Source organism: Oncorhynchus gorbuscha, linkage group LG02 (assembly GCF_021184085.1).
Source record: "Oncorhynchus gorbuscha isolate QuinsamMale2020 ecotype Even-year linkage group LG02, OgorEven_v1.0, whole genome shotgun sequence".
NCBI lineage: Eukaryota > Metazoa > Chordata > Actinopteri > Salmoniformes > Salmonidae > Oncorhynchus > Oncorhynchus gorbuscha.
Window position 1 is genome coordinate 63,395,361 of NC_060174.1, and position 71,008 is coordinate 63,466,368.

A 71,008-nucleotide genomic window follows, 5' to 3' on the forward strand; every position below is an offset into this window, starting at 1 on the left:
CATGTCTAAATCAGTCCTTGATTAGAGGTGAACAATTTTAAAAAGCGTGGAACTGGCTTCGAGGTCCAGAGTTGACACACACACACACACACACACACACACACACACACACACACACACACACACACACACACACACACACACACACACACACACACACACACACACACACACACACACACACACACACACACACACACACACACACACACACACACACACACACACACACACACACACACACAAGGAATTTATCTTGCTGTTCATTAAATTAACTGCTGTTCATCTGATTATAAAATCTATCTATTTACTGTTTCTATAGACTAAGGCCTGGGCAGGGGATAACCCCACAACGCAGAGCCCACTGAACATCTCTAAAACTTTATTGACAATTAGGCTATCACTGCAGATTTCTTCAAGTAGCCTATGTGTCAGAAATTACAATCCAGAGCATTAGGGCTACCTAGTGGGATTTTAATAATGAAGATAATATAATTGAGCATATAGGCCTACAATGTTTGCAAACATCCAAAGCAACAACAAAAAACATTCCTGCCTACTCCTTTGAAAGAGCTCTCCCCTGAGAGCTATAGAAAAGCACCTTTGTCTATCAATCAGATTTTTTCCCTCACTAAGATCTCTCAAAATACACTAAACACATAAAGGGACACTAAATAAAGGCCGCACTGCCTTTGAACATATAGCAAGTTACTATAATTGTTATTTTTCAATCAAGAACACATGCAGGATGTGACCTAATATAGATGGAACATAGGCTATTGATAATATGAACAAATACATCGAATTGGCTTAATATATAAGCTAAATGCAGTGCCCAGAGAAGAAGGTGCAAAACAAAGACGAGCAGAGTAGAGTATTGACGAGTCAAACTGTGTCAACCCGAGTTACGCTCAGATGAGCGCTCAGAAGCTGACCCGCGCGCGCAATACGCCTGCACTGGTCTAAGACCCCGTCCCTTATGTCATTATCTCCAATTGTCAGCCAAATTAATTACAATTATTTTAAATGTATGCCATGTCTATGAGATTTGTTTTTTTTCGTTTGAAAGACCAATTGCCTTTTGACTATTTTTCGAAATCTAACTTAGATATTTAATCACATGGTTTGCTAAGAACATAGTTTGATAACAATTATTCTAGACCATGATCAGGCTATTATAATCAACAGCAGCCTGTAGCCTAGCTTACTATTAGTAGCGTAGGGGCCTACACATGATTAATTATAGCCTACGTTATATATAAGAAAGGTACTAGTTCGAACGACATCTAAAACTACAAATTCAGATCATTATTCTGCGACTACGTCATCATGCTGCGCTAAGAACTGTTAAGGAGACAGGACCCCGTTTTCATGTTGTATGGAAACAAACACCTCCCGTTTTAGGGCGATACGTATGCGTTGAAATATTGTACAATATAAAGCTAAGTTTACAATTATTCGTGCGTCCTTACTTATTCTTTGTTCCTGTGTTTCGGCCTGCAAGCTGACTGTCGCGTGCCAAATCTGTATGTATTCCTAGCCCTGTACAATACGTTCTGTAGAGGCGGCTACTTCTCCCTGTCAATTATTGTTTTCTTAGCTAACCATGTTTCCATGCTTGTCAACAGTGTGTTTTTGATGGTCTTTCACTTGCATTTTCTGACTTTTAAACGTAATTGCTAGACAAAAGTGACTTACTTTTGGGAATAATAATGCCTAGTTTCACGTTTGTTTACCTCTCTCACTCTCTCCTGCTCTCTCTGTGTTCTGCTCAGAATGTCTAGTGCTTGTCTGAGGTGGGCCCTGAGTCATGCATCTAGAGGTGTCTGTGGTGGAACCCTCAACTCCTGGAGAACAGCCTCTGGGGCTGGGCTCCTATCATACAATGGGAGATGTGTGAGTGCATCGTTGTCTTGGGGATGGTGTCCACTGTCCACCACAGTGGATGAAACTGAAGAGGGGCAGGTGCCTAAGAAGAAGCAGGATCCCCGAGCTCGTGCCACCATTGGCAGTATTGGCCGGAAGATCCACCAGCGCCACCTGCAGGTGATCAATGAGAATGACGAGAACATGGGCACCATGCATCGAGCTGATGTCCTCAGACTGATGGACGAGAATGGGCTTAAACTGGTCCCTCTCAACGAAAACAAAGATCCACCCGTCTACCGTCTAATGACTGGCAAACAGATCCACGAGGAGCAGCTCAAACTGCGTGAGAAACAGAAAGCCAAGACAGGTGTGTAATATTTAGCACATACACAACTACTGCCTTTACATCACACACATGCACATCTCTGCATTGCATACAGTGGTTATATCAGAATTCTCTAAAAGGAATCCCCTCCTGTCTGATCTCTGAAAGCCAAAACCATACCTTCGGTCTCTCCACAGGCCCTGTGCAGGTAAAGGAGCTTACCGTTTCCTCTGACATTGGTAACCATGATCTTCTAACCAAGCTGAGGCAGGTCCAGAGCTGGCTGGACAAGAAGCACCATGTCAGAATCACTCTGAGAACAGGGCGTGTGGAACATACACAGCCACTGGTGAGAAATATCTCTCTCTATTTTTTTATTTTGACCTGTCTGATGCACATCACCTAAAACCACGTCCCTTATACAGGTTCTATTCACCCTTCTGTAGTTTCTAAGATGCTTCAGAGATGATTGTTTTGTGTATGTATAATGACTACTACCATATTCATGTCTTTCATCTCCCTAACAAGCTCATGGAACTAGACAGAACAGATACTGTACAGTTGAAGTCGGAAGTTTACATACACTTAGGTTGGAGTCATTAAAACTTGTTTTTCAACCCCTCCACAAATTTCTTGTTTACAAACTATAGTTTTGGCAAGTCGTTTAGGACATCTACTGTTTGCATCACACAAATAATTTTTCCAACAATTGTTTACAGACATATTATTTCACTTATAATTCACTGTATCACAATTCCATTAAGGTCAGAAGTTTACATACACTAAGTTGACTGTGCCTTTAAACAGCTTGGACAATTCCAGAAAATGATGTCATGGCTTTAGAAACTTCTGATAGGCTAATTGACATAATTTGAGTCAATTGGGGGTGTACCTGTGGATGTATTTCAAGGCCTACCTTCAAACTCAATGCCTCTTTGCTTGACATCATGGGAAAATCAAAATAAATCAGCCAAGACCTCAGAAAACAATTGTAGACCTCCACAAGTCTGGTTCATCCTTGGGAGCAATTTCCAAATGCCTGAAGGTACCACGTTCATCTGTACAAACAATAGTACGCAAATATAAAATACCTCCTAGGAAGGAGACACGTTCTGTCTCCTAGAGATGAACGTACTTTGGTACAAAAAGTGCAAATCAATCCCAGAACAACAGCAAAGGACCTTGTGAAGATGCTGGAGGAAAAAGGTACAAAAGTTTCTATATCCACAGTAAATCAAGTCCTATATCGTTATAACCTGAAAGGCCGCTCGGCAAAGAAGAAGCCACTGCTCCAAAACCGCCATAAAAAAGCCAGACTATGGTTTGCAACTGCAGATGGGGACAAAGATGTCCTCTGGTCTGATAAAACAAAAATAGAACTGGTCATAATGACCATCGTTATGTTTGGAGGAAAAAGGGAGAGGCTTGCAAGCCGAAGAACACCATCTCAACCGTGAAGCACAGGGGTGCTTTGCTGCAGGAGGGACTAGTGTACTTCACAAATTAGATGGCATCGTGAGGAAGGACAATTGTGGATATATTGAAGCAACATCCCAAGACATCAGTCAGGAAGTTAAAGCTTGGTCGCAAATAGGTCTTCCAAATGGACAATGACCCCAAGCATACTTCCAAAGTTGTGGCAAAATGGCTTAAGAACAACAAAGTCAAGGTATTGGAGTGGCCATCACAATGCCCCGACCTCAATCCTATAGAAAATGTGTGGGCAGAACTGAAAAAGCAGATGCAAGCAAGGAGACCTACAAACCTGACTCAGTTACACCAACTCTGTCAGGAGGAATGGGTCAAAATTCTCCCAACTTATTGTGGGAAGCTTGTGGAAGGCTACTCCAAATGTTTGGCACAAGTTAAACAATTTAAAGGCAATTGAAATAAATGTTTACTAGGATTAAATGTCAGGAATTGTGAAAACCTGATTTTAAATGTATTTGGCTAAGGTGTATGTAAACTTCCTACTTCAACTGTATATCCATTAGTATTGCAACCAGTAAACTTATATTAAACCTAAATATGTCAGCCTGAACACACCAGATACCTCTTCACTATTCTGTAGTTGAAACCAGGAAAATAGTAGACAGTTGGTTTTTTAATTAAGAACTCTATTTTTTTATGCAAAAATATACACTCAATTCTGTATATGTACACAAAAACCTTCCTTTGGCAGAGCAGAGATGCATTAGCAACAAATATAAACCAGGCTCAGACATGGTGAATTATACAGTGCCCTCCATAATTATTGGGATAGTGACATTTTTTGTTGTTTTGGCTCTGTACTCCAGCACTTTGGATTTGAAATGATACAGTGACTATGAGGTTAAGTAGTAGACTGTCAGCTTAAATTTGAGGGTATTTTAATCCGAATCGGAAATTGCAGTATTTTTTTTTTTTACATAGTCCCCTAAAATATTCGGACAAATTCACTTATTTGTGTATTAAAGTATGCAAACGTTTAGTAGCTGGTCCCATATTCCTAGCACGCAATGACTACATCAAGCTTGTGACTCTACAAACGTGTTGGATGCGTTACAGCTAGTCCTGAATGAAATGTGAATAATGATGAGTGAGAAAGTTACAGACACACGAGTACTATACCCCCAAGACAAGCTAACCTCTCACCATTAGAATAACAGGGGAGGTTAGAGTTTTTGAGAGGGAATGATATTTGGAGGCCTGTAACGTTCTCACTCATAATTATTCACAATTAATTCAGGACTATCCATAATCATGGGAGTATCCACATTCATGTAGAAGTGTTTAAAACATTATATTCTGACTCCAAAATGCTAAAGTACATTATTTACCATTCATTTATATTGGGCACAAAGTAATCTGAATTGCAACCGACACAAACCGCAAATGCATCCAACAAGTTTGTAGAATCACAAGGTTGATGTAATCATTGCGTGCTAGGAATATGGGACCAAACACAAAACTTTTGATTACTTTAATACACATCTACAGTACCAGTCAAAAGTTTTGACACACCTAGTCATTCAAGGGTTTTCTTTATTTTTACTATTTTCTACATTGTAGAATAATAGTGAAGACATCAAAATGACAAAATAACACATATGGAATCATGTAGTAACCAAAAAAGTGTTCAAAATCAAAATAGATTTTATAGTTGAGATTCTTCAAAGTAGCCACCCTTTGCCTTGATGACAGCTTTGCACACTCTTGGCATTCTCTCAACCAGCTTCACCTGGGATGCTTTCCCAACAGTCTTGAAGGAGTTCCCACATATGCTGAGCACTTGTTGGCTGCTTTTCCTTCACGCTGTGGTCCAACTCATCCCAAACCATCTCAATTGGGTTGAGGATGGGTGATTGTGGAGGCCAGGTCATCTGATGCAGCACTCCATCACTCTTCATCTTGGTCAAATAAACAGCCTGCAGGTGTGTTGGGTCATTCTCCTGTTGAAAAACAAATGATAGTCCCACTAAGCGCAAACCAGATGGGATGGTGTATCGCTGCAGAATGCTGTGGTAGCCATGCTGGTTAAGTGTGCTTTGAATTCTAAATATATCACAGATAGTGTTACCAGCCAATCATCATAACTCCTCCTCCATGCTTCATGGTGGGAACCACACATGCAGAGATCACCCGTTCACTTACTCAGCGTCTCACAAAGACACAGCAGTTGGAACCAAAAATGTCAAATTTGGACTCATCAGACCAAAGGACAGATTCCCACTGGTCTAATGTCCATTGCTTGTGTTTCTTGGCCCTAGCAAGTCTCTTCTTATTATTGGTGTCCTTCATTAGTGGTTTCTTTGCAGCAATTCGATTCGACCATGAAGGCCTGATTCAAGCAGTCACCTCTGAACGGTGGATGTTGAGATGTGCCTGTTACTTGAAATCTGTGAAGCATTTATTTGGGGTGCATCTGAGGTGCAGTTAACTCTAATGAACTTATCCTCTGCAGCAAAGGTTAACTCTGGGTTTTCCTTTCCTGTGGTGGTCCTCATGAGAGCCAGATTCATCATAGTGCTTGATGGTTTTTGCGACTGCACTTGAGGAAAGTTCTTGAAATGTTCCAGATTGACTGACTTTCATGTCTTAAAGTAATGATGGACTGTCATTTCTCTTTGCTTATTTGAGCTGTTCTTGCCATGATATGGACTTGATCTTTTACCAAATAGGACTATCTTCTGTATACCACCCCTACCCTGTCACAACACAACTGATTGGCTCAAACACATTAAGAAGGAAATCAATTCCACAAATTCACTTTTAACAAGGCACACCTGTTAAGTGAAATGCATTCCAGGTGACTACCTCATGAAGCTGGTTGAGAGAATGCCAAGTGTGTGCAAAGCTGTCAAAGGCAAATGGTGGCTACTTTGAAGATTTAAAATATATTTCGATTTTTTTTAACACTGTTTTGGTTACTACATGATTCCATATGTGTTATTTCATAGTTTTGATGTCTTCACTATTATTCTACAATGTAGAAAATAGTAACAATAAAGAAAAACCCTTGACTGGGTAGGTGTGTCCAAACTTTTGACTAGTACTGTAAGTGAATTTGTCCCAATACTTTGGAAAAGGAGTGTGCCTTTTTGTCTGTACAAGAACTCCATGTTAACTTTCCTGAGATGTGAAAATATGGGCAGCTCAAATGTTAATGTTTTGCTGTTATGGTTTTGACGACAGGACACAACTCTGGAGCAGATGGTGCAACAGATAGAGGGGCTGGTAGGATTTGTTTCCAAACCCAAAGTAATCCGAGACGGTAGAGCTGCCATGTGCATCCTGCGTCCACCCTCAGTGAAGGAACTCAGAGACATGAACAAAGGTGCAGCAGCGCCGGCCACTGATACCAGCTCCGAGCCCACCACATCACCTGCTGTTTCCCATACAGACCTCACACCAGACTCACAGCACTGAACTGAAATACAATCTAACTTAACAGTTGTGTGTGTGGAAACTTATGAGCTCAAAAACGAATGGAAAACTTAACTAGTGAAGGCCATGTCATATCCAGTTTTTTTATTTTTATGAAGAGGGCGGTTGTACACAAACAGCAATATGCAATAAACATAGGATGGGATGAGGAACAGCACGACATGTAAGGTTTATGTACTGGCTACTGGCTACTCGAAGTTTATGTTCAAATAAATGAACATATTCTAGCATACATGGAATGCCTATGTCTATTCTTACCTGTTTTCTCCATTCTGGATGGTGGGCAACACTGTGGCGTTGTAAGCCTTGCTGTGAACTACAACGTTTTCTATTAAAGGGAACACGTATATCCATGTTATCACTCCTGTAATTCAAATGTGTGGGGACCACTCTCTCATTCAAATGCACCTCCAGAGATACAGGAGCTGATTTTGACTAAATAGAGAGGGAAATCTGGTAGCAACACAACAGGACTATGGTCAGGTATTCATACCTTGATGGCAAATGTCTTTCCACAGCCTTCATGGGGGCAGGTGTAAGGGCGCTGCTCTTCATGGAAAGAGCTGATGTTGCCCTGCAGGTTGAAAGGCGCACCCCTCCATGGGACAGATACACACCGGGCGCTTCTCTGCGTGGACACACTAGTGCTGCTTCAGGAACCAGGTGGGAAACACCTTGCTGCACTCATTACACTGCAAAAGGGCTGGAGACAATCACTTTAAAGCAACCTTCACTGAGGAACTTTGTTGTAATTGTGCAGGTAAACAAACAAATCAAAATGTATTTGTCACATGCGCCGAATACAACCAGTGTAGACAATACTGTGAAATGCTTACTTACAAGCCCTTAACCAATAATGCAGTTCAAGAAATAGAGTGAATAAAATAATTACTAAATAAAGCTTCAAATAAAAAGTAATACAATAAAATAACAATAACGAGGCTATGTACAGGAGGTACCGGTACCGAGTCAATGTGCAGGGGTACATGTAGTCTAGGTAATTTGTACATGTAGGAAGGAGTAAAGTGACTATGCATAGATAATAAACAGCGAGTAGCAGCAGTGTAAAAACAAAGGGGTGGTGTCAATGTAAATTGTCAATTTTGATTAATTGTTCAGCAGAGAGAACAGTCTATGACTTGAGTGACAGGAGTCTTTGACATTATTTTGGGCATTCCTTTGACACCGCCTAGTATATAGGTCCTGGATAGCATGAAGCTTGGCCCCAATGATGTATTGGGCTGTACTCACTACCCTCGGTAGCGTCTTACGGTCGGGTGCAGAGTAGTCGCCATACCAGGCAGTGACGCAACCGGTCAGAATGCTCTCGATGGTGCAGTTGTAGAACCTTTTGAGGATCTGGGGACCCATGACAAATATTTTCAGTCTCCAGAGGGCAAAAAGGTGTTGCCGTGTCCTCTTCACAACTTTCTTGGTGTGTTTGGACCATGATCGTATGTTGGTGATGTGGACTCCAAGAATCACGGTTGACAACTCCATTGTGTCCTCCTCCCAGAGCGCTAAGAACCTTGGCGTGATCCTGGACAACAAACTGTCGTTCTCAACTAACATCAAGGCGGTGGCCCGTTCCTGTAGGTTCATGCTCTACAACATCCGCAGAGTACGACCCTGCCTCACACAGGAAGCGGCGCAGGTCCTAATCCAGGCACTTGTCATCTCCCGTCTGGATTACTGCAACTCGCTGTTGGCTGGGCTCCCTGCCTGTGCCATTAAACCCCTACAACTCATCCAGAACGCCGCAGCCCGTCTAGTGTTCAACCTTCCCAAGTTCTCTCACGTCACCCCGCTCCTCCGCTCTCTCCACTGGCTTCCAGTTGAAGCTCGCATCCGCTACAAGACCATGGTGCTTGCCTACGGAGCTGTGAGGGAACGGCACCTCAGTACCTCCAGGCTCTGATCAGGCCCTACACCCAAATAAGGGCACTGCGTTCATCCACCTCTGGCCTGCTCGCCTCCCTACCACTGAGGAAGTACAGTTCCCGCTCAGCTCAGTCAAAACTGTTCGCTGCTCTGGCTCCCCAATGGTGGAACAAACTCCCTCACGACGCCAGGACAGCGGAGTCAATCACCACCTTCCGGAGACACCTGAAACCCCACCTCTTTAAGGAATACCTAGGATAGGATAAAGTAATCCTTCTCACCCCCCCTTCCCCCCTTAAAATATTTAGATGCACTATTGTAAAGTGGTTGTTCCACTGGATGTCATAAGGTGAATGCACCAATTTGTAAGTCGCTCTGGATAAGAGCGTCTGCTAAATGACTTAAATGTAATGTAAATGTAAACTTAACTCTCAACCCGCTCCACTACAGCCCCGTTGATGTGAATGGGGGCCTGTTCAGCCCTCCTTTTCATGTCGTCCACAATCATCTCCTTTGTCTTGCTCACGTTGAAGGAGAGGTTTTTGTCCTGGCACCATACTGCTAGGTCTTTGACGACCTCCCTATAGGCTGTCTCATCGTTGTCTGTGATCAGTCCTACCACCATCGTCAGCAAATTTAATAAGGGTGTTGGAGTTGTGCTCGGCCACGCAGTCATGGGTGAGCAGGGAGTACAAGAGTAGACTAAGCACGCACCCCTGAGGGGGCCAGTGTTGAGGATCAGCGTGGCAGATGTGTTGTTACCTACCCTTACCACCTGGGGTAGCCCGTCAGGAAGTCCAGTACCCAGTTGCAGAGGGGGGTGTTTAGTCCCAGGGTCCTTAGCTTAGTGATGAACTTTGTGGGCATTATGGTGTTGAACGCTGAACTGTAGTCAATGAACAGCATTCTCACATAGGTGTTCCTTTTGTCCAGGTGGGAAAGGGCAGTGTGGAGTGCGATTGAGATTGCGTCATCTGTGGATCTGTTGGGGTGGTATGCGAATTGGAGTGGGTCTAGGGTTTCCGGGATGATGGTGTTGATGTGAGCCATGACCAGTCTTTTTAAAATTTGTATTATTATTGAATTTATTTATTTTTTACCCCCTTTTCTCCCCAATTTCGTGGTATCCAATTGTTAGTAATTACTATCTTGTCTCATCGCTACAACTCCCATACGGGCTCGGGAGAGACCAAGGACGAAAGCCATGCGTCCTCTGAAACATAACCCAACCAAGCCGCACTGCTTCTTAACACAGCGCGCATCCAACCTGGAAGCCAGCCGCACCAATGTGTCGGAGGAAACACCATGCACCTGCCATGACCAGTCTTTTAAAGCACTTTATGGCTACCGATGTGAGTGCTTCGGGGCAGTAGTCATTTAGGCAGGTCACCTTCGCTTTCTTGGGCACAGGGACTATGGTGGTCTGTTTGTAACATGCAGGTATTACAGACTGGGTCAGGCAGAGGTTGAAAATGGTAATCCGTCTGGCCCCGTGGCCTTGTGAATGTTGACCTGTTTTAAGGTCTTGCTCACATCAGCTTTCCGCAGAACAACTGGTGCTCTCATGCATGCTTCAGTGTTGCTTTCCTTGAAGCAAGCATAAAAGGTATTTAGTCCGTCTGGTAGGCTTGCGTCACTTGGCAGCTCGCGGCTGGGTTTCCCTTTGTAGTCCGTAATAGTTTGCAAGCCCTGCCACATCCGACGAGCGTCAGAGAGGTGTAGTAGGATTCAATCTTAGTTCTGTATTAACACTTTGCCTGTTTGATGGTTTGTCTAAGGGCATAGCGGGATTTCTTTTAAGAATCCAGATTATTGTCCCGCTCCTTGAAAGCGGCAGCTCTAGCCTTTAGCTCGGTGCGGATGTTGCCTGTAATCCATGGCTTCTGTTTGGGATATGTACATATAGTCACTGTGGGGACGACTTCGTCAATACACTTATTGAGGAAGCTGGTGACTGAGGTGGTGTTCTCCTCAATACCATTGGATGAATCCTGGGAACATATTCCAGTCTGTGCTAGCAAAACAGTCCTGTACCGTAGCATCTGTGTCATCTGACCACTTCTGTAATGAGCGAGTCACTGGTACTTCCTGCTTTAGTTTTTGCTTGTAAGCAGGAATCAGGAGGATAGAATTAAGGTCAGATTTGCCAAATGGAGTTCGAGGGAGAGCTTTGTATGCTTCTCTGTGTGTGGAGTAAGGGTGGTCTAGAGTTTTTTTTCCCTCTGGTTGTACATGTGACATGCTTGTAGAAATGAAGCAAAACGGATTTAAGTTTGCCTGCATTAAAGTCCCCGGACACTAGGAGCACCGCTTCTTGTTTGCTTATGGCCTTATATAGTTCATTGAGTGCGGTCTTAGTGCCAGCATCGGTTTGTGGTGAAAAATAGAAGGCTACGATAAATATAGATGAGAACTCTCTTGGTAGATAGTGTAGTGTACAGCTTATCATGAAGTACTCTACCTCAGGCGAGCAATACCTCAAGACTTTCTTAATATTGGATATTGCGCACCAGCTGTTATTGACAAATTGACACACACCACCACGCCTCGTCTTACCGGACCTGGCAGTTATGTCCTGCCGATGCACAGAAAACCCAGCCAACTGTATATTATCCGTGTCGTCGTTCAGCCACAACTCGGTGAAACATAAGATATTACTGTTTTTAATGTCCCTTTGGTAGGATAGTCTTGAACAGAGCTCATCCAGTTTATTCTCCAGTGATTGCACGTTGGCCAATATAACGGATGGTGGAGGCGGGTTATCCACTCGCCGACAAATTCTCACAAGGCTCCCCGATCTCCGCCCCCTGTACCTCTGTATTTTCTTCACGCGAATGACAGGGATTTGGGCCTGGTCTCTGAGACACAGTATAACCTTCGCATCGAACTCATTAAAGAAATAAACTTCATCCAGTTTTAGGTGAGTAATCACTTTTCTGATTTTCAAAACCTCTTTTCTGTCATAAGAGATGGTAGCAGCAACATTATGTACAAATAAGTTACCAATGTGAAAAACACAAAATAGCACAGTTGGTTAGAAGCCCGTAAAAAGGCAGCCATCCCCTCCGGCGCCATTATGGTTATCCATATACTTATACATACTATTCTAAAAGCAATCTGCCAATCATAAGGCATGAGACGGCATACATCTCTGTAGTTCTCTCCTATGTTTAGTATACTCCGTCCAGGTCTTTCCAATGAAAGAACAGCCATCTTCTTCACAGGGGTAGCCTGTGTGAGATAAAATAACATTTTAGCAGTTTGTCTCCTACAGGGCTCAGTGTCACTCCCAGACAAGCCAGCTGCAGGATCAGAAGATACATCTTACCTCTGCACTTTCTCATGAAGCCAGAGTTTATTGGGGAAGTGAATTGTTTCTCGCAGCCTTCAAAGGTACATTTATAAAGCCAATGAGTGAGAAAGACGAAAAGGCAGATATTAGTATAAAAATCTGAAAATGTTCTTCTCTAGACCACAAAGCTAGGCGTACCCTGCATGTTCTGTACTGGGTTAAAATATGCATCGATATTCAGTTCACAGGGCTCAAATCTGTCATATTTCAAATGAATATTTATTCACTCCAGGACATCCCGGTTTAACCAACAACATGGGATAATACAATTAGTTTACCAATCTCCTTCATTTACTCACTGAAAAGGAAGGTCGTTTGGTGTGTTGCTGGCACTCGTGATTTGAGCTGAACATTTTTCCTGAATGCTTTTCCACATGCCTCAAAGCAAATGACACACCTGCAACCAAAGTACTGCATTTCATAATACCTGTGCTGTGTTCAACCAGAAAACTGACAAAGACCTACTGAAAATGTAGTGCGCAACATTCATGCGGTTTTTCATCATGGTTGTGTTTACGATTAAGATGTTTCTTCAAATTGTCATTTGTGGTGAAGACCTCTGTGCATCCATATACTGTACATATGTCAACAAACAGAACCACACAATTGTAGCCAGAACTCCTCGTACTCAATATGTCTCAAATGTCTGCACTCGGAGGCTAAAAAACACAAATACTCAGCTGAAGAGTCTCACCACTGTGGCTCCGCTGGTGCCAAGCTAGGTGGTACTTGGTGCAGAATGACTTGTCACAGCTGTCATGTTCATACATCAAATGGTTTCTGCAAACTTAAAGCACATTGGTATAGGAAAGAATTGTTGGTATGGTGGCATTAAATGCACAATGTCAATGTGTGATATTTCCTCCATTCAATAGTCATTACAATTAATACCAATTTCATTGATTCTTGAAAAACAATAACATAGCTAGCTAGCCATTACTTTTTTTAGCCTACAACACTCTTAGTGTTCATGTTCTGTGTATACACAAAAATGGTGATCTCATGTCGTGTCAGTCCTTGCATCCACTATGAATTTGAAACTGGTTTCATTCCCCCAGCCTCCGCCTGGATGACACAACTCACAGTGCAGGGAGAGCTGTGACGCACTGGTCTGGACAGGAGGCTGTTGTAAATGCAGTATTCACACAGACATTGAGCCGTCGCATTGATTGGTTCTGTGTGGGTGTTTTGAGCGAGAAAGACACGGAGAAGAACAACCTACAACATCAAAACAGCCTTTCCATATTGTCAGTTTAAATTTTTTTTTATTCTGACTGCAGAGAGAGGGGCTCCGGAGTTGGAGACTTGAGGCAACAATTGCAGAAGTTTGTTTGTTATTGGGATGCGATATTTGGATAAGAATGTTTATCTGGGAGATCTGTTTGAGGTATCGAGGAAGGTGAAGCAGGTGCTGGGAAAAGTGGAGTCAGAGTGATCAGGAGTGGGCTTGTTCTGATTAATTGTGTTTCTGAAGAACAGAAGAAGAGTGCATTGGGTATCACAAAAATCTTGACATCCCAGGTAATGTGCTTTGAACTTCGGAGTAGGGCGCCTGTTAAAGGAGTAATCTCCGGGTTGTCGTAGAAGTTAAGGCTGAATACATCAAGAATCATGTCCCAGATGTGGTTGGTGCCTGTCACTTTACCCGCATGGTGAATGGAGAAAGGGAGGAAAGTTTGTCAGGTCTGTTTTTAGATTAAGAGAACCTCCCTACGTGTGTAAAGCCAGGCTATGTAAGGCATTATGTAAGAGAATTGGTCCCCAAACTACTACAATGTAAACTATAAATGATTTGGCCATGTTTCAAATGTTTGCAGACGGATGGAGTATGATGAAGATCGGAGTGAAGAAGGTCAGTGTTGTAATTGTGATGGGGATCATGACCCAGAGTCCCTGGTGTATCCTGTAAGGGCCCTGCTGAAAAAAAACAGCATACATTGACTGTACAAAACATTTAGGACACCCACCCATGTGGACTCTGCAAGGTGTTGAAAGTGTTCCACAGCAATGTTGGCCCATGTTGACTCGAATGCTTCCCACAGTTGTGTCAAGTTGGCTGGATGTCCTTTGGGTGGTGGACCATTTTTGATACACACGGAAACTGTTGAGCATGAAAAACCCAGCAGCATTGCAGTTCTTGACACAAATAAGTGCACCTGGAATTTACTACTGTTGTGGAAATTCTTACACAGGGACAGTGAAAGTCAATCTTAAATGAATAATTATTTTATCGGCACACTGGAGAGGTTCCGACAAACTTGATGCACCATAGTGAACGTCTCCCAGGAGCTCTAACGGGGCAGTCCCGTTAGTTCCCTTATATACGGACAAGTTATATTCGCATGATTTAGCTTTTTCTTCATTCATAATTAATGTTTGCTTCATTCATGTGATGACAAAATTTTGGTCATCCATGTGACAGACTAATACCTCAAAATGCTTTTCTCTCTAAGCGGAGACCTTGACACTGAGATATCCCTTTCTCTAAACAAGGTTCTGGGTGTACTGCCAAATTGCAGATATTGTAAGGTAGTTGTAAGGTTCTGTGTTTATTTTCTTAGTCAACCTTGCATTCTGTTTCTTTGTGTTCTTGAACGTAGTCCTGTCTTTTATTTTTGTTCAATGATTTCACCTGTGTTAGTTACTCACCTGGTCTCATCAGCTCCTTATTTAGTTCAGTTCATTCTGTTTGTGCCTTTGTGAGGTATTGTTCGTTTTGACTCTACTAATCCTTTTCCTAGCTCGTTTGTGAGAACCAATTATAGCCTTCAGTGCTAATTTTGATTCACCTGCCTGTTTGCCTGACCATTGCCTGCCTGTGTATGACCATTGCCTGCCTGTGACCACGACTCCTACCTTCTGCTAAGGTGAAATATACACCTGCCGCGCCCTGTGCGTGAATCAACACCTTTTTCTCCCATTACAGAATACCTCTCCTCAAAAACAGAATGGAGTCAGCAGAGCTACAGTGGCGCCTAACCCAGCAAGAGGAGCATATGGCGGAAATCTGCCGTCTTCTCCGCCAGCCTATCCGTACTCCTCTGATGCCAGGTATCGTAACCCATAGCCCTTCTTCATTCATATCCATGCCTGCAAAATATGACGGGAAATGTCCGAGATTTCTGATGCAATCTAGCAAATACATTGAGCACAACCCCACTAACTTCGCCACCGACAAGAGCAGGGTGGATTTTTTTGTGTCTCTACTCACAGGCAAAGCCCTCGATTGGGCCACTGCCATATGGATTGCCAACAGCACAGAACTCGGACCTGAGACCCATTTCCACACCCTCTTCAAAGAGGTATTCGGTCACTCTCCTTCCGATCGTCCTATAGGAGACCTCCTCTTGGTACTTCAACAAGGACGCAATTCAGCTGTCGAGTATGCCCTCGAGTTCCGCACCATGGCTACAGGGAGTGGATGGAGTGAGGCTGCTTTACTTACTGTCTACTGAAGAGGGCTCAACAGGGAACTTCAGGCGGAGCTGGCCTGTAGAGGTGACCTTCAGTATTTAAATCAATACATTCGTATGTCCATCTCCATCGACCGCCTCATAGCCGACCGCTGAAGAACTCTGCCACCCAGGATCCCGAAACCCTCATTCCATGATTCCGTCATCTCGTCCAAGTCTTTCAGAGCCCATGCAGTTTGGCCGTGCTCCTCTCCCGTGATTTGAATGTCAAAGGCAGATCCAAAAGGGATCAGCCTATATTGTGGAGAGAAAGATCATCTACTCAGCCACTGCCCTGTTCGCCCCCCCACGGAGAGATGAGAAGGGTCCCTCCGCTGCCATGCAGGTAGGCATTTCCTTATTTCTAAATATCTCCCAGAAGCAATTCTCCTTCCCATTATTGATAACCGTGAAGGGGGTTACTAAGTACGTAGAGGGTTTGATAGATTCGGGAGCAGCAGGTAATTGTATCGATCACCAGCTAGTACAAGAGCTTGACATTGATCTAAAACCTGTCACCCCTCCTTTTAAGGATTAACACCATGGATGGGCAGCCTTTGGACATGGGCTTCATTACGCACCTGATACAGAGCGTCACCCTCCAGATTGGAGTCTTCCACACCGAAACCATTCAACTCATGGAACTCTCATCCTCGGACACCCCTGGCTTTGTCGTCACGACCATGCCATCTCGTGGCGACAAGGTGAACTACTGTCCTGGTCTTCTACCTGCTTCACCAGTTGTCTCAGCCTACCCTGCAGAGCTACCACCATTGAGGACTCTGCCTCCGCAGTGCCACCCACCATACCATCGGAATACGCCCAGTACAGCAATGTCTTCAGCAAAATCCAGGCCTCCACTCACCCAGGGGACTGTGCTAATGACTTACTCCCTGGAGTATCCCCACCGAAGGGCCGTGTTTACCCCCTACCTAGCTCCTACCAGGTGGCGTGGCGAGAATCTGTCTCCTCACCACGCGCTCTCACCACTGGTGTACCCCAGGGCTCAGTTCTAGGCCCTCTCCTATTCTCGCTATACACCAAGTCACTTGGCTCTGTCATAACCTCACATGGTCTCTCCTATCATTGCTATGCAGACGACACACAATTAATCTTCTCCTTTCCCCCTTCTGATGACCAGGTGGCGAATCGCATCTCTGCATGTCTGGCAGACATATCAGTGTGGATGACGGATCACCACCTCAAGCTGAACTTCGGCAAGACGGAGCTGCTCTTCCTCCCGGGGAAGGACTGCCCGTTCCATGATCTCGCCATCACGGTTGACAACTCCATTGTGTCCTCCTCCCAGAGCGCTAAGAACCTTGGCGTGATCCTGGACAACAAACTGTCGTTCTCAACTAACATCAAGGCGGTGGCCCGTTCCTGTAGGTTCATGCTCTACAACATCCGCAGAGTACGACCCTGCCTCACACAGGAAGCGGCGCAGGTCCTAATCCAGGCACTTGTCATCTCCCGTCTGGATTACTGCAACTCGCTGTTGGCTGGGCTCCCTGCCTGTGCCATTAAACCCCTACAACTCATCCAGAACGCCGCAGCCCGTCTAGTGTTCAACCTTCCCAAGTTCTCTCACGTCACCCCGCTCCTCCGCTCTCTCCACTGGCTTCCAGTTGAAGCTCGCATCCGCTACAAGACCATGGTGCTTGCCTACGGAGCTGTGAGGGGAACGGCACCTCAGTACCTCCAGGCTCTGATCAGGCCCTACACCCAAATAAGGGCACTGCGTTCATCCACCTCTGGCCTGCTCGCCTCCCTACCACTGAGGAAGTACAGTTCCCGCTCAGCTCAGTCAAAACTGTTCGCTGCTCTGGCTCCCCAATGGTGGAACAAACTCCCTCACGACGCCAGGACAGCGGAGTCAATCACCACCTTCCGGAGACACCTGAAACCCCACCTCTTTAAGGAATACCTAGGATAGGATAAAGTAATCCTTCTCACCCCCCTCCCCCCCCTTAAAATATTTAGATGCACTATTGTAAAGTGGTTGTTCCACTGGATGTCATAAGGTGAATGCACCAATTTGTAAGTCGCTCTGGATAAGAGCGTCTGCTAAATGACTTGAATGTAAAATGTAAATGTCTATCCCGGAACATGAGGCAATGGAGAACTACATTGATGAAACACTCAAACGGTTTCATTTGTCCTTCCTCTTCCCCGGCTGCGTCCCGCTTCTTCTTCGTTGGAAAAAAAGGACAGTGGTCTCCGTCCAGGTATTGATTACCATTCCCTGAATGATTGCTTTAAATTGTTTAACTTGGGTGAAACGTTTCAGGTAGCCTTCCACAAGCTTCCCACAATAAGTTGGGTGAATTTTGGCCCATTCCCCCTGACAGAGCTGGTGTAACTGAGTCAGGTTTGTAGGCCTCCTTGCTCGCACACACTTTTTCAGTTTTGCCCACAAATTCTCTATAGGATTGAGGTCGGGGCTTTGTGATGGCCACTCCAATACCTTGACTTTGTCCTTAAGTCATTTTTCTACAACTTTGAAAGTATGCTTGGGGTCATTGTCCATTTGGGAGACCCATTTGTGACCAAGCTTCAAAAAGCACGATCTTTGTCCTCATCTGCAGTTGCAAACCATAGTCTGTTTTTTTATGGGGTTTTTGGAGCAGTGGCTTCTTCCTTGCAGAGCGGCCTTTCAGGTTATCTTGTTATAGGACTCATTTTACTGTGGATATAGATACTTTTGTACCCGTTTCCTCCAGCATCTTCACAAGGTCCTTTGCTGTTGTTCCGGGATTGATTTGCCCTTTTCGCACCATAGTATGTTCATCTCTAGGAGACAGAACGCGTCTCCTTCCTGAGCGGTATGACGGCTGCTTGGTCCCATGGTGTTTATACTTGCGTACTCTTGTTTGTACAGGTGAACGTAATACCTTCAGGCGTTTCGAAATTGCTGTCAAGGAAGAACCAAACTTGTGAAGGTCTACAATGTTTTTCTGAGGTCTTGGCTGATATCTTCAGATTTTCCTATGATGTCAAGCAAAGAGGCACTGCGTTTGAAGGTAGGCCTTGAAATACATCCACAGGTACACCTCCAATTGACTCAAATGATGTCAATAAGCCTATCAGAAGCTTCTAAAGCCATGACATCATTTTCTGGAATTTTCCAAGCTGTTTAAAGGCACAGTCAACTTAGTGTATGTAAACTTCTGACCCACTGAAATTGTGATACATATAATTATAAGTGAAATAATTTGTCTGTAAATAATTGTTGGAAAAATTACTTGTCATGCACAAAGTAGATGTCCTAACCGACTTGCCAAAACTATAGTTTTAATGACTCCAACCTGAGTGTATGTAAACTTCCAACTTCAACTGTACCTCATTTAGCGTATGTTCCAGCAGGTGTTCCATCTGTATGGGATTTAGTAGGACATCGTCTCTGACCGGGGGCCCCAGTTTGTCTACCGGGTGTGACGAGCCGTCTGTGATCGACTGGGGAAATAGGGAAGTACAATGTTCTGCCTCTCCACACGACTGGAGTCAGTATATGGCCTGGGCCGAATACGCTCAGAACTCACTCATGCATTTATCCCTCTGCCTTACTCCATTTCAGTGTATACTTGGTTACCAACCCCCCATATTTCCCTGAGAGGCGGAGCCTGGTACTGTCCCAGCCGTCAATGATTGGTTTCGGCGTAGTGAGCAGGTATGTGAGACCGCTCACCGGCATCTGCAGGAAGCCTCTAATATATAGAAATGCTTTGCTGACAGACGCCCCTGACCTACGCCACTCTTTCACCCCGGACAGCGTGTGTGGCTCTCTACCAGAGACATCCGCCTTCCCTGCAAAAAGTTCTGTCCTCGCTTCATTGGTCCCTTCAAAACAGCAAAGAAGTTGAGCCTCGCACTTCAATGCTCTTAGTTGTTGTGGAAATGGACCCGCTATACTGTTTAATTTCTGCGTCTTGGTCATATTGCTGTCTACTTTTAAATTACGCAACTTTCCCCAGGCCTTTATCGTCTAGTTAGGCTATAAGACGGAAAATTATGTTTTGTGATAACTGCACTGTGATTTTAATTTTGTGAGGGAAAAAAAATTGGTTGGGGGGTTTTCTTAACAATTAGGGATCCCAATTTCGTTGAAACATTTTAACGTTTAAACGTTCACACCTCTAGTCTAAAATATGTTGTATTTGTGCCAACCATTAGTGGAAGTGTTGTACTAGTTTAGGTGTTTTAATTTGTTATGATGATGAAGGTTTAATTTGTACACTCCCAGTTCTACAATCTTTGTAAGAGCTTGTGACAATCAAGAGTGGCACTGTTGTCACGCCCTGCCCATAGAGGGGCTTTTTATTCTCTATTTTGGTTAGGCCAGGGTGTGACTAGGGTGGGCGTTCTATGTTATTTTTTCTATGTTTTTGTATATCTTTGTTTTTGGCCGGGTATGGTTCTCAATCAGTGACAGCTGTCTGTTGTTGTCTCTGATTGAGCACCATACTTAGGTAGCTCTTGCCCACATGGGTTTTGTGGGTAGTTATTTTCTGTTTAGTGTGTTTTGCACCTGACGGAGCAGTTTCGGTTGTTTCTTTTGTTCCTTGTTGTATTTAGTGTTCAGTTTATTAAAATAATGAACACCTACCACGCTGCATCTTGGTCCTCACCTTCTTCCACCAATGGCCGTTACAACTGTTAAGAGGTTACTGTGCACTTCCAAGTAACATATCGGCAGTTGGTCACCGGACTGTCAGCCTGCTGCAAGCAGATATTGTAAAATTCACAGTATGGTACTGTGGCTGATCTCTGTCACGCTCACTAACCAGATGGTGTTGTCAGGAAGGTCAGTTTGTTGCCAACCAGAAGGTTGAAGCCAGGGGCTTCATTTATAAAAATTGCGTACGGACAAAATATGCCCCAAAACTTGCATGCACCAGTTTAAGCAAAAGTTGCCATTTATAAAAACAGAACTTGATGTGAGAATGCGCTTATCTTCTGGCAAACTTTAGTCCATGGGTACGCACAGTTTCTAGTAGTTGAGGTATAGAATTGCAAGAAGGCAAATGTAGCCTAGTTGTAGCCTTGTGCAAATGGGTAATATATGATGACACTATTATTCATAACAAGAAGACAGGTAGCAAAATATAATAAGAAGATGCAATCATTTGCCATTAGTGAGATGACCAAAAATCGATTTAACCTTTGCATTCTAAAATAATTAGAAATAGGTGTATATTTAAAAATAAAAAAAAATTCCTTTTCTGACTGATGGTTTCATAGGCTACACTCGAAATAGCCTATAGACCTACGACAAGTTAGGATAGGCTACCATTCGTCCCATCTCATTTAATAAGACCCACTTCACAGTAGGAAATAGATGCTATTTCAAGTATTTTGCTCTCTGCGATCCGATCTGAAGCACAGTTTAACAGTAGAACAGGCAGTTCACCTTTTCCATTAATATTTGTAGGCTACGTCTGAATACTGTAATGTCAGATTTCTTTGGTAGATTATATTTCATTTAAAAACGTAATACATACCAGTGCCTTAACAGTGTACTGTATTCACACCCCTTGAACTTTTCCACTGTTTGTTGTGTTACAAAGTGTGATTCAAATGGATTTAATTGTATTTTTTTGTCCATGTTCTACACAAAATACTCTAAAGTGGAAGACAAATTCTAATATTTGTAAATCAATAAATAAAAAATAAAACACTATATCTTTATTAGATAAGTATTCAACCCCCTGAGTCAATACATATTATAATCACCTTTGTCAGCGATTACAGCCATTAGACTTTCTGGGTAAGACTCTAAGAGCTTTCCAAACCTGGATTGTGCAACATTTGTCCATTACTCTTTTCAAAATTCTTCAAGCTCTGTTAAATTGATGGTTGATCATTGCTAGACAACCATTTCCAGGTCTTGCCATATATTTTCAAGCAGATTTGAGTCAAAACTGTAACTCTGCCACTCAGGAACATTCCCTGTCTTCTTGGTAAGCAACTCCAGTGTAGATTTGGCCTTATGTTTTAGGTTATTGTCTTGCTGAAAGGTGAATTCATCTCCCAGTGTCTGGTGGAAAGCAGACTGAACCAGATTTTCCTCTAGTATTTTGCCTGTGCTTAGCTCCATTCCGTTTATTTTTTATCCTGAAAAACTCCCCAGTCCTTAACAATTACAAGCATACCCATAACATGATGCAGTCACCAGTGGTACTTAGTAATGTGTTGTAGTGGATTTGCCCCAAACGTAACACTTTCTATTCAAGACAAAATGTGAATTGCTTTGCCAAATGTTTTGCAGTATTACTTTAGTGCCGTGTTGCAAACAGGATGCATGTTTTGGAATATTTTTATTCTGTACATGCTTCCTTTTTTCACTCTGTCAATTAGGTTAGCATTGTGGAGTATCTACAATGTTGTCGATCCATCCTCAGTTTTATCCTATATCAGCCTTTCAACTCTGTAACTGTTTTAAAGTCATCATTGGCCTCATGGTGAAATCCCTGAGCTGTTTCCTTCCTCTCCGGCAACTGAGTTAGGAAGGATGTCTGTATCTTTGTAGTGACTGGGTGTATTGCTACACTATCCAAAGTGTGATTAATAACTTCACCATGCTCAAAGGGATATTCAATGTATGTTTTTTTATACCCATCTACCAACAGGTGCCCTTCTTTGTGAGGCAGTGGAAAACCTCCCTGGTATTTGTGGTTCAATCTCTGTTTAGAATTCACTGCTCGACTGAGGGACCATACAGATGTGTGGGATACAGAGATGAGGTAGTCATTCAACAGTAATGTTGAACACTTATTGCACACAGAGTGAGTCCATGCAACTTATTATGTGACTTGTTAAGCAAATGTTTACTCCTGAACATATTTAGGCTTGCAATAACAATGGGTTGAATACTTATTGACTCAAGACATCTGTTCATTTTTTATTAATTTGTAAAGATTTCAAAAGCATAATTCCACTTTAACATGATGGGGCATTGTGTGTAGGCCAGTGACAAAAACATCTAAATTGAATCCATTTTAAATTCAGGCTGTAACACAACAAAATGTGGAAAAAGTCAAGAGTTGTGAATACATTCTGAAGGCACTGTATATCATAACCATTGCAAAATAAATTCCTTACCTTTTCTGACCATGTTGAGTTCATATTCTCGAAGCAGCCAATAGCCATACAGCAAATTACCATGCACACCTCTTATTTAATTTGGCCTATTAGATAAGCTATTATGATTTCAAGTTTCTGCTCTATTCATCTGACCGGGATCATGGTTTATAACATACAGTAGAATTTAACAGGTGAACAGTGTGTAGGCTACCACTGTAAGAGAAAGTAGGCCTGCTGTAGCTTTCATTTTCTTCCGAGTAGACAATGTTTCAGAATTCGCAGGCAGTGCAGCATAGCCTATTAAGATTCAGGAAAAGTGAATGCCAAAATATTGCATTTCAAATGATCTGTTTACAGGTCTTAAACAATTTGCAATTGTGTTTGTCTTTCAGAAGAGGTCAGATACAGCAAATGTCAATGCAAAAGAAAACATTCTGCCAACACCTCCATAGACATTTGATCAAATTCGCCATTGCCTTTTCCTTTTGATAATGTCTTGGCTTAATTCCAATAATTCCAAAGTATAGCGCAAATAGGGGCGTAATTGTCACCATAAAAGGTGAATGATGGGAGTTTTTCAGACAAGCGTTATAATGCTCGTTCTCGCACGCAGTTTTACATTCAGGTCTGATTTATAACGGTATGTATGGCATTATAAATCTCAATAATTTTGTGCGTGCGTAGCCTTTTCAGAAAGGGCGCACACAGATATTTTGTGTTAAATTGACGCAACAATTATAAGTGAGGCCCCAGGTGATGCTGGGCCCCAAGTGTGCTCACCACAAAGAATGCTTAATAGTGGTCACCTAATGTTAAAAGCTTTCTTGTAATCAGACAAGTTCAGTGAAGGTACAGTGAGCTACTGTCAGCTAGTTGCAAGTACGTTACTGTGCATTTTACAATTGCTTCCTGACATCTGGTTGCCAGTTAGGTTGCCAGTTAGTTGCCAGTGAGTTACTGGCTATTAAGTTACTGTGAATATTAAAATTACTTACTGATAGCTGGTTGCTAATTAGGTAAAGCAAAATTCACAGCAAAATCCAGGCAACTAAGTGTCATTAAGTTACTGTGAAATACACAGTAGTCTCTTAACAGTGCAGCTCTTTAATGTCAAATGCTGTTACAAAGATTGCAGAACTGGAACACCTCTTTTAACAGTCATAACCAGATATCACTTAAACTGGTACAACACTTCCACTGACGGTTGGCACAAATACACATATATTACATCACTCCCAAAATTCCTAATGAGCCCCACTGGTACATTGCCCCCTCTATATTTCAAAGTGCAGTGATGATTGTACCTTATTTAAAATATTGGGTAGAAAAATTTAGCATTATACTAGATTATCCGCACATGTACCCTTTCAGGAACCGGCCAGTACCATGTGAGTTGCTATGTTTATCTCTGGTGAGAGCAAAACGGCAAGATTATGTTATAATACTTTTATTGCATCAAATGGTTGTTTTATGCAACAGAATAAGGGGTTGTTAGAAGGTTCATCTGTGGGTGTTCTACTGAGGATGGGCCTCCGGAAGAAGTACAATGTCTTTGGGGATACCGCATTCCAGAGCATGAGTGAATGTTTCTGTTCTATATGGTACCAGGGAGAGATGACCCCAGGGCTAGACCTTGGTTTCTACACAAAGAAAACTGTTTTTACAGCAGATACTGTCTGCTGTGAATTATAAGTATCTTTCATACATATCTTAACCTGGTGACCCATTCCATACATCTGTTGTTCGTCATGTAGACTGACCGGAGTGTATCTTGGCTATAGAAGACCCTTGTACTTTTGTCTCGGGGCTCTCAACGAATCATCTGAGCGTGATTTGTCGACCAGCCACTTATCGTAGAGCACTCAAACGATTCACTTTATATGTGTGTGTTGTATTGACCTGCTCCCTTATTAATGAGTGAATAAAGATTTAGTTTAAATATAACTCTGACTTGTGTGATAAGTTTGTCTCTCCTCATTGGATAGAAAATAAATTAACCACCACACTCTGAAGGTACCTTATGTGTACATTTTTATATTTTTTACCCCAGGGAACAGCACTGTACCCTAACCATATATCCACATTTTGAGAGTGCGTTGAGTAATGGCCTAAAATAGGGATGTGACAAATGGACAGTATTTGTTAACGTTTAAACATCCATTTTTTAAAAATCGGTTTCCTGTTATAACTGTATGAAAAATGTATACATTTCCACGTGAATTCAGTTTTTGCTGGTGACCAGCCTTTGCTGTATGTTACAAGCTATTCATTTGCATTAACAATACAGGTGTTGAGTAAATGAGGGATACAAAGTGTATTGAAAGCAGATGCTTCCACACATGTGTGGTTCCTGAGTTATTTAAGCAATTAACATCCCATCTTTCTTACGGTCATGTGTAAAAATGGCCAGTTGCCCATTATTTTGGCTACCAAGGCTAGAAGAGGAGGTCTCGGTGACTTGGAAAGAGGGATGTCAAAGCAGCAGAGTGGGTTTAAAGGGGTGTGTGTGTGTGTGTGTGTGTGTGTGTGTGTGTGTGTGTGTGTGTGTGTGTGTGTGTGTGTGTGTGTGTGTGTGTGTGTGTGTGTGTGTGTGTGTGTGTGTGTGTGTGTGTGTCACCAGATCTCAACTCAATTGAACACTTATGGGAGATTGGTAATAACGATGTACCAGGTGGCACTGCTGAAACATGAATGCACTTTGGGAAAAAAGTCAAATTCAAGACCATGATTGTAATTGTCAAATTTCCACTCTAATAAGTGTTCAAGATGTCCAGTATTTCTGTGTTCATATTTCAGAAGAACATATGGATTCTTTAGACCAGGGGTTTGGAAACATTTTCAGTCTGGGAGCCAAATGAGAAATTCAGTGTTTTCCTGGGACCCAAGCTCATGAACACATACCCCCTTTTGGGGGTCCTAAGTGAGATTTGGTTGGGGGGCCCCCAACCATTTTACCATGACTTATGCTATGTTAATATGATATCTGAGTTAAGAGTGACTAACAAAATCAATGTGGGACCCCTGGAGGTCACAGCCCCTGTGCACGTGCCGTGCTTACCCAGTCGGTTCGGTGTTCGTCCATGATAACTACAAGCTTAGATAGCTGGCAAGACCAACTTACCAATCTAACAATTGTTAGCTGACATGGTTAATTGAGTAGCTGTCAGTGACTGACATAAGAACTACTACTGCTGCACAAGCACAACCATATTCTACCTACTGTTCTACGTGAAATGTGTGGTCCTTTGTAGCTCTGTTGGTAGAGCATGGTGCTTGTAGTATCATGGTAATGGGTTTGATTCCCGGGACCACCCATATGTAAAATGTATGTACACATGACTGTAAGTTGCTTGGGATAAATGGTATATATTCTAACTCTCAACAGTCATTTGAGACCCCAACTGTTAGTTTTTTTAAATGTCTGCGACCCATACTTTAAGAAAGGCTGCGTTAGACATTCCAGAATGATGATAAAATGCTTGCTGAGGGCTATTATTAGAGAGCCACTCTACAACTGATCACTTAACCCAAACATATCTATAATAGATAAAAAGACTAAATATGTTACAACTTTCCCCGGTCTCCACTTACTAATAGTGAGTGCTCAACTTTCAAGCAATTTCCCCCACTCCTAGGAAGTTCTGACAAGGGCGACAAAGTTTGAGGATATTTGAAAGCTAAAGTAAAGGACATTAATGTTATGAGTCAAGTAGGAAGCCCAGGTTTCGATAGGCGATGACATATTAATGTGTCGTGAAAGGAGTGTGGATATTTGTCCTAGCAAGGCAGTTTTATGCACTGACTGAATGGGAGCTGATAATTATGAGGTTATCACTCCGCTGGTCTCGGGAAGAAATTCCTCCTCATCCGAGCCCGAGTCATGACCAAGTAAAAATGTATCCGAGACACTCAATATGTGGTCTCGAGACCGGACTCGAGACTGAGAATACTCTACTACAACGAAGGCTGGTCAACAGCAAAAACACAACGAAGGCTTGGTCACCAGCGCATGCTGTTTTTTTTCTCCAGCAGGGGGCGAAGGAGATTGAAGTGGCAAAAGTCAGGGCAGTCCATTGGATCTTCTTTGCAGAGGCAATTAAGAGGATTTAGAAAGAAAACGATGCTAGTGTTGAAGATATGGTCATGGATGCACCACAGCCATTAGTGGATGTTTGTCAATCAAAAGAACCGGACACTGTGTGTGAAAAATATGAAAACCAAATACCCTTCCATTCACCAATCCCGTCCGTATAATGTATGTTTTTGTTAAGAAATTGTAATACTATGTCGAAATTGACACGTTGTTTCTGTGTTTTATTGACACGTGGGTAATTTTTTCTATTGATCCAGCAGAAACGTAGCCTGTGCAGCCCACGCCAGTGCGCTCGTTCAGCCAGACGGAGTGCCCTGTTTTTGACCCCGGCATTCTCGAGGCATGTGGCTACATGGAGTGACTTACTCAGTATTTATTTTAACCAAACTAAAAAAGCAGAATGCATCGTTGAGGCAAACATATGTTGTTGCTCAAAAAAGTCACATTGTTGCTGATCATTCATAATGCAGTCTAGACAAATGATGTAAACACGTTATGATTTTTGTGTAAATTATTTATTAGTAGACTAGAGACAGCCTACTCATACAGACATCTACTTCAGCACTCGAAAACCTTTCTTCTCCGTATAGGTAGGGTTTTCAGTGGTTACATTCGCCAACGCCCTGTGAACTACAATTCTGAAGCTGTGTTTTAACGTTTAAAAACTTCAATAATTCCCGCTCTTGAAACATGCTGATATGCCCCTTATCTTTCATGTCAGCAAGAAATAATCTTTCAAGTAAAATAGATACATTAGTGTAGCAGTTTTGCACAGATCCATACAAACTGTGTGTGCCTCCAGTTGACGAACTGCACTTCCCAGTTACCCTTACAGAAAGGTGTTTCGGAGCACGCTAGATAGCTATACTGAACAAAAATATAAACGCAACATGTAAAGTCATGTACATCAAATATGAATAGGTTAATAGTTTTGCCACACCAAACACACATCAGGTAGATTATGTGACGCTGCCTGCTGATATAAGGCTATGGAATCAGGCCTACTCAACACTGCCATCAAGTGGCTAAATTGGGCAAGGACATATTCTTGAGGCAAAACCAGAACTGCAGGCCTATGTATTTTTCGATCTCTATCACACTTGTTCATTCTATTGAAAGTGTGTGAGTATATCAGATTGATGATCTCCATATTATAACTCTATAGTGTAATGGCTCCCGAGTGGCACAGCAGTCTAAGGCACTGCAGCTCAGTGCTTGAGGTGTGACTACACACACCCTGGTTCAAATCCAGGCTGTATCACAACCTGTGATTGGTAGTCCCATATGGTAGTGCACAATTGGCCCAGAGTCGTTTGGCTGGCGTAGGCCATCATTGTAAATAAAGATTTGTTCTTAACCGACTTGCCTAGTAAAATAAAAACTGTATCACACCATTATGTTAATATAAAAAAATACAGAATGAGTGAGTTGTTTTGCATAGCAACCACTAGTCAGTCTCCCATATGCAAATGTGTATTACTGTAATTTTGCTTTGCCAAATTCCATGGCTATGAAAGCTCATTTTCCTCTTTGAAATGAGTAACAGAACACTTTTTGAGTAATATTTGTTTCATTATGCCTGGATCCCATTATATACAGTGTACACTGAGTGTTCAAACCATTATGAACACCTGCTCTTTCCATGACATAGACTGACCAGGTAAATCCAGGTAAAAGCTATGATCCCTTATTGATGTCACTTGTTAACTCTTAAAGAGGCTGCGAATTTTTGCAGCTTTTTGTTAAAAATCGCACAAACTTTCAACGTCCTGCTAATCATTGCCAGGAATATAGTATATGCATATAATAATAATAATAATATATGCCATTTAGCAGACGCTTTTATCCAAAGCGACTTACAGTCATGTGTGCATACATTCTACGTATGGGTGGTCCCGGGGATCGAACCCACTACCCTGGCGTTACAAGCGCCATGCTCTACCAACTGAGCTAGAAAACACTCTGAAGTTTTTAAACTGGTTAAATCATGTCTGTGACTATAACAGAACGTGTGTAGGAGGAAAAGTCCCAAGGAAAACTGTTCACAAAAAAAAACAAAAAAAATATCCCTCCGCCAGTCTCTATATTGTCTATGGCAAGGAAAAATAGATAGCGTCCAGTTTACAGTTCCTACAGCTTCCACACGATGTCGCCAGTCTTGGCAATTGGGTTGAAGTTTATCCTTGGTGAAATGAGAAATAGGCACTTCCTGTCATCGAGTACACCGGAGGAAGTTATGAAAGGGAGAATATGGACCATGATTTCAATACTTGCTGCTATTAAATACAGATCGCCCCGTGATCAATTTGATCGATTATTAACGTTTACTAATACCTAAAGTTGGATGACAAAAGTAATTTGGAGTGTTTTGTTAAAGTTTATAGGCAACTTTTTTAATCTTAAAAAATGACGTTGCGTTTTGGAAAGCAGTTTTTTCCTGGATCAGACGGGCTTCATAAATGGACATTTTGGGTATACATGGACGGATGTAATAAAAAAAAATACCCAATTGTGATGTTTAAGGGACATATAGGAGTGCCAACAAAGAAGCTCGTCAAAGGTAATGAATGTTTTATATTTTATTTCTGCGTATTGTGTAGCGCCGGCTACGCTCATTATTTTGTTTACGTCCCCTTTGGGTATTTCGGGGGTTGCATGCTATCAGATAATAGCTTCTCATGCTTTCGCCGAAAAGCATTTTAAAAATCTGACATGTTGGCTAGATTCACAACGTGTAGCTTTAATTGAGTACCCTGCATGTGTGTTTTAATGAAAGTTTGGGTTGTATCGAGTACTATTAGTTGTCACTCTGAAATTTCCGCTGATGTTGATCCCTGTACAGGGACAGCAGCTATAAAAAGCTGTAGATAAAGGAGGAGACGGGTTAAATAATTATTTTGTGAAGCCTTGAGACAATTGAGACATGGATTGTGTATGTGTGCCATTCAGTGGGTGAATGGGCAAGACGAAAGATTTAAGTGCCTTCGAACGGGGTATGGTAGTAGGTGCCAGGCGCACCGTTTTGTGTCAAGAACTGCAACGATGCTGGGTCTTTCAAGCTCAATAGTTTTCAGTGTGTATCAAGAATGGTCCACCACCCAAAGGACATTCAGACAACTTGACACAACTGTGGGAAGCATTGGAACAAACGTGGGCCAGCAACCAAAGTGGAATGCTTTCGACACCTTGTAGAGTCCATGCCACGACGAATTGCTGCTTTTCTGGGGGCAAAAATGGGGGGGGGCAACACAGTATTAGGAAGGTGTCCTTAAAGTTTGGTATACTCGGTGTATACTGTGTTAATATAGCTATTTGTCTTCTCCAACCCCCACACTTATGCACACGATGAGATTCCTCGAAGCACACGGTCACAGGCTTTTAGACACTCATTAGCCCATATTAATACAATAAGTGTCAGCTCTAATTACACAGTGTTGTGTCAGATTTTGGGATTGGGACACCCCCTAACTCTATACATGGGGTGCTACACTCTTCCCACACAGCACTGCTTCTCACACAGACACAATATATGGATTGTTTTCTCTCACTGTTGCCTTTGTCTCACACTGACATACGCACACTGACATTTACACTCACATACACACTCTCGCTCTCTCTCTCTCTGTCTGTTTTGCTCTCTCTCTCCCTCAACTCCACAAGCAGCTGTTTAAGGAACGTCCCTACCCCACTCTGTCTCCGTTGGGTTGTCTCGTATATAGACAGCACATGCTGAGTTGTTTCAAAATCTTAATTAAGGCTCTTAATCCTCCGTGCCGTCGCCTGGCCAATGTTGTGCACTTGTGAAATACTGCAAAACCCAGCATGAGGGAGTGGGTGTCGAACATGGCTGTCCTCTTCTGCATTGGCATTCAGTTGGGTAGGTGGGTGGAGGGTGTCTTTTGTCCAGACTATTCTTCAAAAACACAAATAAAATTCAACAGGCTAGGTCCAGTAGAAATGTGTTACTGTTACAGCATTGCCACATTCTAGATCAGTCCAAAACCTTTACTGTTGGTTTAGTTTCGTGCCAGAACAACATTTTATAATGCAGGGTTGAAAATGTGGACACAGGTTCTGCAACACTCAGAACTTGTGCCACATTCTGTAAAATATCTGACAGTACACCCGTGAATATCTCCTTACTTGTGTCAGGCTTCTTGACAGCTTGCCACACACATATGTTTGTATGCTGTAGGCGAAACAAGGGTCTTGACTGAAAATGCCCACCCAGAGACATCCTCAGTCAATTGCTCAACTTTTTTTAGTTATCAAAGTTAGTCACTGTCCATGGAGCATTATTTTTGTGTGGTACAGACAAGTATACACCTTTGGTTTGAAATGCATTCATATAGAGATAGGTTGTGATATACTTTTGTAGGACTGCATAAGTAGACTTTACAAATTGGGCAGACATCTTAGAGATATCAGCAAACATTTGATTTCAAGTGTGATATGGGTTTAGGGGACGACCTTGCCTTGTGGTACTCCATAATCAACTGCTACTGCTATGGGTTCTGAGTATTGACCACTGACACAACAGACTTCTGTCCACCAGTGAGGTAACTTTCAAACCAGGATATGTGTAACACTCTGATCTGTTTCACCTGTCCTCGCCATTGTCTCCACCCCCTCCAGGTGTCGCTTGTTTCCCCCAGTGTATTTATCCCTGTGTTTCCTGTCTCTCTGTGCCAGTTCGTCTTGTATGTTCTAAGTCAACCAGTGGTTTTTCCTGTACTCCTGCCTTTGCTATTCTCTTTTTTTTCCTAGTCCTCCCAGTTTTGAACCTTGCCTATTCTGGACTCTGTACCTGCCTGCCTTGACCACGAGCCCGTCTGCCACTCTGTACCTCCTGGACTCCGATCTGGTTTTGACCTTTTACCTGTCCACGACCATTCTCTTGCCTACTCCTTTTGGATTATTAAACATAAAGACTACAACCATCTGCCTCCTGTGTCTGCATCTGGGTCTCGCCTTGTCATGATAGTACGAACTGGCCATGACTGACCCAGCAGACTAGGATCAGCTCCTCCACGTTGTCTCCCTGCAGGGAGCCACCATTGGAAGACATGAGGAGTTGTTGCAGGGCCTTTTGGAAGGGCTCAGTTCCTTAACGGAACACCACAACCATGGGTTGAAGGCTATTCTGGAGCAAATCAGGGAGTTAGCTCAGAGACTGTCTGCCACCTCTGAAAAAAAACAATCACCCATGAATTTTCCCCCCCTATCTGTGGTGCGTTTGTACAGCCTATCCCGGCTCCCCAACAACCCCGCTTACCACCACCGGAGCCATATTCAGGGAATCCTGGTGCCTGCCGGGGTTTTCTTTCTTAGTGCTTGATTATTTGTGAGCTACAGCCATCTTCGTTTCCTTCAGACCAATGATCAAAGATGGCATATCATTACTCTAATGTCGGGAAGGGTGTACTCCTGGGCTACGGCAGTTTGGGAACAACAATCTATCTGCAATTTGGAGGAATTTATGGCAGAGGTGAGAAAGGTATTTGAGTCTCCGGTATCCTGGAGAAAGGCGGCAGGTCAACTCCTGTAGTGTGGCAGACTACGCGGTTGCTGTTCGCACGTTGGCTGCCAAGAGTGCCTGGAATCCGGAGTGTCTTTTCGATACTTTTCTGTACGGATTATCTGAGGATGTGAAGGATGAGCTAGCTGCTCGGGAATTACCGGTGGACCTCGACTTCCTAACGATCATAATCAATGGCCGCTTAAGGGAACGTAGGCGTGAGGAGGTCTGGTCTTGGGCACACTCGTGGACCTGCTATGGCTCGTTCACCTTCGAGGGAATCCAGAAGTTTTCGAAGGCAGCTTTTCAGAGGATTTTTCCCAGAGCTTGGTATTCCCACTCAGCCTCTCTGTGCCCATGGATGCTAGGGCACTGGACGGCCGCTCTATAGGGTAAGTCACCCATAGTACTGTGCCCATTCAATTATGTGCTTCTGGTAACCACAGTGAGACAATACAGTTTCTCTTCATTGCATCTCCCCATGTTCAGTCGTTTTGGATTTTCCTGGCTACAAACATAATCCTGTGATTGACTGGACCACAAGCTCCATCCTGGGTTGGAGCCCATTTTTGCCATTCCCACTGCCTTCAAGCTGCACAGCTTTACCCAAGTAGTCTTCCTCAGGATGTTAGCAATACTGTGGATGTCTCTGCCATTCCCACGTAGTACCATGACCCCCTGGAGGTCTTCAGTAAGGCATGTACTACTTCCCTTCCCCCGCACCGTCCTTATGACTGTGCCACTGATCTTCTCCCAGACACTACACCACCTCGGGGTCGGTTGTATTCTCAGTCCGGACCTGAGACCAAAGCTATGGAGGAGTCTCTAGCCACTGGGGCCGTCCATCGGTTTGCATCTCCTGCTGATGCAATGTTTTTTTTGTGGAGACGGACAAGACCCTGCGTCCGTGCATTTACCAGAGGGGACATAACAACCTTCCTGTCAAGAATCGTTACCCCCTACCTCTCCTCAGCGTTTGAACCTCTTCAGGGGGGCTCCATATTTTGAAGTTGGACCTTCGAAATGCCTACCACCTGGCTCGGATACGTGAGGGGTTGAGTGGAAGACAGCCTTCAACACAGCCAGTGGACATTATGAGTACCAGGTCATGCCATTTGGACTCCAATTCCCCCTCTTTTTTCCCCCAGGTTTTGGTCAATGATGCGCTTCGGGACATGCTAAACCGATTTTGTGTTCGTGTACCTTGACAACATCCTGTTGTTTTTTCCTCCGATCTGCCCAAGAACATGTTCTTTGTGCCAGACAGGTCTTTCAGCGCCTCCTGGAGAACCAATTGTTTGAAAGCTGAGAAGTGAGTTCCACCGCTCTACTATCGCCTTTCAGTGATATGCCATTGCTGAGGGCGATGTTCAGATGGATCCTGGACAGGTGAACGCAGTGGTGGATTGGCCTCAACAAACGTCCAGGGTGTGGTTGCAACGGTTTCTTGGTTTTGTTAATAACTTCTACTGCTGTTTCATTTGGGACTACAGCACCCTCTCAGCATTCACCTCTTCCAAGGTACTGTTCAAATGGTCTCAAGCTGTCAACAAAGCCTTTGACCTGCAGCAACCAGCTGTTGGAGTGGGGGCCATCCTGTCCCAGCGATCTGCCCAGGACCAGAAGCTTCATCCCTGTGCCTTCTTGTCCCATTGTCTCAATCATGCAGAGAGGAACTATGATGTAGACAACTGAGAACTCCTGGCAGTTAAGATGGCGTTGGAAGTGTGGAGGCACTAGCTGGAAAGAGCAGAACAGCCATTCTTGGTCTGGACCGACCATAACTTGGAATATCTCCGTACAGCCAAGCACCTCAACTCCAGGTAGGCCCGGTGGGCCCTCCTGTTTACCAGATTAAACTTCACAATTTCCTAGCACCCAGGGTACAAAAAAAATTGAAGCTTGACGCTCTCTTCCGCCTCTACAGTTCCTCTGCCACACCCTCAACCTCCTAAACCATTCTCTCTACCACATGCCTTGCTGCCACTGTGGATTGGGGTATTGAGAACCTGGTACTTTGTCACTGGGCTCCCTCCATCTGATGGCAACACTGTCATTCTGACAGTTGTCGATCGGTTCTCCAAGGCCGTCCGTTTCATCCCTCTCCCCAAACTACCTTCTGCCAAGGAGACGGCCCAGCTTATGATGATAGCATGTCTTCCGGATCCATGGACTCCCAGTAGACATGGTCTCCGATCGGGGTTCTGGAAAGCATTCTGCACCCTTATTGGGTCGTCGGCCAGCCTGTCATCCGGATTCGAACCCCAAACTAATGGTTAGTTGGAGCGAGCCAACCAAGACTTGGAAACCACCCTGTGATGCCTGGTCTCAACCAATCCCACTACCTGGAGCCGACAACTGGTTTGGGTGGCATCCTTTTCCCATCTCCAGAGTCCTGAGTTCCACTGCTGTCTGTCTTGTGTTACCCCTTACTCTCTGTATTTACCCTACTTTCCATGCGTCTCGGATTTAAGCCAGTGTCTCACTGTTTGTCTTCTGCCCCTCCCCATGTCACTGATGGCCATCCGGCCTACACAGTGAACCGTCTCCTGGGTGTTCGACCACGTGACAGGGGTTTCCAGTACCTGGTTGACTGGGAGGGTTAAGGACCGGATGAGAGGTGCTGGGTTCCTGCTAGAGACATCCTGGATCCAGCCCTCATCACGACTTCCACCGTCAATACCCCGGTCAACCAGGTATGAGCCGAGGTAGGACGCCAGGTAGCGTCCCGGGGGGGTGGGGTGGTTCTACTGTCACACCCTGATCATTTTCACCTGTCCTCGTTATTGTATCCACCCCCTCCAGATGTTGATTGTTTCCCCCAGTGTATTTATCCCTGTTTTTCTGTCTCTGTGCCAGTTCGTCTTGTATGTTCCAAGTCAACCAGATTTATTCCCCCCCCCGTACTCCTGCCTTTGCTATTCCCTTTTCTAGTCCTCCCGGTTTTGACCCCTGCCTGTTCTGGACTCTGTACCCGCCTGCCTTGACCATGAGCCTTTCTGCCACTCTGTACCTCCTGGACTATGCTCTGGTTTTGACATTTTTGCCTGTCCACGACATTCTCTTGCCTACTCCTTTTGGATTAATAAACATTAAGAATCCAACCATCTGCCTCCTGTGTCTGGGTCTCGCCTTGTGTCATGATAATATGGGGCAAATACTGAAACAATAGCTTTCAACACAAGGCTATTTTCTTTAAACAGAAAGGTGTTTGACGCTTTGAGTAATTACTTTTGTCCTTTTGGAAGGCGTTTTATTCATCAGATAAGCTTTTTATTCAGTGGGGTGGTAAAGGCCATGTGGTTTGGGAGACCTAGTTCCCCACCGATCATTAAGGAACAGATGCCATGATGGAAAACTTGTGAGAGACAAGTCGAACATGAGCGTGACATGTGTTAAACAGGCGCATCCACATAACGCTGAGGTCTGACAAGATGATGGGCAGACTCAATCATTATTACTTTCCCTTAAGCCTGTGATGAATATTCAGTACTGCTCTTTTTAAAAGACATGTCAGGATGCAAATGGTTTGAACAGATTTTCAGTGGTCAACACATCCAATGGTATAATGATCTGCATGCCATTGTCAAGTATTTATAAGCTTTTACTGAGATTTGATAATCGGCTTGATAGATATGAGAGGAAAGATCAGACTATTTCCTAGTAGACTAAGCATGGACCAAATGCATGCTAATTTTTAAATGAGGACTCAGTTCCCACAATGTGTTATCACAAGTTAAATGTGAACCTGTATCACATTAAATGGATACTAAAATTAATTAAATCATTCATGAATCCTACACACTTTCAGAAAGTTCTTTCAGTCACTGGTACTTCTCACTTTCATACACCCCAGCCCATCCCATCTTACAAAGGTGCCGAAGAGAGCGAGTAAGGCCTGGGGAGGGACATGCCAGGGAGGTGCCCCCCCCCCCCTAATTACCCTCCAGAACCGTGCGGACCACAGGGGCTGGGTTAATCACTTTAGAGGCCCGGGGGAGAGATGGGAAGTAGACAGTAGCGTGACAGCCGGGGGAGCACTGGCACGACTAATCCCGTTAGACCAGGGAAAAAGGGGGACGCCTTCGCTCCTACTAGGCTGAGAAAAAAATGTTTTTCCCAGGAATGAGTTCACCTGTATGGTAACACATAAAAGTTGGCCTTTTGATGTCTATTAGAATTAGACAATTACACTTGGCACATACAAATGTATTTTTTTTAAATCCTGGGCATCACTTATTGATGCATGAAAAGAAATCGGCGACAGTGGCATTGCATGAGATCCTCTTTCATGCCATAGTAAAGCAGCCCTTTTAAACCCAGCGTAACCAGCCTCTCTAACAGTGAGAAGATGGGAAGGGCTGCTGTTAGAAGGATAGAGCTTACTTCATCTGCTATTGTAAGCGCACCCGAGTTCAACCTTAATGTAAACCTTTACGGGCGGGATAAGAATGGGATGCTCTCTATAAAAATATAACCTGCTGGGTAATCTGGCAGATGGCCACAACAGCAGACACTAATAGAGGGGCTGGCCACTGCAGAGGTAACAGGGAACGTCCGATCACCAGCCACTCTCCGGCCTGGGAGATTTGAAATCAAGATTCCTCACTCCCCTTAGCAACACTGGGAAACTGAGCAGTCAATCTGCATCCATCAAGTTTCTACTTAATCTCACACTCCACTTCTCTCCATTTTGTATCTTTCTCTTTGTTGTGGGGATTAAGCTGAGTGGTAAAACAGTGATTTGATGATCTTTCCAAGGTTGTGTGCACCCCTTAAACCACAAACAAACTGAGGCATTCTGGGAGTCACCCTCTCTGAAGACAGCGCTCGGGGAACTGTGTGAGACTTTTGATACAGTTGAAGCTCTGGGGAATTTTAGTCCATCTAGGGTCTGGTTTGCTCTGAACTGGTCTGGGAAAATATAAACTTTGTAAATAATGAATTGTGCACCAGGTTTATAAGGCTCTTACTTTTTTTGTGTAAAAGTACAGAGAGCTGACATTTAATTACAGGTATGAATGTTTTTGTATAATAAACATTGGTTACCCAATGGTTGTCTTTTTCCATCATAAGTTTTACCAAATTCAGTTTTTCAATATCAGAATTGACTAAATATTAAATTCTTTCTGATGTACTTACTGAATTTGAATCCATTCAGAGTTATCGGTTTTGTGGGTTGCAATAGCACAGAAATTGGGCTATTATGCAAACACATCAAATATCTACATTTGCCCTTGTCAACTATTGTTTTTCACTGCAAACAAACATTTATTCCCACTATTCCATTTGTAAGAAAGATGGAATGGAATTCATGCACAGGTGTCACAGCAGTACATCTAGTCAAATAGGAGCCTGTCCATACAGTATATTAGAGACCTCATGCAGTATGAAGTCCTTGACTTGTTTGAGGTCTATTTAAGGTAATCTACTCACATTGTCACGCTGTCACTCTTCATTCAACATTTCAGCATGATGCAAACATTTGCAGTTTGTTGATAGCTAGAAATCTAGAATTCATTTTTTATTATCGAATCTCAAAAATGAATCATTCAAATAGTGAGCATTAAACGTGAGCACAGTGCCACTCAGTGGTCAGCTTGCTGATCTGCATATCATATGTAATTTTCTGGAATACATGTGAAGAGACATGTTTACATTGACAAGCAATTCATAATTATTGTCACTGGTTGCATTTTAAACACAGTCGGGCTGGAACGTACCCGCTATGTCTGTTCAGAGCCAGTCTATGCTACAGAGAGAACCTCAAGCCTTTCTAATGGTTTCTAAATCCAGATCAAATCATAAATGAGGTTAATGACATTGAGAATACAGTGTTGGTGATCTATGTCAGATGAAATGGTAACATTGGTGTCTGATAAAGAGAGATTAGACAGCTCTGTAGGGAAAAGGGAAATTCACTACTTGATTATTTGGTCCGTGTACCTTTGAGTGATTTCAGCTGAATCTCAGTTCATCAGGACACTAATTTGCCTTCATTTCAAGTCCTGTCCACTCACCTACAGGACTTAGACTAAAATGCAAGTGGTTTCTCAGCCTATACCCACTTAATGCATACTGAAAATATGACTCCCATAATTAATCTGTACTGCATCATCACCATTGTGGGATAGCTGGGCTGGAGGAGCGATGTGTCCATGGTTGAGGTCACTGTAAAGGACGGGGTCAGGATCAGTCGGACCAGTCGTTCTCTTCCAGTTCGGAGTCGCCCTCCGAGTCGCTGTACTCCACTGCGATGCGACGGGACAGGATGGTGGCCACGTCGTTCCCCACAGGCTCCCGCTTAGCCTGCTGCTCCTGCTGCTCCTGCACCTTTTTCAACTGGATGCCTGAGGAACACAAACACACACAGTCTAAACTCATTTGCACTGTATAAAACAACTCTGCTATCTCCAGAAGAAGAGTAAACGTCTGAGTACAGCAAAACTCACCCATGCGAATTGCTGACAGAAGGTCACTTCGAGGCTGGGTGTCCTGTCTCTTCCCGTCACCGAGTCCTGCCAGTTGGAGTGGGGCAGGGGGTACTGGTGGTGGAGGGGGACCTGGGGGAGGTGGAATCATACGAGGTCCTGGGGGAGGTAGGGGTGGGAGACCATAGCCTGTGGCCCCTGTCCTAGGTCCAGTAAGGGGGGTGGGGGATACCATGGGAGAGCCAAAGGCTGTCTGTGCGGATGGGATAAGAGGGGCTGGGGGAGGGGGTGGTGGTCCGGAACTGGCATAGTACTCCATTATACTGAGAGAGAGAGAGAAAGTCAGAGAGAAGGTTTTCAGTTTCTGAACGCAGAATTTGAGCTAACAACATTGGTATTTACAAAGCAGAGAGTTACTAATCTGCATTCCAGATTCCTTGTACTGAGAGTTGTTACAATAACAGTACCTGTAGTCCGCAGGTGGAAGCGTCATAGTGCCATTTATTCTCTCAGTGGAGCGATGCAGAGGTGGGGAGTGGTGTGTGCGGTTGAGAGTCCCTTCTCTGTAACTGACTCCGATGCTGTGGTACTCATGCTCTACAGACTCGTGAATGTCTGCAGGCGGGTAGGGGTGAGCCAGGGCATGGTTGGATGCAGAATGTGGAAGGCCTGGAGCAGTTGGGTAGTCTGGCAGGTCATGACCATATCTAAACAACAAAAAAGTCATTGTGATGAACTCTTTACACTAACACGAAAAGTTAATATGCCATCTGCAAAACAAATGGGGAAGGAAGCGGATTCAGACGACAATGGTCCTAATCACTGACCTGCTCTCCGGGGAGAGGGAGCCCTCAGACGACGCCCCCCGGTGGAGAGAGTGAGGGTGGCGGTGGTCTGGGCGGAGCTCTTTGTCGAACGCCATCATGTTCCACTCCTGACGGCGGTTTCTGGCTTTACGAACCTTCTTCACCTCGCGCTGAAGTGTGCCGTCAACACATCGCTTCTGCTCCTGAGAGAGGGAGAGAGAGAGAGAGGTCATTTTGCTGATACTGTAGATGTGGAGTTATACAGGATATTGTATACACAAGTTGCCCCAAAGAAATTAGTCGTTATTAAGAAGCAAAAAAGCATGAGGCTTTCTGAAAGGTTGACATTAAAAGGCTCTCACGCGTTGTCTTCTTCTCTCCTTCCTCTTGTCCTCCGTGTCCTGCAGCATCTTCTCCTTCCACAGGTCAAAGAAGTAGGATGGGTCAGTGTAGAACTTCATCCCATCGGTGTGGTCATCTCTGTGTCAAAAGAGAGACTAGTTAGCTATTGGTCACAACTGGAGGTTAATGCTCGTCTGTGGTTGTATCTGTACAGTGTACCTGTAAGCAGAGAGAATGCTGAGAGAAGGAGGCTTGTCGCTGGTGTTGTACATGTCCTCCACAGGGTTGGACGTGCTGCTCTTGGACACCACCTGCTGGTCCTGGACTGTAGAGCTTTTAAATGCCTTGCGCATGTTGATGTCCTGCAGAGAGACTGGAAAGCATTAGAGTGAATGTGAGATTGATAGGAAGATGAGTAGGAATAAGAAGATGCTGAGATAGAAAATAATACGTAGATTATGGGCCATGCAGAAACAAAGACAAGCAGGAGAACTAATGACTTAGTTGTCTTTCAACATTAGAGAGATTTTGTTTTTCTTATTCCCTGACCCCAAACTGACCCTCCTCCACAGTGGAATCCAGCTGGGTGACCTTGACAGCCAAGCGTTCGATGCGGTCTTGGAGACCGTTGGCACGCACATAAAATGTGTTAGCCTCACTAAAAAGCTCTCCAAAGACGTCCTCCGCATGTTTACCTGAGTTATGAAGAAAGAGAGGAGCCAAGGACAAATGCACTTTTTTTAACCAAATCTCTATTTTTGATGTAAGTGAAGTGTCCAGACACTATTTTTTTACAATTTCACTTGGTTTTGAGAAACTTGCCCCACCACCAGTAGACTTCCTCATTGCTATTTCTGCAGTTTGGGGGCTACGGATAAACACTAACAAAGGCTCCAAAAACACCCAAATTACATCCTTTTACAAATTGAAAAGCTCTCTGTATAGTCTTTAGATGTTGTACACATGAAAATGTGTAATTTGGAACTTTGTCCGCAACATTGTATTCCATTTTGTTGGACTTGAGCGATACTTTTCCATGTGCAACAGTGTGTAGTGCAGTTTTGCGGGGCCTGACAGGTCTATCTATATATTTTTTGTAGGATTATTTATTAACATTTGGTCATGTGGCAGAGAGCACAAATTGCTGTTTTATAGCTAATCTCATGCTATTTTACACAGTTTGCCATAAAAATCGTGCAGTTTTAAAGCTAATTTCCTGTAGTAGTAATAATCGTTCAAAAAAGGAATGTCTCATGACATGTTCATATGCTATCTGGGGGGCCTAACCTCTGGGTTTTTAGGTTGGGCAGTGGTGGAAGTACTACTTAAGTCGTTTTTTGGGGTATCTGTACTTTAGTATTTATATTTTTGACAACTTTTACTTTACTACATTCCTATAGAAATAATGTACGTTTTACTCCATACATTTTCCCTGACACCCAAAAGTACTCTTTACATTTTGAATGCCCTTGGTCATCCCCCCTACTGCTTCTGATCTGGAGGACTCACTAAACACAAATGTTTCATTTGTAACTGAGGTCTGAGTGTTAGAGTGTACCCATTTAAAACCAAATACTTTTAGTATTTTACTGGGTGACTTTTAACATTTTCTGTTTAAAGGTATCTTTACTTTTACTCAAGTATGACAAGTGGGTACTTTTTCCACCACTGAGGGTGGTTTCTCAAAACCAAGTGAAATCGCAAAAAAAATGTCTGGACACTTTGATAAGATGCAATTTACATAAAAAAAAATATTGAGATTTGGTAAAAAACATTTGAACATGTCCTTTAATACAGACATTCACCTGTGTCCAAATGCTCAGACAAAGTCATTGGAGAGGTACATGTCGTAGTACACAGAAAAGAGCAAAGAGATTTGTTGAGGTCAAGTTGAACAGACGGGAGTAACGTAGTGATGGAGATTTGCACATGTCTGATGGGCCGGGAAACCAACCAAATGATTGAGATTTGCACATTTCAAACACTGAGTGAAGAGCATGTGATTGTGAAATCTGTCTCCATACTCTTTCTCTACCTCCGTCCCTCCCTCACTCACTCTCTCCTTTATCTGTTTCTGTGACACTAAGTAGAGCTTAAGCTCTAATCTCCAGTGACTTCATAAAACACTACACAAACAAACACACACAAACAGCATGCAGATACACACACTGTAATGTGGGTGTATATGTGTATATATATATATATGACAGATGTCTGGTAAATTCTCCTATTCTAATTCTCTCTCACTCCCTCCCTCACTCAAACACACACGCATGCACACACATCTGTCAATATCAAATGTATTTTACCAAATAGAATTGAATCAATAAAAACACTTAAATGTACTGACTTAATGCATCTGCCGAAGCTGATCAGTTTTCCAGTGTAACACCGATGGATGAGGCTGTATAGGTCACTATTCTAGAGTATTCTGGCGTAAGGCTGGTTAAGTGATAGGTGACTGCTTAATGCATATGATGAGGGGTTGTGACTGTGTGGAAGGTATGTCTTACTTAGACTGCTGAGCTGCCGTATGATGGCAGAGAGGGTGTTGTTGGTGACACACTCCAGCTCACTGCCAATCCCCTCGGGCAGCCCCCCTCGACAGAGGTGCCGGGGCTCTATGTTCCTCTTGACCAGGGGCATGACCTCCCCTCACACCGCGCCACACACCACCTGCTGGGACACACAGCCACTGACAATGACAGCCACGTTCCGCACAGACAGACACAAACAATCAATTCAGACCAGATTAAATCATGAGGCAGAGACAATTGACCCAAACCTCTCCGGATTACATTACTAACCAAATCCCATTCGTTTTACGTAATGCCATCAGGACACGTACAGGTTTCATAAGGCCACAAACTACTCTTTACTTCACCCCACTGGCCTTTCATTTAATTAATGGAAAATTCATTAGAGGCAATTCATTGTATTACTCAACACCCCTTCAATCAAGACTTGTTTCCAGACCTATAACTTGCATGAAAAGAGTTGCAGATAGCATTCCATCACAAGAGTCCCACTGAGTGACTACAGGCTCAAACTATGCTTATTGTAAACAACCAGGAATCAAAACACATTACTGGGCATTTCAAGATTGTGTTGTTCAACTGAGCTAAAGCCCACTATACCTCTGGGAGACACAGGTTTTAGCATTCAGTCAAGCATACTCAAATCAAATGTATTTATATAGCCCTTCTTACATCAGCTGATAGCTCAAAGTGCTGTACAGAACCCCAGCCTAAAACCCCAAAACAGCAAGCAATACTCATGCAACTTTAATAATTATGCTATTATAAAATGATGATTTGGCTCATCTAAGGGAAGATAGCACATATATTAGGTCTTATTTGACACAAGGACTATGCTAAATTTGAAAGTTAGGTGCCTTTCTGCAAATATTATGAATGGTGGCACATGCCATACAAAACTGGGATGAAGTTTAGCCATGTTAAAATCCCTAAACAGTAGAACAAACAGAATGACATCGATTAATCATGGCAAGCTTGAGCACACATATATTAACAAACCTTAAAGGGCAAAGCATCCAACAGCCTTGAGCAATAGATTCCGCACGCAATTGCAAGCAAGCATAGCAAGGTTGTCCCAACCAAAAGCTCTGTGGTGATTAGGAGAGACAATACGTCTCAACCGTGCGAACAGTGAGGGAATTATTGATAGGCCTACTATGTTTCAAACCACTTTAGAGCTATGCCAGATCATGATACATAGTAATAATTAAAGTGCCTGCAACTCCAGGTGGACCGGTTTATTATCAAAGAGCGGTGGTCTGTGACCCGTGACTGAGGGTTTTTAAATAGCATCATCCTAATAGTATATATATATATATATATATATATATATATATATATATATATATATATATATATATATATATATAATAGACTTAAACAGACATAACAAGGGAGGGAATACATAGGGATATGATGAACAACATGATAAAGACGGACCGCTCACCAAAAGTGTCCTTTTAGGAGTATTCAGCTGCGGTCCACCGATCGAGTTGCCATCCTGTCCCCTCATCTCACCAGAGCCGGATTCTTTCTGTGAGGAGCAATCTCCTGCACAAATCAGCATCCAGGCTCGGAGATTTAATTAGTAGATTTATTTGTGTCGTCCAATCAGGTTCGCCAAAAACATCCATCATGACAACCATTGGCAGTTTGACAGCACGACGAGTGAGTTATCGGGATAATGACGAAAACACAAGCCTACATTATTTCATAAATTGCATTATTAGGCGTATGCGTCTTTGGTTTAGCCCAGTTATTCTTAAATGTATTATAAACGCTGAAGAATGTGTCTGAATATATTACCACTTTCGGGCCGTCAATTAAGTTTCAGAAGAGAATGGATGCAGCCAAGGGGTGACAGCTCATGACCCCCAAGCCAACTGCGGGCATCGCCACCCCACCACGGTCACACCCCATTGTCAGACGACCTATTTTCTCACTTGTAGGCCTATGAATTCGTTTTTTGGTACATTCAAGCGTTTTTTGTCTGGCAGCTCTCCAATTAGTTCATCTCAAATTGTCACGATTAGTGAGCTTTGTGATTTAGATGTAATAATTGATTATGAAATTTTACAGTTGAATGACAAATTGTTATAAGATTGATTTTTCAATGTTACAGACCGCATGATCGGCGTTGTAGTTATGGAAACTCATCCTAAACTCTTATTCTTCTACCAAATAGATATAACCAGTGCAATTCCATATTGCACGCAGATGAGTAATTACCTACGGATGCCTTTCTCCATTTGTTTTCTCTCCTTCTCTTCAGTCCAGCTGGATACTGTCTCTCAGGAGAACCACAGGAGTGGGTTCCAGCCAGGTACCACCTTGTGGTTTGTTTGGGCATAAGCACCACCCTTTCAGATGAGCCCATCCTGACAGATGGCACATGAACCATGGGAGTGGGATGGAGTTCTGGGGGCTTAAAGGCACAGTGATTCTGGCTGCTGTGGCTTTAATGGAGGTCTGTAGATCACAGTACGAAAGACATCATCGGTACGCTAATGCATGTTCTGATGGCAGGGAGGGGCCTCAATATGAACTCAATGACATAATGGGTTCGCTTTTTGAAGGAAGAGTAACATATCGGGGCTTCTGTGATTCAAACAGAGCCCTAATCTTTGGCCAGCTCAACCTTATTAACCCTAATACAGTATTTACCCTCAATGACAATGTCACTGTTGACCTCAATGTTTTCACACATCACTATCACTGCACCCATTTACACCCCCAGCCACTAATACCTCTATTATCCATGACACTGAGCCCCCAGACACTATCACATTTATCCCTTTGTTTTTCCCCTGGGATGATTATAGCTAGGTCTGCTATACCATGCCATTACCCCACAATTATCCCAGGGTTCCCTGATTCTTTACTAACTCCATGTAGTTTGGGGCTACTAGTTGTGTGTGACTTGTAGCTCGTTTCCAACTGCGTTTTGTGTATTTACATTTTACATTTACATTTAAGTCATTTAGCAGACGCTCTTATCCAGAGCGACTTACAAATTGGTGCATTCACCTTATGACATCCAGTGGAACAGCCACTTTACAATAGTGCATCTACATATTTTAAGGGGGAGGGGGGGGTGAGAAGGATTACTTTATCCTATCCTAGGTATTCCTTAAAGAGGTGGGGTTTCAGGTGTCTCCGGAAGGTGGTGATTGACTCCGCTGTCCTGGCGTCGTGAGGGAGTTTGTTCCACCATTGGGGAGCCAGAGCAGCGAACAGTTTTGACTGGGCTGAGCGGGAACTGTACTTCCTCAGTGGTAGGGAGGCGAGCAGGCCAGAGGTGGATGAACGCAGTGCCCTTATTTGGGTGTAGGGCCTGATCAGAGCCTGGAGGTACTGAGGTGCCGTTCCCCTCACAGCTCCGTAGGCAAGCACCATGGTCTTGTAGCGGATGCGAGCTTCAACTGGAAGCCAGTGGAGAGAGCGGAGGAGCGGGGTGACGTGAGAGAACTTGGGAAGGTTGAACACTAGACGGGCTGCGGCGTTCTGGATGAGTTGAAGGGGTTTAATGGCACAGGCAGGGAGCCCAGCCAACAGCGAGTTGCAGTAATCCAGACGGGAGATGACAAGTGCCTGGATTAGGACCTGCGCCGCCGCTTCCTGTGTGAGGCAGGGTCGTACTCTGCGGATGTTGTAGAGCATGAACCTACAGGAACGGGCCACCGCCTTGATGTTAGTTGAGAACGACAGGGTGTTGTCCAGGATCACGCCAAGGTTCTTAGCGCTCTGGGAGGAGGACACAATGGAGTTGTCAACCGTGATGGCGAGATCATGGAACGGGCAGTCCTTCCCCGGGAGGAAGAGCAGCTCCGTCTTGCCGAAGTTCAGCTTGAGATGGTGATCCGTCATCCACACTGATATGTCTGCCAGACATGCAGAGATGCGATTCGCCACCTGGTCATCAGAAGGGGGAAAGGAGAAGATTAATTGTGTGTCGTCTGCATAGCAATGATAGGAGAGACCATGTGAGGTTATGACAGAGCCAAGTGACTTGGTGTATAGCGAGAATAGGAGAGGGCCTAGAACAGAGCCCTGGGGGACACCAGTGGTGAGAGCGCGTGGTGAGGAGACAGATTCTCGCCACGCCACCTGGTAGGAGCGACCTGTCAGGTAGGACGCAATCCAAGCGTGGGCCGCGCCGGAGATGCCCAACTCGGAGAGGGTGGAGAGGAGGATCTGATGGTTAACAGTATCGAAGGCAGCCGATAGGTCTAGAAGGATGAGAGCAGAGGAGAGAGAGTTAGCTTTAGCGGTGCGGAGCGCCTCTGTGATACAGAGAAGAGCAGTCTCAGTTGAATGACTAGTCTTGAAACCTGACTGATTTGGATCAAGAAGGTCATTCTGAGAGAGATAGCGGGAGAGCTGACCAAGGACGGCACGTTCAAGAGTTTTGGAGAGAAAAGAAAGAAGGGATACTGGTCTGTAGTTGTTGACATCGGAGGGATCGAGTGTAGGTTTTTTCAGAAGGGGTGCAACTCTCGCTCTCTTGAAGACGGAAGGGACGTAGCCAGCGGTCAGGGATAAGTTGATGAGCGAGGTGAGGTAAGGGAGAAGGTCTCCGGAAATGGTCTGGAGAAGAGAGGGGATAGGGTCAAGCGGGCAGGTTGTTGGGCGGCCGACCGTCACAAGACGCGAGATTTCATCTGGAGAGAGAGGGGAGAAAGAGGTCAGAGCACAGGGTAGGGCACTGTGAGCAGAACCAGCGGTGTCGTTTGACTTAGCAAACGAGGATCGGATGTCGTCGACCTTCTTTTCAAAATGGTTGACGAAGTCATCTGCAGAGAGGGAGGAGGGGGGAGGGGAGGAGGATTCAGGAGGGAGGAGAAGGTGGCAAAGAGCTTCCTAGGGTTAGAGGCAGATGCTTGGAATTTAGAGTGGTAGAAAGTGGCTTTAGCAGCAGAGACAGAGGAGGAAAATGTAGAGAGGAGGGAGTGAAAGGATGCCAGGTCCGCAGGGAGGCGAGTTTTCCTCCATTTCCGCTCGGCTGCCCGGAGCCCTGTTCTGTGAGCTCGCAATGAGTCGTCAAGCCACGGAGCGGGAGGGGAGGACCGAGCCGGCCTGGAAGATAGGGGACATAGAGAGTCAAAGGATGCAGAAAGGGAGGAGAGGAGGGTTGAGGAGGCAGAATCAGGAGATAGGTTGGAGAAGGTTTGAGCAGAGGGAAGAGATGATAGGATGGAAGAGGAGAGAGTAGCGGGGGAGAGAGAGCGAAGGTTGGGACAGCGCGATACCATCCGAGTAGGGGCAGTGTGGGAAGTGTTGGATGAGAGCGAGAGGGAAAAGGATACAAGGTAGTGGTCGGAGACTTGGAGGGGAGTTGCAATGAGGTTAGTGGAAAAACAGCATCTAGTAAAGATGAGGTCGAGCGTATTGCCTGCCTTGTGAGTAGGGGGGGAAGGTGAGAGGGTGAGGTCAAAAGAGGAGAGGAGTGGAAAGAAGGAGGCAGAGAGGAATGAGTCAAAGGTAGACGTGGGGAGGTTAAAGTCGCCCAGAACTGTGAGAGGTGAGCCGTCCTCAGGAAAGGAGCTTATCAAGGCATCAAGCTCATTGATGAACTCTCCGAGGGGACCTGGAGGGCGATAAATGATAAGGATGTTAAGCTTGAAAGGGCTGGTAACTGTGACAGCATGAAATTCAAAGGAGGCGATAGACAGATGGGTAAGGGGAGAAAGAGAGAATGACCACTTGGGAGAGATAAGGATCCCGATGCCACCACCCCGCTGACCAGAAGCTCTCGGGGTGTGCGAGAACACGTGGGCGGACGAAGAGAGAGCAGTAGGAGTAGCAGTGTTATCTGTGGTGATCCATGTTTCTGTCAGTGCCAAGAAGTCGAGGGACTGGAGGGAGGCATAGGCTGAGATGAACTCTGCCTTGTTGGCTGCAGATCGGCAGTTCCAGAGGCTACCGGAGACCTGGAACTCCACGTGGGTCGTGCGCGCTGGGACCACCAGATTAGGGTGGCAGCGGCCACGCGGTGTGGAGCGTTTGTATGGTCTGTGCAGAGAGGAGAGAACAGGGATAGACAGACACATAGTTGACAGGCTACAGAAGAGGCTACGCTAATGCAAGGAGATTGGAATGACAAGTGGACTACACGTCTCAAATGTTCAGAAAGTTAAGATGTATGTCATTTGTGAGCTGTGCAAAGATTTTCCTCTTGTAGGACAAACATGATTCTGATTGATTAGGCCTATAACGGTCTCCCTAATAAGATAGTCTAGCCTAATGCTGAAGATGCATGCTTCAGATGGACACATGGAAGTATGGAATTAAGTCTAAAAATGGGAGGTAAAAACACAATGTAACTTCAATTGTAAAAGCCGCAGTTGGTAAAAGACGTCTAGCTAGACGCGCAAACATTCAGCACCGTGGACATTCAACCCCCAGAGTGAATTCTATTCATGTATAGAGATCACAGTGGAGAATGTGGCAGGTAAATGAGGGAGTCATGATGTCATGTGATGGGGTTATGTACAGAGTTTGACAGCTGCATCAGAAATACTTAACAGTAATCTAACTCTATTATGGATAAAACATCCGAAATAGGTCAGCAATTTGTGATGTTTTTTTTAAAGGAGCACATCTACAGCATGTTTACAAATAAATACCATACAGTTTAAGTCAAAATAAAACGTGAAAGCTTGAATTATTGGTCATTGACCAATTGCAATTATTCTCCTCAATATTTGTATTCATTTGGCTGACTCAGATTTACTTTCCATTTTCTAGGCTTATTAATATTTTCATATTTGAATACCCAAATACTCCCCACTGGAGTCTGTAAAAGTCAAAGCCTCAAATTATATGATCACTTCAGTGTGTCTGGGTTTAGTACTGGTATAGCCAGATGGGGGGCAGGGAGATGATAGAAGACGGCATTCCTCTTGTGAGGTATACAGAGTAGGCATTTGAGCCATATAAGGATGCATTATGGAATGGTAAAGCATGGAGGGGTGAACCGGGGTGGAAAACACCATGGAAGGGTGCATGGTAGAAAGTTGAGCCATGGAGGGTTGTAGGCTGGTGGGAGTTTCCTGCCTCTGTAAGGTTTGGTGGACACATGAGGATCCAGTTGGACAGGCTTGGCTGGCAACTGTTGGAGGGTAGAGAGATGAGGTGGAACCACAGGATGTCCCTGTCATGGGTACAGCCTCCTGCTGCTGCTCTCCACTCCCACCCTGGGGACCAGCAGCACCTTCTGGGCTTTGGGAGATCTCCTGTTTACGACGCAGACAGACAACCATGGCCACCATGGAGCCCAGAAAGATAAAGGCCAGAAACAAAGAGCCCACAATCACAAAGGGAACATAGACAGGTACTACAGAGTGAAATTAAAACACAAATTAAGAGGGCAGGGGGCAGGAGAGAAGTGGAAGGGAAGATTGAGTGAAAAGGAAAGACATTTTAAGGATTACCTTCCTGTGTACATATTTTGTAGTTCTATAGACTATGCACATTCATGTGACTCCCCTGCTCTTCAGTTCTCGCAAGGCCAGGGATGTGCCCATATTCCAATTTGCTCAAGAGTAGAACATTCTAATAGGGTAAGTCAGTAAACTGTGCAAAACGTGCAACACTAAAAACAAACAGTTCATTGAAAAGCTCCTTGGCAGCAGATCAAGTCTTAACATGATTCTCGGGATGTGCTTGGACATGAGGCCACACTTCAAGGCAATTTGGTGGGTTGGATGGATTCAAGCACACTGCATTAGGCTTTCTCATTCACCAATACATTTCAGGCTACAAGGAATCTCACGGTGTGTGTTATCAAGGAATAACCACTGGGCACAGACGTAAACGTCATTTCATTTCAAATGACGTGGACACAACGTTGATTCAACCCGTGTGTGACCAGCGAGAACATGCCGAATAAGCCTAAGCCTTATATAGCCAGCATAATAATAACCATGCAAAGATCAACATCGAAGTATTTTGTCCCATTTCAGTAGCCTAGGCTACAACTTACCTGCGCTCTTGGCAACTTTCTTGTCATCAGAAGTGCCAGGCTGTTGAACTTGCTCGTGGTTGTTGCAGTTTCCCTGATCCAGTCTTGCTCTCATGAGTGCGCAACAGTAGCGCAGCCCACAAGCTCCGCAGCAGATCACCGCTTCTCTTTGATCATTGCGCTCGGGACAGTGGAAACCCTCTCGCCAGGTAGATTGCGCGTCCTTCCAACCATGGCAATATTCACCATTCGTCCTCTGGTGCGTCATACCCACTTGGAAAATCAGACTGATGAAAGTCCCAACAGCAAAACGCACGGTCCTCATTCCAACTGGAGATAGGAATCCCGTGTCCGTATGTTGTGATTACAAAATACATTCTGAAAGAATATAAAGTTGACATATCCAGAATAGGCTAATAAAAATAATCATACAAGGAAGGTATGTAAAATGAACTCATAGGCTTACCTTTGGATTCACGCCGTGTGATGAATCATAACATGAGTGCGTTCTGCTCTGTGGATCTGTTCTCTCCGTAATTTGTATCATGGGACACAGTAATTTTAGACCACTAATGGAAATCCTTATAGATGCTAGCGTACTACACGAGCACACACACGACTATAGATATGCATTTTGCTGATCAAATAATAGCCTGTCGTAGCTAGGCCAATTTTACAATTTTTGCTGGGCACTTTATTAGACTAATAGGTCTCCGAAGTGTATTTTTCCAATGTAGGCCTATCACAGTAAAAATAGGCTTAGTGATTGTATATCAATACGGCTATGCCAGCAGCATATCCCCCAGGGTTGGTCCTGGTCGGTCCCTGGACAGGAAACCAGGTGCGGCTGGAAGTGGTGTTCGAGGGCCAGTAGGAGGTACCCTTTCCTCTGGTCTAAAAAAAATATATATATATATATATATATATATATATTCCAGGGCCAGTGTTGCCAATTTAGCAACTTTGACGCTATATTTAGTGACTATTCAGACCCCTCTAGCACACTTTTTTTTTAAAGCGACAAATCTAGCGCCTTTTCCTGGTGTTATTGGAGACTGACGTAAAAGCACATATCGTTCTTACTCTTCTCAACGAGCTGCGGTGGGCCCCACTCCGCCCCATAGTACTCACAGGCGGCCCAGTCCTTATGTTGTGCAGCAGTCCCTCCCACCTGCAGTCAGAGCAGATGTTCGCCCCTCCTTGTCCGGGTCTGCAAATTAATCGTACATGCTGAATGCCACCGCTGGCTGATCCCGCCCAGGCTTACATTCAGGGCGGGATGTAAATGTAAAAAACTAAACTAAAAAAACAAACAAAACAAAAACGAAGTAACTCCGCCAGAGTGTCTCTTTTGAGTCACTTTTTCCAGTCCCAAGCCCGGATAAAGGAGGAGGGTTGGAATTGTGACATAAAAAAAAAACAAGAATCGACAGAAGAAGGTTCATTTGTAGTTCTAAACATATGTAGGGTGTTTTGTTACTCACTTTCTGTCTCCCACGATGTTATTCCTCTGTCCTACAGCGTCCATCACAATTACATGGACATGGCCAATTATGCAAATTAGGCGATATCGTCATTAAGCGACTTTTAGGACAGCCAATAGCTACTTTCCTTACTGAGGAGTTGGCAACACTGACCAGGGCAGTGATTATGAGCATTTATCGTAAGAGTAGGGGTGTTTACCCCGGTGTCCTGGCCTTCATAACATCATGGCTACCTAATAATTTACAATTGGCTCATTCATCCCCCAGGTTGTTGGTGTAAATAAGAATGTGTTCTCAGTCAATTTACCGGGTAAAAATAGAGTATATAATTTGACTAAGCTGCTATGCAAAGAAATAGTTTGACTCTGACTGTATCCTTGTAAACCATGTCATTGAGGAAATAATCTCAAGGATATTAGAACGCAGCCGCGTTCGAGCTAAAGGTTTGAAACTGTGGCGCTGTTACGCCATTTTGACTCTCATAGCCCGTCTTTCCTAATGTAAAACAGGGCTTTGAGCCAAAATGGTAATTGTTTCCCAAAATAGTCTTGCGTTGGTCAGCTGATCACGGCTCATCCCCTTCGGAAATACATTTTCTTAAAGGCCCTGGAACATTGCACAGTAAGAAAAGGTAATCAAACCGAATCGTATTATTTGAATTTAGTTTGCTGACATGAATGTCAATTCATTGCAACTGGCTAGTAAATGATGATAGACCACACAGATTAGCTAACCGTAGCTAGCTAACGTTAGCTGTTACCTTTCTGGTCTGTCAGTGTCACCTGACTGACTCTACGACTAGTTTAGCTAGCTAGTAACTAACGTAATATGGTTTCCTTGTTTGTGATAAACAACAAACTGCGTTTCATACTTTTTTTGTTGCTTTGTAATATGTTATGTAGAGTCTAGTTAATTAACTAGCTTCCTGAATCCTAGCTGGTTTGTTTCTTGCTTTTGCGAAGCAGATGGTAGAAAAGCTCTCGGGTCAGGTATTAGGACCTGAGCAACCTAGTTTACCTAGCTACATACATGTCTCTACCAATGAATGAAATGTGTTTTGATTCTGTGTGTTCATGGTGAATTATTTTAAATCCATTAAGTAATTTGATTTATTGAAAAAGTTAAGTAACTATAGCTAAGTCTCATGCACCATGATTATAGTGAAGTGTCACATGATTGATCTCTCTGATTTTCCTCTGTACACTTTGCAGATGGACACTTCCAAGCTTCCTAAAATCCGTGATGAGGAGAGGGAAAGCGAGTTTGGATATGTACATGGAGTTTCTGGGCCAGGTTTGTCTAAACATTAGACTTTTACTATGGTTACTCCATGGATATCAGTCTGAAATAAGTGTCTGTAAAAAAAAGACGTGATAGTCTCTACAAGCCAGAATGTTGAATACAATGATATGTAAACTTACTTTAACAGTTGTCCATGCTGTTGGTCCTTTCGGTGGTAGGAAGTGGAGATGGGTAAACAACACTTTCCCGTGGTTACCCTGACATTTTGCTGCGCCGGAATGTTCTGTTGCTTGTATTTTCCATCTCCTGACGCATTTCACGCGGTGCACAATATGTAAACATTAACCGAATGGAACTGACCGTTTTCTACAGAACGGAGTTCCCTCGTAATCAGCTGGAAGTGCTTGTGAAATTTCCCAGATGATTGCATGGGACAATGTTTGGTCTGTGCTTCGGCTAAACTCAGCCATTGTTTACATATTGTACAAGTCGCGTGTGAATTGCGTCGGCATTGAAAATACAAACTGAAATACACACCAGTGTACTTAAAGCCGGGTTAATAACACTATTCTGGATATTTTGTATCAGATTACCTCCTACATAAGGACAAAGTCGGCTGACAACAGGTAAAGTACATACAAATTACATTTATTCAACAGTCTGACTTGTGATGGGACTGTTCACAAAAAGTGAGCCTACATGTTAGAGATGAGAGAGGAGTCTTCCACTCTCGTGTGAGTAGAGGCTAGGTCCAGGTCAGTGTCTAAATTTCCAATCAAGGATCCCAGGCCAATGCCTAACCTAAGAGTTAGTTCAGTGGGTTAACAAAGTTTTCAGCACATGATTATTCCTCCTGGTCAGTTAGGCCTGCTCTGTTCCAATATGGCAAAAATATGATCTATTTACACGTGATCATGTATCCAAACTCAGTGCTACTTGCAAATAACATGTTTTCTGTCCTCTGTTCTTTGTCTAACATGTTTTAACCAACAGTGGTGACAGCTACCGCCATGGCAGGAGCGGCCATGTACGAGCTTGTGCGTGTGGGCCACAGTGAGCTGGTGGGAGAGATCATCAGGCTGGAGGGAGACATGGCAACCATTCAGGTCTACGAAGAGACCTGTATCCTTTTCAGTCATACCTGCTCACTGCTAAACAGAGTTACACCCACCTTCACTTAATGTTGATGGTTCACTTACTCTTGTGTACTTCTATTCTGATGTGTTCTAGCCTTTCCTCTTATCGGGCATATAGGCTGTGGTTAGGTTTCCTGAATGTACGCCGCAGCTGGTGTGTCTGTCGGAGACCCTGTCCTTCGGACAGGAAAGCCCCTGTCTGTAGAGTTGGGGCCGGGAATCATGGGATCCATCTTTGATGGTATCCAGCGTCCCCTCAAAGACATCAATGACCTCACTCAAAGCATATATATCCCTAGAGGAGTCAACATTGGGGCCCTCAACCGTGACCTCAAGTGGGAGTTTACACCTGGCCAGAGTCTTCGAGTAAGAAAATAATGTATTTCCATTGTGAGTGTGTGTGTGTAAGGTGTGTCCCCACTGAAATATGATCCAACTCTTAAATCTAAATATTATGTCCTCTTCCTCCCCCTGTCCATCTCTACCTCAGACCGGCAGTCACATAACAGGTGGGGATATCTATGGCACAGTGTTTGAGAACTCCCTAATCAAGCACAAGTTGATGCTCCCACCCCGGAGCAGAGGCACTGTCACCTACGTGGCCCCTCCTGGAAACTATGATGTCAATGTGAGTCACCCTCCGCCTACTAAATGTCTTTGCAGCTGAATAATGCAAAATGGATGTGAACGGCATAAATCCCATTCTCTTGTCTCTGTTTTGGTCAATTGTGTTTGTGTATCGGCAGGATGTGGTGCTGGAACTGGAGTTTGAGGGTTTGAAGGAGAAGTTTACCATGATCCAGGTCTGGCCAGTGCGACAGATTCGCCCGGTCACAGAGAAGCTGCCTGCCAATCACCCCCTGCTTACTGGCCAGAGAGTGTTGGATGCTCTCTTCCCGTGAGTTATACCTATCTCTAATTTATTTTCCTTTTTTTCCTACTCACTCCATTTTATGTCCTTTCCTCCTGACACTTCCTTGGAGTGAACCCTCCAACAAGCCATCTGCTTCTGGCTCTGTGCTTGTTCTCACAGGTGTGTCCAGGGAGGCACCACCGCTATCCCAGGAGCCTTTGGTTGTGGCAAGACTGTGATCTCCCAGTCCCTGTCCAAGTATTCCAACAGTGATGTCATCATCTATGTGGGCTGCGGAGAGCGTGGAAATGAGATGTCTGAAGTGCTGAGAGATTTCCCTGAGGTTGGTGGCCGTACGCGTGTCAAATTGTAATAATTGACAACGTGGTTCATGAGATTACAGGGAATTTCACTACTAGTGTGTCCGGTATAACCGATCACCAGTTTGATGTGTCCTCAGTCTGATTAATGGTGTTCCTCCCTGCTCCATAGCTTACAATGGAAGTGGATGGAAAGGTGGAAAGTATCATGAAGAGAACAGCGCTAGTGGCCAACACTTCCAACATGCCTGTCGCTGCTAGAGAGGCCTCCATTTACACAGGTACCAGGCAATCACATTACAACACTGAACGAAAATATACACGCAACATGCAAGAATTTCAAATATTTTACTGAGTTACAGTTCATGTAAGGAAATCAGTCAATTAAAATAAACCAGTCAGTGTCTGGTGTAACAACCATTTGCCTTGTGCAGCGCGACATCTCCTTCGCATAGAGTTGATCAGGCTGTTGATTGTGGCCTGTGGAATGTTGTCCCACCCCTCTTCAATGGCTGTGCGAAGTTGCTGGATATTGCCATGACCTAGAACACTCAGTCTTACACGTCGATCCAGAGCATCCCAAACATCCTCAATGGGTGACTGTCTGGTGAGTATGCAGGCCATGGAAGAACCTGGACATTTTCAGCTTCCAGGAATTGTGTACAGATCCTTGCAACATGGGGCTGAGGTGAAACATGAGGTGATGGCGGTGGATGAATGGCACGGCAATGGGCCTCAGGATCACGTCACAGTATCTGTGTTATAAAATTGCCATCGATAAAGTGCAATTGTGTTCTTGTCTGTAGCTTATACCTGCCCATACCATAACCCCACCACCACCATGTTCACAACGTTGACATCAGCAAACCGCTTGCCCACACAACGCCATACACGCTGTCTGTAATCTGCCTGGTACAGTTGAAGCCGGGATTCATCCGTGAAGAGCACACTTCTCCAGTGTGCCAGTGGCTATCGAAGGTGAGCATTTGCGCACTGAAGTCAGTTACGACGCTGAACTGCAGTCAGGTCAAGACCCTGGTGAGGACGACGAGCATACAGATGAGCTTCCCTGAGACTGTTTCTGACAGTTTCTGCAGAAATTATTCGGTTGTGCAAACCCACAGTTACATCAGCTGTCCAGCTGGCAGGGGAAAAGCTTGTTTGGAGGTCATGGGGCTGGCGTGGTTATGTGGTCTGTGGTTATGAGGCCGGTTGGACGTACTGCCAAATTCTCTAAAACAACGGTGGCTTATGGTAGAGAAATTAACATTAAGTTCTCTGGCAACAGCTCTGGTGGACATTCCGGCAGTCAGCGTGCCAATTGCACGCTCCCTCAAAATGAGACATCTCTGGCATTGTGTTTGGTAACGAAACTGCACATTTTAGTGGCCTTTTATTGTTCCCAGGACGAGGTGCACTTGTGTAATGGTCATGCGGTTTAATCAGCTTCTTGATATGCCACACCTGTCAGGTGAATGGATTATATTGGCAAAGGAGAAATGCTCACTAACAGGGATGTAAAAAATGTGTGTACAAAATGAGAGAAATGAGCTTTTTGTGATTTTATTTCCGCTCATGAAACATGGGACCAACACTTGTTGCGTTTTATATTTTTGTTCAGTGTAGCTGGAGTTTTTGTTGGTAGTTGTGCTAATTTCTCTCCTTTGTTCTAGACGGTTGGGGGATGAGTCACCACTCACTCATAACCCTGTGTTGACTCTGATTCTGTGCTTTTGAGTCTTACATGTGTGTGCCACTGCAGGAATCACTCTGTCCGAGTACTTCAGAGACATGGGCTACAACGTCAGTATGATGGCCGACTCCACCTCCCGATGGGCAGAGGCTCTCAGGGAGATCTCAGGACGATTGGCTGAGATGCCTGCTGGTGAGTACACTGAGCAAATGGCAATGGAGGATGGTTGTCTGTAAACCTATCACAGCAACATGTCTGCCATTTTGAGCCTGTCAGAGCTCTGTGTGCTGCTTGTCCACAGACAGCGGGTACCCTGCCTACCTGGGAGCCAGACTGGCCTCCTTCTATGAGCGTGCTGGCAGGGTGAAGTGCCTGGGCAACCCAGAGAGAGAGGGCAGCGTCAGCATTGTTGGAGCGTGAGTACCTCATCATTCTACCAGCAGGGAGAACCTCTATCACCCTCCCTCCTGACTCTAAGAGTCAGATGGGTTCTGACCTGTACCAGTCCTGCAACACCAGATACCTGGACCATGTAGTGTAATCCTCATTGGAACGTACAGTATGATGACAGACTGTAGTGTCTGAATAACTTGGCAGTGTTATTTTTCCCCTAGTGTGTCTCCCCCTGGTGGAGACTTCTCGGATCCTGTTACTTCAGCTACGCTGGGTATTGTACAGGTAATGCCTCAATTGCATATATTAAAGTTTGGACAATTTAAACTTGTACCCTTCCTACTCCTCATTCCTGTTTTTATCTCCATCTGACAGGTGTTCTGGGGTCTGGATAAGAAGCTGGCGCAGAGAAAGCATTTCCCCTCAGTGAACTGGCTGATCAGCTACAGCAAGTACACGCGGGCGCTGGACGAGTACTACGACAAGCACTTCCCTGAGTTTGTGCCGCTTCGCACCAAGGCCAAGGAGATCCTGCAGGAGGAGGAGGATCTGGCTGAGATTGTGCAGCTTGTGGGAAAGGTGAGGCAGGGGCCAATGTGAATAAAGGTTATGGGTTGATTTTATACATACGGCCTAGGTTGATGGTGAGCATGTTGTAACGGTTTTGACTTGAGGTTATTATTTATAGGGGTGCCAGGTAGGTTGTGCCTACCAGAGAAAACATTGGTTTCTCCTTTTAGTTTGGGTGGGAATGAGTCCCATCTGGTCCGTCAAGTCTACACCAATACAAAGGGCTTATATAAAAGTCAGGATGGAAATAAACTTTTCATAAACCCTTAAAACATTGGAAAGAACTTCAAAAACAACTATATTCTTTTGCGTGGGTTGTATTAGCAACAACAATGATTACACACACACATATAATAATATAACACAATGAGTTCTGGTTCCTCCAGAAATGTCCTGTACCTCGGGCCTAAAGAGTCCTGCCAGGTAAAGGAGTTCAGTGAACTCAAGTGACTTTTGTCACGCAATGTTTGTCCGTTCATTCAGTGTAGCGTAAACACAGTATTAAACATACCATCAATATAACAATTATTTTACCACAGAACTTAGCGTATCAACTCTTACTAAGTCCTCAACTACAACTAACTACATAAATCATCACAGTATACCTCACATCAAAACAAATGAAATACCGTATACAAAAAGGTTGTAGTCAGTCGGTCGGATCCAATCCGCCAGCAGATCTCCAGCGGAGAAAGGCCACGAAGAACGGAGAGGTGTAGTCCAGGGACGGAGAGGTGTAGTCCAGGGACGGAGAGGTGTAGTCCAGGGACGGAGAGGTGTAGTCCAGGGACGGAGAGGTGTAGTCCAGGGACGGAGAGGTGTAGTCCAGGGACGGAGAGGTGTAGTCCACGGACGCAAAGAGTGGATCCCATCCTGGGTAAACTCTCTTAGGCTACAAAACACACGTTTTACGGCAACAAAACAACAGAATAGAGAAGCTTCGGGAACTGAGGGTTGAACACATCCTCATTCTCGTCTCCATCACAACCCCACTTTTGCGCAGCTGATGCTGGCTATTTAATTGGGAATTAAAGGGAAAGCGCCCTATTGGAAGGAGCTGCACTGAGACTGTTCAGAAAAATTCAGGGCCGTCACACAGTGTATGCACGCACTATGCACTCATTTCTGTGCCCCCTGCCATCTCAACAGGCATCTCTCGCTGAGACCGACAAGATCACATTGGAGGTTGCTAAACTACTCAAGGATGACTTCCTGCAGCAGAATGGCTATACTCCATACGACAGGTAAATACACGCACATCTGTGTGTCATAGACATACTAAATTGACTTAATTGTCGGTTATTATGCGCGTATTGATTAATTGATTGACTTTTTTGCCCCTTCCTGAAGGTTCTGCCCTTTCTACAAAACGGTGGGTATCCTCTCCAATACGATTGCGTTCTACGACTTGGCGCGACATGCAGTCGAGACCACGGCTCAGAGTGACAACAAGATCACCTGGTCCATGATCCGGGAGCACATGGGAGAGGTCCTCTACAGGCTCAGCTCCATGAAGTTCAAGGTACATGCTTGTTCAGCCCCTTGCTTTAACCAACTTCCCCAATCCCTCTACCACCTCTGGTCTTCTTTGCACATCCAATGTTGGACTTTGTCTTTGAGTGTTATTGCACTTCGCTATTGCACTTCGCTGTGTCTCCTAAACCCAGTGTCTCTGTATACCTCTGTTTCAGGACCCAGTGAAGGAGGGCGAGGTCAAAATCAAAGCAGACTACGCCCAGCTACTGGAGGACATGCAGAACGCCTTCCGTACCCTGGAGGACTGAGCTCTCACCTCCCCTCTGAGGCCCCCCAGTCCCTGTGCTGTGCCGTGCAGTATCTCAGTGGCCCCTGTTTTGTGAAACCTTGCTGCAGTGACCGTCACACCTCAGTCATTCCTAAGTGTTCATTCCTCTACATTCCAACACTGTTTAAGCCCCCCGTTTACAACCCTTGCTCTTTTTATTTCACCATATTGTCTTGTACGAGGCTACTGGAATATTTTCTCCCAAGTGGCGCTACGGTCTAAGACACTGCATCTCAGTGCAAGAGGCGTCACTACAGTCCCTGTTTCGAATCCAGGCTGAATCACATCCGACCGTGATTGGGAGTCCCATAGGGCGGCGCACAATTGGCCCAGCGTCGTCCGGGGAAGGCTGGCATTGTAAATAAGAATCTGTTCTTAACTGACTTGCCTAGTTAAATAAAATAAAAATGTAACTTGAATTCATTGATACCAAATCTCACCAATAGTCTATTAACATTACAATACCATCATCCCTGACCACATCGCATGGATGTGCTGCTCCTCTCCCTTCAGCCCCCTCGTCATCCATGATGAGCACACGACTACAGCCGTTATTGCAGGCCAATATACATTGGGCCCCAATCAGGTGCTACACTTGCACTTAACTACTAGCTGCAACACATGGCCTCTCAAGTGGCGTGTCACTTTCATCTCCCAGGTGTGACCACCAACAATAGATTGTTAACAAAAATGGGAACGTACACATGGTTAAAGGGACAGAGGCACCTTGTTTATTTCAGGTTGAGGCCCTCTTCCTCTCCCCGCCTCACAGATGTGATTTTTGCTCTTCCATCTCTCTGGGTATATTGATGTTGATGTTAATGTTGTTTTTGTGTTGTGTGGATATGTGCGACGGAGATGGTGTGTATGTTAGAATCGGTTTTCTCCACAAAGGTATATTTATGTCACATGTATTGTATGGAGTCTAATGAAAATAAATTAATTGGGAACAATATGCCTGGTGTTTTATTCTGGATGGAGATAGTGAAATAATATTGACTTAAATGTATTGGTAACATGCTTCTAATATATAATTACAGCTAGCAAACTTGATGTCACCATGGACAATCATTTCCCAAACCATATTTATCTTTCTCATGTGCTTGTGTTTTTATTCTTTCGTTAACATTTCTTGCATGAATCCAAAATGGAAAGAAGTTATGCGCATAGAAGCTCCTTATTCATACTGTTACTGTTTCTAGTGCAGCCATTTGAACCACTAGAGGGCAGTCAATCATAGCAGTTTCCCAAAAAAATAATCCTGTATTGAAAGAATGCATCGTTTCATTACAGCGAAGCCAAAATACGTAAATAATTGAAAATAGGTGTAAAACAAGAATAAGTATATTCGAAATTGTATCAATCAGTTCATATAAATCCTAAACAAACGTGCAATGTAATTCTAGTAGGCATCAGTTTCCCACGGTTTAAAGTGTTTTGAAAAGGAACACACAGGACAACAAATAAATAATTGTCCTGATATGGAGTTGGTCACTCAAAGATGAGTTTGACTTTTGATTGGAAGAAATATGCCCAGAAGCAGTCAGGCAGAAACCGTAGCAAGTTAGTAAATCTGTCTTGTACCACTGAAGGTTAATTATATTTTGATACATGAACAAACCAGGAAATAAAGGGGAACTGTTTCACCAAATTCAAGACAGGGGGTCCTATTAGTTATATTGGGGTTGATGCTCATACCTAGAGACCATCCACCCACTGACTTGGTTTTAGATGTTGGTTCCAATTGAAGTGATAATGCCCGAGAAACCGGTGTTTGGAGGTTATATTGGCACGGGTGTTGTTAGGCCCGAGACGAAGTCAAGGTCCGGCAAACTGCGCCAATATATTCTCCAAACACCAGTTTCGAGAGGATTATCACTTTTATACCACGGGTTACCAACACGTTCAAATAATGATTGACATATTTTAAGCAAAAGCATTACTTTTTATAAATGTATTCATACTATTTTATCCTTCCACAATATATAGTCCCGTCACAAATCTAGGGTTCTATTGGTTTGGTTGCAAGAGACTCGACCCAGTCGTTCAGTCTTTTTGTTCTGTATCTATAGACGCGACCCAGTCGTTCGTTCTAAATGTTTCATTGCCATATTGCTTGCAACGTTCTTATCCCTTACTTGCTAGCTAGCCAACTATGGCTAACTTAATCACGTCAAAAAGTGCAGCCAGAATAATAGCAAAATAGCGGCATTTGCATAAACTGTTTTCTAGTGACATGTATTTGGACACATCCATAACAATGAGCGATTTTATCTTTGTCTCCACATGTGAAGAGAAGTCCACAGGACAGATTAAACCAATGAATCAAACATCACTCTCTCTTTATTTCTGTTGCCTGTTCATGTCCATGGTCCTGGAGTCTATCTGGCAATAGTCTTTCTCGTGACAGACTGAGTAGCATAGAGATTTGGTTCTGTGTGCCAATATTAGTCTGACACTGTGTATACATTACAGTTCCTCTCCATCTATGCTGCCAAATGAACAAACTGTCCCAGTGGCAGCGCTATCTGTGTGGTTTAGTCAGCTTATTTTATTTATTTTTTACCAGGTAAATTGACTGAGAACACTTTCTCATTTACAGCAACAACCTGGGGAATAGTTACAGGGGAGAGGAGGGGGATGAATGAGCCAATTGTAAACTGGGGATTATTAGGTGACCTTGATGGTTTGAGGGCCAGATTGGGAATTTAGCCAGGACACCGGGATTAACACCCCTACTCTTACGATAAGTGCCAGAGGATCTTTAATGACCTCAGAGAGTCAGGACACCCGTTTAACGTCCCAGCCGAAAGATGGCACCCCACACAGGGTAGTGTCCCCAATCACTGCCCCGGGGCATTGGGATATTTATTTTTTTAGACCAGAGGAAAGAGTGCCTCCTACTGGCCCTCCAACACCACTTCCAGCAGCATCTGGTCTCCCATCCAGGGACTGACCAGGACCAACCCTGCTTAGCTTCAGAAGAAAGCCAGCATTGGTATGCAGGGTGGTATGCTGCCAGTAGCACACAGAGCTAGGAATGCCTAGGGCCGGGGGTCCGATTCCTGCTGGGGCCACCCATAAGTAAAACATATATGACTGTTTGTTGCTTTGGATAAAAGTGTCTGCTAAATATCATACAGTATATTATCTCATTCTACCTGATGCGTTATTTTGGGGGGTTTACTCCCCTCACATGGATACATACCCACTGTTCACACTCTCACCTGACAAGAGCACCTTCTCACTTCTTCAGGCATGGCAGCTTCTCTTTGAACTGCGTCAATGTCCCAGCGCAAAGCCTCTCCACCACACCAACTACTGCCGTGATGATGCCCACCATTCTGACCTATGGAGGGAGACCTGGTGAGAATCAAACTGAACAACAACAACGACTACTCTAGAATTGTGCCAAATGCCATATATGTTACTCATATATCAATGTGCTTTGAACTGGTTTGTGTCAAGACAGTTCTATTTATACATATCCAGATAGTTTACTCTGTTACTCTGTTTCGTCTGGCTACATGTGTTTTTACACTGCTGAGTTTGTATCCTCAAGCAGCACACTAGCATTCAGTACTGTCCCAGGTCCTCGTGGATGCTGAGCTTGGTCCCACTCCCATCCACAGTGGTCCCATATATGGGGAATGAGGAGACGGTGGTAAACGCCGCAGTCCACTCTCGATACGTTCCTCAGCATCATGGATGAGTCCCCAGCAGTGGGGTTCCCGGAGAGGAATGCCCGGCCTGCAAACACATCGTCAGACGTCTGGTTGCCCTCCAGTATGGTGTGCCTTTCCAGTCTGGTTGCCCTCCAGTATGGTGTGCCTTTCCAGTCTGGTTGCCCTCCAGTATGGTGTGCCTTTCCAGTCTTGTTGCCCTCCAGTATGGTGTGCCTTTCCAGTCTGGTTGCCCTCCAGTATGGTGTGCCTTTCCAGTCTGGTTGCCCTCCAGTATGGTGTGCCTTTCCAGTCTGGTTGCCCTCCAGTATGGTGTGCCTTTCCAGTCTGGTTGCCCTCCAGTATGGTGTGCCTCTCCTTGTGCCCATGGACCACCCACTGCACCCCCATCCCCTCTGGGTCACATCCAGACAGCAAGCAGGAGAAGACCACATCGTCTCCCGACATTGCCTTCTATTTCTCGGGCTGCTGTTGCACCACAAGGCCCCCTTCCTCCACAACTCCCTCCTCCACCACAAGGCCCTCTTCCTCCACCGGGACAACAGTAGGGACATCAGTAGACAGTGAGGTATTTTCTGTCTCAGAGCCAGGCTCTGATAGTGCTGACACTGCCACGGTGTCTGTTATAGGGCCTTTGGTATGGGCAGCATCTTGAGTGGGGCTAGGCAGAGTAGCACCATCGCAGACTAAACAGAGAGAGAGAACCCCCCCCTGTCAAACAGAGAGGCACAATTTAGACACACACACACAAACACACACACACAGCTCCAGTCTGGCAGCTCAAAATATTCTGGGTAGAGTAGTGACACTAAATCTTCTCTAAAATTAGAGATCCAAAAATCACATGGATTAAAGTATCACTTTGCTGCTGTGCTGAGGTACAGGGCCCAGCACAAACTTTCCATCACAACACGAGTGATTCAGGCAGAAACCAAGCAAATTCAAAATCAATTCAGAGAAGTTTGTGGGGCATTAGACAAACATCAGATAAACACAAAACACCTGAATCATCAAACATACTCTATTGATTTGAAGGTTGCTAGTGTTTGTTAAGGCTGCTTAGGCCTGCAGTATATTCTACAGTATACTATACAGTGAACATATTGTGAACATACAGTGAACATGTAATAAAGTAGCCTATAACAGTGATATAACTGATTATTAACAATCCCATCAGTGTAAGAATAAAGCATGTGTGTATGGCGTGGTGTGGGTTTTATGGTAGTGCCTCTGTCTCTCATCTGTGGGCCTGCATTGCTACAGTATGTGTTGAGATTGTGGTTTGTGTTGGTACTAGTATGTCCACCTGTGTGCATGTGTATGTATGTGTATTTGTATCACAGGAGGTTGGTGGCACCTGAATTGGGGAGGATGGGCTCGTGGTAATGGCTGGAGCGGAAAAGGTGTATCAAAAAATGGTTTCCATGTGTTTGATGCCATTCCATTTGCTCCGTTCCAGCCATTATTATGAGCCGTCCTCCCCTCACCAGCCTCCACTGGTTGATATGTATACCTATGTGTACATGTTTGTGCATGTCTGAGTGTGTGGACATACGTGTGATGATGTGTGTGAGTGAGATGACGGGTGAGCAGAAGTTCTTACCTGCAAGTGTGGCGACCAGTAGGTGAGCGAGGATGAGTGGGGGTCGGGAGAAAGACAAGAGGCCCGTAATCCTCTCAGATCTCAGCAGCACTGACAGATATGTTGAAGAGGAGTGCCTCTAAATCAGCCCCCCGCCCTCTGGTGACCCTCTGACAACCCAACACACTCACATAGAACCTAACACCCTCACCCACTAACATACCCTCATACACACACACCCTCTACACAGATATTGCCCTTCCAACAGTTCACTTTCACTTGGCATGCAACTCTGCTAGTAAAGACAACATGGACACTAAGGATTTACACCGAAATAATCTGAGAATAGACAGCCTAGAGACGTCACAGCCAATCTAAGTGTCAAAATTAAAATCAAAACTGTTCACAAGGACTTTCAACAGATCCACAGTATGTGCTGCATATCGAAATGATTTGCATGAGCAATACCTTATTTATCTTCACATTTTGATGGGATATCAAAGGAAAGGTTAACATCAAGCTGCTTTACTGAAACGGAATGGAAGAACTGCATTAAAATGATGACTTTATTGGTCAATTGCACGCAAGGTCCAACCGAAATGTGTCTTCCGCGTTTAACCCAACCCACCGAAAGACACAAGCACACACATATACAGATTTTAAAAACGTGTATTGTCCCTTGTTTGTACGAAGAAGATGTTTTGATGAAATTGAAAATGTCACATGGATCTGGGGCCCTCCAGTGGTAGCTTTAAGTCATCACACAAAGGCAGAAGCCATACAATACCCTCCGTAACTCTATTATGACTCTACACATTGGCCGACACTAGTTTATTCTACTTTTGCTGACAACAGTTGTAAACAATAGTCAGACGTTGCCTTTGTTATTGTCTGCGACTGACTGCATTAACCCTATCAAAATAGATTAGAGAGTCTGTATCTGATTGAGCTTATGGTCCAGGCATTTGAACTGCTGCTTGGTTCTGGACTACAGCTTGACTAATGGGAGCATACCGCATAGGGGCTCTATTGATTCAGTCCGTCTACACAGCATCACCAGAGTGGACATTACTGTAAAGAGAAGATTCAGCTGTCTCCCAATACCCAAATTAACCTGTAATGTGTGTGTGTGTGTGTGTGTGTGTGTGTGTGTGTGTGTGTGTGTGTGTGTGTGTGTGTGTGTGTGTGTGTGTGTGTGTGTGTGTGTGTGTGTGTGTGTGTGTGTGTGTGTGTGTGTGTGTGTGTGTGTGTGTGTGTGTGTGTGTGTGTGTGTGTGTGTGTGTGTGATAATTGGGAATTTCTTTCACAAATGAAATCTATAGCAGCCTATAATAGTGAAATCTAAATAAGCACACTTCCAACATTTTATTTCACGTCAATGATTATAATGTTTTTTCATAACCCTATAATCAAAAGCCATGTAAACTGGTACACATGACATAGTTGTTTTGTAATTGTTTGTGTACATTGTGAGTTGCACTCACAATTGTCTGTCGGTATACAATGCCTGTTTTGGTTGTTGGCTGCTCATTGTTGCGATACACACGCCTGGGGCTTGGTTCACTCAGACACCACATTTAGGTTTGAGTTATAATTAGTCACCTCTGAATATGCACATTTTTATTTGTCAAAAGTCAACGATCATTTTATTTAGTTTGAGTATAACGTTCAGCTCACACACCCTCTCTGTATCAGACCATTTACACTAGAAAGCACTGCTTTATTACTCTACCTATACAAACATGCACAGGGCATAGATACACATAGAGTTGGACTCCTGCTTCCCATCAGGCAACCGCTTGACTCTTCTAGAGTCTTCTCTGTGAGTGGAGGGGATGGGGAGGGGGGGGGGTGGACGGTGGACGGGTCATATTGCTGGCTGAAGGAAATATGATGCCGAAGGGTGGGGCTGTACCACAGATCTTCCCACTCCCTCCTCTTGGATGACTGCATATCATCTGTCTGGCTCCCCCACTAACCCCCACTCAACAGTGTAGATTATCAGGGCTGTTGTTGGTCTTTTTAACACCACGGTATTATCATCTGTGGAAATGGTCAACAATACCCACACTCTTCATGTAGCTACAGCAGCATCAGGCAAAGGTGGCAGAAAAAGAAAACAGCACACCAGTTTACCAAGCCAACAATTTGGCAGCAGTAAAACCAAAATGGTATCAGAGTAACTAAAGGCCATTAAAGCAAGGGCTAGAGGAGGGTGGTTGACCTATAACTCATGGCAGCACAGGGTGACGGTAGCGTAATGTCAGGGGTGAGGTCTATGCTCAATTAAGTGAGTTCTATGCTCAATGAAGGCAATTTATGTGTAGTCTAATATCAGGTCTTTCTACAGACTTTGATAAACAGCCTGGTCTCATAGACTAGACATAACATAGTAAACGTAAATCTGGGACACTCAAATTAGTATATGTTACATTTGGTATGTTTACATAAGACAGACGTTGGTTGATCGGGGTGGATGGGTGGGCATATGACACATACGTTTAGCAACCAAAAGTTATGAGTTTGAATCTCACCACAGACAACTTTAGCATTTTAGCTAATTACAACTACCTAGCATGTTAGCTAACCCTTCCCCTATCACTTTAAGATAACCCTTCCCTTAACCCTTTGATTTAACTCCTCATCTTAACCCTAACCCCTAGCCTAGCTAACTTTAGCCAGCTAGCTGACGCTAGCCAACTAACCACCTAGAATTCATTTTTGCAAATTTGTAACATATTATACATTTAGAACATTCTTAATATATTGTACTTTTTGTAAATTCGTACCATATAATACAATTGTAATTTGTAGCATATCATACGAAATGGGTGATGGACATCCACAAATTAATACATACCATACGAAACGTAACATATCATACTCAATGGAACTCGGCTTTCGAACAGAATAATAACAAATGCTCTGAGACCAGGTTGTGATAAATGATAGATAAGCAAGTTATTCAATGTCTCAGGTGCAGAACATTGACTTTGGCAGGACGAACAGCCTCAGCCATATGCAGCACTAAGCGGAGGTAAGGGATATGTGGTGAGAAACAAGTACATTTTGTTAATGACCAACAAAGCGTTTAGCCTCCTGTTTACATCAGCACATTTAAAAGAATACCATCCCCCATGCTGTATTGCAATTCCAATAGACCATTTGATCTATTCAAATTATCCCGGCGCAGTGGTGACACTGTCCTCCTAAGAATCTGCGAAATGCATACCACCTCCTAACGCTGCCACACGCTGTCGCTGGCTGCCACTGCAAGGCATGCCAATTTCCCTTTTCAATACTGTCACCCAACCCAATCAGGCTACTCCTCTCATAATAAACCGTGTGCTCCTCTTCAATGACCGATGTTGCTTTCCCAACGAAATGATGAGGAATAGAAGATAATCAAGCTCTCCCCTAAAACTGCTGGATTACAGGATATTAAACGATAAAAAAGGTTTTAACTGAAAGGGATATCACACCTGCCAACCTGCTTACCGGATACCCTGGTACCTGGAATTCGCCGCCACGTAATTAGTTCGGACCGAAGTTTATTTTAGTGTGATGAAACGGATCTCCTCAGGGAAAGTCTGAAATATATTACAGGAAAAACATAAATGAAATAAGAAATAATTGATGTTCGTATAACAAGGGTCTGTAGCCTAGTCTTCGAGGGAAAGGTGCTTTCTCCCAAAGAACCAACCGTCCAGGTAAATGTAGGCTATGCCATTTTTATTTTCTCAAAAGGCAAGTTAGATTCACACAATTTTCAACCTGGTCGCAAAGCAAAACATATTATATATTATATTATATGATATATATTGTAGCGACCCAGGTTTATAAGTGCAGATATCTACTCTGCCAATTGAGCATGCTTTTATGGCACAGTTGATGGCGCACTGGGCTTCGGCCTGTTTCATTACAATATGTTACTTTACATTAGGTTACATTACATTGGTCATAGTGGTCATACAATATAATATGAATTGTAGGATGTATAGTATCCTACATCTTGAATATTTATTATGATATTTTATGTTCTACTGCTTTAGTATGATATGCTACATTCAACTGCTTTGGTAGGATATATAAAGCTTGACTGCTCTAGTACGATATATTACATTTGACTGCTTTAGTATGATATGCTACATTAGGCTAGGGGTTATCTTAAAGAGTTAGGGTTAGCTACCATGCTAAGTAGTTGAAAAGTAGCTAAAAGTAGTAATTAGTTACAAAATGTATGATATGTTACAAATTCTAGCTAGGTGGTTAGGTGGCTAACGCTAAAGTTAGGCTAGGGATTAAGTTTAGGAGTCAGGTTAAAGGGTTAAAGTAATGTGTTTATTGGTATGCGGTATCCCATTCCTTTAGAATATTGAATTGAAACATTGATTTGTCATATTTAGTTAATAAAAAATATATACATTTTTTGTTCAGTCTTCCCTTTAAAATGTGGCTTTAGTCTACAGTTATTTTAAGTTCACTTATTAAGAAATAAAATATTGTAGGTGGTCAATATTTAGACTGTTGAAGAGCTGGGCTATATTTGAAGTAGTATGTCAGATGACAAAGCCAACACTGGCAGTCATTCCAACAATGCACGTTCCATCTCCCCATATGATAGGCGTGCTTGGAGAACCGGGTTTAGTTGGCCCAGATAAGTCTTCCCTAGGGACATGGTGGCCTTATTTCTAAAAGCCAATTTTATATTAGAGGAAAGTAATTGTATTGTAAAACTTGTTAAAATCAAAAGCTATTTTAATTGATTCCATTAACGACCTAAAAAAAATGGGTTTATTAAACCTCTTGTCACTTTCATGAGGCAGATGTTGGCCTAGTAGGCATATCCCTAGTTGGTGTGTGTGTGTGTGTGTGTGTGTGTGTGTGTGTGTGTGTGTGTGTGTGTGTGTGTGTGTGTGTGTGTGTGTGTGTGTGTGTGTGTGTGCGTGTGTGTGTGTGTGTGTGTGTGTGTGTGTGTGTGTGTGTGTGCGCATGCGCACGTGCTGTCAATGTGAGGGTGTTAATGCAAGTAATGAGTACCTTTCATATAGCTTAACCTTGATGTCTTCATTATTGATGAACAACTGTCTGTGGGACGTCAATACAACGGTTTCCTTTAACTCCATCGATTAGACCGTCTAAGAGAGTACTCAAGTCAAATGTGATTGATTATTGGCACCCAGATATACCCCTCATCTGGTGTGCCAGTCAGTCCCTGAATCAGTCCTGTGCACCTTGAGGTCCCCCCCCCCAACCATACAAACCACTAAAGCAACAAGCTAGCTTTACATATAGGAGGCAACTGTTTATATCCAGCCTTGACAAAGGGGATGTCACCATGCAAATGTAAGATGTTGTGTAACCTTAACCCCAGTGGTGGAATAAGATTTCCAACACCTTCCATATTACTGAAGCACTTCACTGAATGAAGACCACTCTCCACACACCATTACCACACCCAGAGAACAGCTATTAATAGTTTGACTGTCTTTTTTACTGTTGCAGGTTTTTTTTGCACAGGACCTTCAAGTGGATCCGTGAACAGCCAGAATGAAATGGGAGAAGTTTAAGCCTCCAGAGCCAGATGATCCCATGTGCTGTTGTGAGTGTGATGTAGACCCACATGGATGCTGCTGTGACTGTGACGATCTGGATGAAGCTTGCAGCAGG

The 71,008-nt window shown here is 44.0% G+C and overlaps 4 protein-coding genes across 20 annotated transcripts in view; 3 read left to right on the forward strand and 1 right to left on the reverse strand.

Moving 5' to 3' along the window:
* Positions 1-1,325: 1,325 nt before the first annotated feature.
* On the forward strand, positions 1,326-20,217 carry mtif3 (mitochondrial translational initiation factor 3). Of its 4 annotated transcripts, XM_046316613.1 has the most exons (9): positions 1,327-1,526; positions 1,776-2,236; positions 2,392-2,543; positions 6,869-7,010; positions 7,639-7,783; positions 15,280-15,404; positions 18,687-18,828; positions 19,172-19,475; positions 19,578-20,217. In XM_046316613.1, the coding sequence occupies exons 2-7, from the start codon at positions 1,777-1,779 to the stop codon at positions 18,743-18,745; spliced, it is 1,083 nt and encodes a 360-aa protein (XP_046172569.1). In that variant the 5' UTR covers positions 1,327-1,526; position 1,776; the 3' UTR covers positions 18,746-18,828; positions 19,172-19,475; positions 19,578-20,217. The 4 variants fall into 4 exon arrangements, with proteins under 4 accessions (XP_046172550.1, XP_046172557.1, XP_046172569.1 ...); XM_046316610.1 differs by lacking the exons at positions 18,687-18,828; positions 19,172-19,475; positions 19,578-20,217 and adding exons at positions 15,690-16,151; positions 16,338-16,734; XM_046316594.1 differs by lacking the exons at positions 18,687-18,828; positions 19,172-19,475; positions 19,578-20,217 and adding an exon at positions 16,338-16,734 and having other exon boundaries at positions 1,326-1,526; positions 15,280-16,151.
* A 17,793-nt stretch (positions 20,218-38,010) lies between these two features.
* On the reverse strand, positions 38,011-53,536 carry wasf3a (WASP family member 3a). Of its 9 annotated transcripts, none has more exons than XM_046316650.1 (11): positions 53,484-53,536; positions 51,710-51,788; positions 50,600-50,956; positions 42,592-42,757; positions 40,639-40,773; positions 40,298-40,451; positions 40,099-40,216; positions 39,758-39,939; positions 39,398-39,637; positions 38,952-39,253; positions 38,011-38,849 (listed from the first exon to the last, which is right to left on the reverse strand). In XM_046316650.1, the coding sequence occupies exons 4-11, from the start codon at positions 42,722-42,724 to the stop codon at positions 38,692-38,694; spliced, it is 1,422 nt and encodes a 473-aa protein (XP_046172606.1). In that variant the 5' UTR covers positions 42,725-42,757; positions 50,600-50,956; positions 51,710-51,788; positions 53,484-53,536; the 3' UTR covers positions 38,011-38,691. The 9 variants fall into 9 exon arrangements, with proteins under 9 accessions (XP_046172606.1, XP_046172596.1, XP_046172622.1 ...); XM_046316640.1 differs by lacking the exon at positions 53,484-53,536 and adding an exon at positions 52,063-52,107; XM_046316666.1 differs by lacking the exons at positions 51,710-51,788; positions 53,484-53,536 and adding an exon at positions 51,045-51,438 and having other exon boundaries at positions 50,600-50,908.
* Positions 52,302-61,028, forward strand: LOC124006555 (V-type proton ATPase catalytic subunit A-like). Of its 2 annotated transcripts, none has more exons than XM_046316615.1 (15): positions 52,302-52,693; positions 53,274-53,355; positions 54,298-54,426; positions 54,592-54,806; positions 54,931-55,068; positions 55,187-55,338; positions 55,474-55,636; positions 55,786-55,894; positions 57,376-57,498; positions 57,608-57,722; positions 57,921-57,984; positions 58,075-58,278; positions 59,419-59,513; positions 59,620-59,791; positions 59,961-61,028. In XM_046316615.1, the coding sequence occupies exons 2-15, from the start codon at positions 53,274-53,276 to the stop codon at positions 60,051-60,053; spliced, it is 1,854 nt and encodes a 617-aa protein (XP_046172571.1). In that variant the 5' UTR covers positions 52,302-52,693; the 3' UTR covers positions 60,054-61,028. The 2 variants fall into 2 exon arrangements, with proteins under 2 accessions (XP_046172571.1, XP_046172570.1); XM_046316614.1 differs by lacking the exon at positions 52,302-52,693 and adding an exon at positions 52,999-53,051.
* A 7,617-nt stretch (positions 61,029-68,645) lies between these two features.
* LOC123993611 (palmitoyltransferase ZDHHC23-A-like) overlaps positions 68,646-71,008 on the forward strand; it is a 5,231-nt gene continuing 2,868 nt past the window's right edge. For all 5 annotated transcript variants that reach the window (XM_046295973.1, XM_046295988.1, XM_046295956.1 and 2 more), the window contains exons 1-2: positions 68,646-69,048; positions 70,844-71,007. In XM_046295973.1, the coding sequence (XP_046151929.1) occupies positions 70,889-71,007 (119 nt within the window). In that variant the 5' untranslated portion in view covers positions 68,646-69,048; positions 70,844-70,888. The remainder of the gene's footprint in view (positions 69,049-70,843; position 71,008) is intronic.

Coding starts and splice junctions, on each gene's coding strand:
- mtif3 (XM_046316601.1), top strand. CDS start 1,777: ATGTCTAGTGCTTGTCTGAGGTGGGCCCTGAGTCATGCATCTAGAGGT. Junction 2,237..2,391: donor GAAACAGAAAGCCAAGACAG/GTGTGTAATATT, acceptor GTCTCTCCACAG/GCCCTGTGCAGGTAAAGGAG. Junction 7,011..7,638: donor ACTCAGAGACATGAACAAAG/GTGCAGCAGCGC, acceptor GTCTTTCCACAG/CCTTCATGGGGGCAGGTGTA.
- wasf3a (XM_046316650.1), bottom strand. CDS start 42,724: ATGCCCCTGGTCAAGAGGAACATAGAGCCCCGGCACCTCTGTCGAGGG. Junction 40,452..40,638: donor GGATTCCACTGTGGAGGAGG/GTCAGTTTGGGG, acceptor AATGCTTTCCAG/TCTCTCTGCAGGACATCAAC. Junction 39,638..39,757: donor TCCCTCTCCCCGGAGAGCAG/GTCAGTGATTAG, acceptor TTTGTTGTTTAG/ATATGGTCATGACCTGCCAG.
- LOC124006555 (XM_046316614.1), top strand. CDS start 53,028: ATGGTAGAAAAGCTCTCGGGTCAG. Junction 54,807..54,930: donor CACCTGGCCAGAGTCTTCGA/GTAAGAAAATAA, acceptor TCTCTACCTCAG/ACCGGCAGTCACATAACAGG. Junction 59,514..59,619: donor GGCTATACTCCATACGACAG/GTAAATACACGC, acceptor CCCTTCCTGAAG/GTTCTGCCCTTTCTACAAAA.